The 72,089-nt window shown below is 41.5% G+C and overlaps 1 long non-coding RNA gene across 1 annotated transcript; it reads left to right on the forward strand.

Annotated features, from left to right (window-relative positions):
* Nucleotides 1–17,509: 17,509 nt before the first annotated feature.
* Nucleotides 17,510–59,539, forward strand: LOC118145626 (uncharacterized). Its single transcript, XR_004730902.3, has 4 exons — nucleotides 17,510–17,672; nucleotides 38,305–38,382; nucleotides 56,603–56,958; nucleotides 59,223–59,539. It is a non-coding gene; the product is annotated as an uncharacterized LOC118145626 (long non-coding RNA).
* The last annotated feature ends 12,550 nt before the right edge of the window (nucleotides 59,540–72,089 follow it).

Below are 72,089 nucleotides of genomic sequence, written 5' to 3' on the forward strand. Positions count from 1 at the left end.
TCATCCCTGCTTTTTAAAGAAAAGTGTAATATGCTAGCCAGAGCTGATTTGCTCTTGCTTACAGCCAAAATAAATTTATGCCTGGTATATTTTTTCATTAGCCTAACTGTCTCCCAAATTAGTAACCAATTGAGTTGTTCACCCCCACTGTTTCTCTTCTGAAATAAGAACTTGAGGCTCTTCCCTGGTCTCTTTGACCCTCTTAATCTTGCTACACCATTTCTGTCCCTGTTGCTGATAATCCCATGGCTATCAATGCCTGTCTCGGTCTAACTTTTTGGCTGGAGGCTGTCCCTGATAACCCACAGCTAGCGTTAGGGAGAGGCACAGCCATTCTTCTCTTGGCTCCTCCTTTTCAAACATGCGTTTTCTAATTCCTGTGAGCTCAAATGAGGTCAAACTATGACTTTTAATAAGCCTCACCAAAGCCTTGACCATGAAGGAAGTTTATGACTTGTCGCATTGGCTATCCTTAGAATCTATGGGCATGAACCAACCCCAGAGTATTTTACTGGGCTGGACCCCTGCCTACCCGCTGATTTGCTTCCATGTAGCAGGTGTCATGTCAACCGCAGCTCTCCTGATTCCAGGTCAACTGATTCTGATTCTCCAAATGGTAAGGTAGGCATTATTTATTCTACTTCAGTTTTGCTTTTTTTTTTTTTTTTTTTTTGTCCTGAGATTAACCTTGTCCTAGAATGACCGATGGCAAGAATATCTATTACATTCAGGGGAAATCACAACTCACCCTCAATGTTGTATCTGTCTACATAACCTCAAACATCAATACAATGGTTTCACAAGACGTTAAACAAAGTCTGCCTTATAAAGCATGAGATGATGTCCAATGCTGACATAAACAGTCTAGTCTAGATTGTGCTATGTCAGATCTAGTCAGTTCTACCCCTCGCTTCAAAGTAAGCGTCTACACATCTCTTCCGTACCTGATTTTTGGGGAGTGAATTATTGGCTAATATAATAACCATATGGATATGTCTCATAAACACACAGTAATTTTCAGTTATATCTCTCCTGAAATTTAGATTTATGAGAAGAAAAATTTTCCAACGAAATATGTAGGGAAATAGGATAAACTGCTCTAAGTGTATAATACTGAACAGGAGGCTGGGTGCGGTGGCTAACGCCTGTAATCCCGGCACTTTGGCCTCTCAAAGTGCTGGAATTACAGGTGGATCATCTGAGGTCAGGAGTTCAAGACCAGCCTGACCAACATGGTGAAACTCAGTCTCTACTAAAAATACAAAAATTAGTCAGGTGTGGTGGCGAGCGCCTGTAATCCCAGCTACTAGGGAGGCTGAGGCAGGAGAATTGCTTAAACCTGGGAGGCGGAGGTTGCAGTGAGCCGAGATTGTGCCATTGCACTCTAGCCTGGGCGACAGAGCTAAACTCCGTCTCATAAAGAAAAAAAAGTACCAGACAGGACACTTGAAGGTTCCATTTGATGCATTGGCATTTGGGTTACTCATAGCTCCCAGGTAGATCTTCCTCAAGAATTTTGGTGTGCCATTGCCTTAGGTTTGCGTAGGTAAAATGTTTTTTACAATGATTTTTTTCCTAACAATAGAGTCGTTTCCCCAAAAGTTAAATTCCAGACTACCTACAGTATGAGGCTGGTTATTTGGTAGAAAGAGGAGAATCTTCTATTGAATGTTAAAAGAATGAATTCCAGTTCTGTCTCTACCACAAACTAATTGTATTATGTTGAACAGTCACTTAACCTTTCTAGAAACGTTGTTTTCCCTGTAAAAAGTGGGTGGGACTAGATGTGTTAGACACTATCTTCTATCCCTCAGCTTCTGTGCTAGCCTAGGAGTTAGTAGACAGGATGCGACTAGGACAGTGACACAGGCAAGAAAACCTAGCTGCTTTATTGTAAGCTATAATGTAGTAGGACTCAAACGCCTCTGGTGCTGATTGTTCTGCTGCTACCTATGGGTGATGGATATGAATGGGGACTGACATGCACTACTGATCGCAATGCTTGTGAAAAATAGGGCCTGCCCTTTTTTTTGGGCAGAGGTGCTACCCTTTTCCCTCTTCAGTTCAGTGCCTCCAGATCATCACCATTCAGGCAGGGCTTGTCTGATTGGATCAAAAACAAACAAACAAACAAACAAACAAAAAACAGACCGTTACAGAAGGCTTGGCATTTTTGTGCTAACATTCACCCCCAGATAAGCATCCTCCACCTGTTCCAGCCCAGCCCAGCCAATTCTGCATTTGGATTGTTTCTTTGCCAAATACTCTGTTATATCTGGGTTCTCTCTGCTCTTAGAATTGTCTGGTCTTCTTGTCTCCTGCCTATCCCTGAGTCCTGGTAGATGGGCTGTCTCCTCTTCTCTTTACTTTACTTTCTAGAACTCTCTGAACATCTTTTCCTGGCTTACAGAGCCATTCCAAGCTGATCCAACCCTTCTACCTGCAGGCTCTGCTATCCTAGATGGTGCTTCCTTCTCTCCCAGACATTGTTCCCCAGGCAGCAACTCCCAATCTGAGAGCAGGAACAACTGTGTCAGGGCCAGGAAGTGGGGGCCCCAGATGAGCCGCTCTCCCGAGCCTGCTTACCAGGGAAGGAGAGCATTAAACGCAGCCCTCCTGCAAGAACAGGGTCCCTGGTGTCATGGGTCATGTTGGCACAGACTGGCACTCTTTACTTGCCTGTCCAGCTATATATGTGTGTAGATATGATGTGGTGCCAGGCAAGCAAGTTAGCAGCCACTTAGGGGGATGATCACATCCCTTGGTGTGTTTGTCTTAGAGTCTGTCAGAGACATTGATATCATATGTGAGTGTGTGTCTGTGTGTGTGTGTGTGTGTTTGCCCCCAACGACATGCCTTGGCATCTATCCAAGTCATTAACAGAAATCAAGCAGTAACAGAAAGAAATAAGATTTAAGGGATCTGCTTAATATTTCCCCCTATTGTTCAATTGCAATACTTCCATAAGGAAGGTAGAACCTGAATGCCTACTACATGTTGGGTTCTTTATGGCACTGCTCCTTACCTAACATTCCCTCTCTTAGTTCATGGAAACTTCATTCACTCATGTTATTCCCAGATGTCTCAGCTTCATCTCAAATGCCTTTTCTTTCCTCATCCTTCCAACAGTTGATTATTTTCTAAATCTGATTTATTGTTTTATTCTATTGTTGTAGGGGTGTGGTAATAATTTTTATTTTATAGGTAAGAAATGAAGCTCAGAGACACAGAGCTCTTGCTGAGGTCATAGAACTAGTAGGTGGGAGAGTGATTTTAACCTAGGTTTGTCTTTCTCCATAGTCCATGGCAATTCATTAATTGAATAAACATTCAGGCCGCCCTTGCCCCTAGGATGATAAGAGTTGCTAGAGGATAAGACTTATATTTGCACAAAGATCCTGTAATTTAGTGTGGGGGAATATATTTTCAAAAATCAGAATGCAGTGGAAGATTGCATGGTTCCTTGAGAGCCCAGGGTAGAGACTGGCTAATTGCTACAGAGGAGTCAGAAGAAACTCCATGCAAGAGGCAATGCTTGATCTGAGTCTTGAAGAATGTGTAGAAGTTGGCCAGCAGGACTAGAAGAGAAAGGAAATTCTGGTAGCAGAACAAACAGAAAAAAGCAAAGCCATAGAAATAAGAAAGAGCGTGGGAGAGTAAGGCAGACTCCTTTGCAAGTGATGTTTGATAAAGATGTGTTGGGGGAACTGTAGGAAGTCGTGCAGTAGGTGTACCAGGTGAAGGGTCTTCACTTCATCTCTGAGCAAGAGGGAGCTACTGCAGTCTGAGCACGGAAGAGGTGCAATCACAAACAGGCCCTATGCCTTAAGAAGCAAAGCGAGCTTGGAAAGGTGCATGGAGACGTGTAAGAGTATGTGAGTATATGTGTAAGTGTATGTGTGTATCTGTGTGAATTTGGGAGCAAGCATGTGTGTGTAAGTGTGCGTGAGTGGGTATGTGTGAATATGCAAGTGTATGTGTGAGTGTATGTAGGTGAGTGTGTATGGATGAGGGTGAGTCAGTATGATTGAGTGTGAATGTGTGGATAAGTGTGTGACTATGTATGTGTGTGTGGGTACACTAAACCTATAAAAACCAGTTAAGAGGCTTTTTCAACTGATTAGAGAAAGAGTGGTACATGCCTGGAATGAGGCAACAGAGGACTGGGGTGGTGAGGAGGTGGCAGAGGTGACAAATAATTGCATTAGACAATAGAGCAGACTCAGACAAATTAATTGGTGGGGGAGGTGAGGAAAGAGGAGGTGTTTAGGACAACAACGATGCAGTTTCTAGTAAAATAGCTTGGGTGAATGATGGTGCCATTAACTCAGGTAAGGCATGTGAGAGAATAATGAGGTCAGTCTTGGACAGACAGGTGGAGACCAGCATGGTGCTGGGGACTGATACGGTTGTTCTCAGAGCACAATAGGGGAGGGGGCTCATGTCATAGGGTCAGTGGTCAGAAGAGAAAGGGGGTATCTCAGGACATGGTCAGGACCCATGCTAATATTCCTGGCCAGTGCATTCAGGTTTGGGTTGGAGAAGTCCCAGCTCCATCTGCAAAGCAGGTCCGTGTTCCCAGTTCTCTTGTCATGTTGACACCCCTCTCTGCTTGTCATGAGTCAGGCGCTGACAGCCTCAGTGGTGCTGGTGATCCATCAGTGAGTGGAAAAAGATAATTGACCATCATCTCACCTCACCTCGCCTTGCCTCAACTGATAGAGAGAAATTTAACTGCTTCATTCCACTATAATTTCATATAATTCTCCATCTTTTTCTTCCTCGTTTTTACTTGGAAGTTTACAAAAGTGATTTATGATTTGCTATCAAATGTAGAAAAAGAAGCTAAAATATCACTGGACAGTTTAACAGCCTTTAAAATATAATGGTCTCTCTGGCTGGACAGCCACAGTAGCCGTAGAAGCCCCGAAGGTCAATCTTTAATGAACTGGTGAGAATTAGAAAAGGAAAGTGAGACTGATCAATGCTCACAGCCAGATCCAGAGCCTGCTGACCTTGGGGGAAGAAGGGACACCCGTAAGTGATTATGGAGCCCTTCTGAAATGTGCATGGGGCTGTCAGAAGCCACTGGGGAGGCTGGAGAGTTGGCCTGTGCTGGGGAGCCAGGGGTCCCGGGTCACACCAAGCGTAGGAGGCTGATTTCCGTTAGCTCAGTCCTTGTTCATATCCTCGTGATAACCCAGGCTGGCTTTAGGTTCTTGCACACTTGCTAGGACTCCCTCCAACCTTGTCCCTCAGGGCAGGCCTGCCTTTGGCCCTGTCCCGAGAACCCAAATGCTCCCCTTGCCAACATTTTTTTTGTCTCTGAGATCTTCTCACTTGCTTGCTCACATCCCTTTCTTTCATTGTTGAAAATGGGCCACTGAACTTATCAGAATTCCATGGCAGGCGGAGGAGGGGAGGCCAGTTAACTTCCATAAACCATCTCCTCCGTGCCACATACACTTCCAGGCACTCGCCTTCACACTGTTTCATTTGGTTCCTTCTGCACTCTTTGAGGTAGTTGTGATAATGCTCAATTGTAGTCGAAAAACATGAGGTTCAGCAGTCATGGTAGGCAGGCAGCTGGAACATGGCTCCCAATGATCCAGCTTCCTGGCTTTCATGTCTTTGTGTAATCCCCTCCCCTGGAGTGTGGGCAAGACTTAGTGACTGATTTCTAATGAACAGAATACAGCAAGAGTGATGGAATGGCACTTCTGAGATTAGGCGATAAAGAGACTGTAACTTCTATCTTGTTCTCTTGTTGCCCTCTTCTGCTGGAAGCTTGCTGCCATGGTGATGGAAAGGCTTGTATGGGAGGGAACTGAGGGGGACTGAATCCCACCCAGTAACCACATGAGTGAGCTTGGCCAACTCTTGAGATGAGACTGTAGCCCAAGCTCTCCTCTGGATTGTGAGCAGAGCATCCAGCTACAGCTGGATTTCTGACCCACAGAAACCGTAAGGTAATACATGCATATTGTTTTAAGCAGCTAAGTTTTGGAGTACTTTGTTATCCCACAATAGATGAATAGTTCAGAATGGTTAAATAATTTTTGCAAAACAGACAGTTAATAAATGATGAAATCCAGACTCAAAATTGGGACTGCCTGATTTCAAAGCATCATGATCTTTTCATTATACTATATTAATTTTAAAAAATGACTTGTACCTGTAGCTCCAGGAGATGTATGTCTGTTGGGCGGTTTAGACGGTGGGATCCTGAGGTGTGCAGACAGCCAGGGTCATGTGGCCAAACTGTGTGTTCTCTCTTTGCCCCACTGGTGGGCCTTCCAGGGGGTGGCATGTAGAGGCCCAGCGATCACCCCTTCTCCCAACAACTCTTTCTTATTACAGGGATTGCATTTAGGAACATCTGCCCAGAAGTGCTCCAGTTGATTTAAGCATCTTTGGTTTTAACTTTTGGTACCTTTTAGAGGGAAAGAGAAAAATAAGTTTAGTTCCTGAACTGTAATTGTTTCAGGCAATTATTTATTCATGAAAAGAAACAACATGTCAACAAAGCCAGGTTTTGCTGTAGAACTAATGTTAGCCAAGGCACAGGGTATAAGGAGGGCAAGCCCACTGTCAGCTCCATGATCACCTATTAATTGCCTGTGCTCTGGGCCTGGGCTGGGGGACAGGATTAGACCCCTCTTCACTGATGGTTGCTGAGCACCAGAGGGCCGGAGAAGCATCATCTCTGACTTGGTTGACCTAAAGGAGCTTTATGGGCATCTTTGAGATTCTAAAGATTCACTCTCTGCCTCGACCCTAGGATGGGGAGGAACAAGGATGCCTTGTTGAAGATGAAGGGTGTAGAATGTTGACCTGACTTGTCACTGAGTTGTGTGAGTGTACTGTATTTGGAGTCCGTAAGGTGATTGGAACTTGCCTTGCGTTTCCTCAGGTATGAAACAGGAAATTATAGTATATGCCTCACAGGGTTGACAGAAGGATCAAATGTGATAATGTACGTGGAAACTTATACAATAGAAAGCACTCTATAAATTGTGTGTGTGTGTGTGTGTGCGCGCGCGCGCGTGTGTGAGCGCTCCTGGGAGTTTGGTCAAGTTGGGGTTAGACTCATGGAGGGGATCCAAGAGAATAAAGCAAATGATCTGATGAACCCACTTGACTAGAAATTGGAAAGCATATTTCAGAGGTGCTTTCAGAGGCAATTATCATAATTCCTGCCTAATAGTAGTTTAAACCCATGAAGGCATTAATGATTCCTTTAGTGTGATGGCCCCAAGGCTCTCTGCTGTCACGGAGGGGTCAGGCACCCCATCGTCGTTGGTGGGTTGAGTTGTTTTGGTTCTGATGATCACCATTTCATTATCATTAGATGCCTAACAGCTCCTCATTCAAGTTGGGCTCTATCCGTTTTATCTTGGAAAGTAATTTTTTGTTTTGTTTTGTTTTGTTTTCTGCCCCTGAAGCCTCTGAGCTGAATTATTTCACTGTCCAGAATTGGTCACATAGGGGGCAAATTGTGGACTCGTCGTATGGTAGGGAGACCTGAGAAAGCAAATAAAAACAATTGATATGCATTCATCGTAAATAGTTGGAACAATTGATATGCATTCATCGTAAATAGTTGGAACAATTGATATGCATGCATCATAAATAGTTGGAAGAGGGCAAGAGAGAAGGCAAGTCGAAATGACTGTTACAGTGGAAGGGACCCAGGATTTGATTTAACCCCATAAGCCCCTAAGAACAGACATGAGGCTCAGAAGGGTTACTAGTTTGTCCAAAGTCACAAGTTAAGTGGACAGTACCTACTGTACTTAGAACGGGGACACATATAGATGATTTTTCATGTTTTACATGAAAATTGTGAGGCATTTGAGGAAAATTCCCTTCCCTATATAATGCTTGGAAGCCTAGGTATTACCTTTAAAAATATTTTTTCTGTCTTTCTAAATAGTTACACAGTTCCCTAGAAGATAGAGGTAGATTAAGTTACAGAGATAACAGGGAAAATGGCAAGCACTGGGCTCTTAGGGCTGTCTGTTTTGTGGCCAGCATGGTTGAGGTGAGCAAGCTTATTGGAGCCCAGCAAATCATATACTTCTTCACTATGCATTCACGAAACATCAGTATAATGCGAGTGGATCGAGAGGAGTTTATGGGGGAGTTAATTCAGACTCAGCTGCAAATATTCAGTGAGTGTCCAGATTGCCCAGTACCAGGTTAGGTCCTGTGTCTGATACAAAGTAAGTGCAATTCAATTCAATTCAAGTTGACCCAATGAACATGTGTTGAATGTGCTTGTTCCTGGCATGATAAATATATAAAGATAAATCAATGATGCTTTCCTTTCGGATGCTCACAAATAGAATGGACATCATGGACGACTCACTAAAATGCTATCATATCTCTGCTGTAATATGGACAAGAACAACAGGCAATCGAAGCTCAATGGACCCAACCATAGGGGCCCTTTCTCATGACCATTCCAGAGCCCGAAAGAACCAGAGAAGAGACGTACATCATGAGGCCGTCAAACTCTCTAGGATGAAGAGAGTGGTGGACTGAATAATCCAGGGTGGCAAGTGTGGGAAATTCAGATGATGCTAAGGAAGCTAAGAGGAGGAAAGGTCAACAAGGACTGAGCCAACTCAAAGAAGACTTTCTGGGGACATGGATCTTGAACTGGGACTTGGAAGATGGTACTTGGAAGAAGAATACAGGGATACGGGGGGAATAAAGGGCTGGTGGGGATTGAGCCAAGATACGGAAGTGGAACATGCACAATATATTTGGAAGCCTGGCCTGGGACACAGAGGGCCTGTGGCTAACTTCTTTTCTATTTCTCTCCAAGTTTGCAGTCACTGAATTCCAAAGGTTTTTGTTGTATGGTCCAAACTCAAGGCACTCCTCTTGGGCTTTGGGTAAAGGAGCCCACCCTTTGTGTTTACCCCTAAGAAAAAGGGAGAGTAGTCAGAACCCCTGCAGAGAGGTTTGACTCCCAGAAACAACTGGTATCCCAGTTTGCCCCTCAAGTCTTGAAAAAACACAAAACACTCTCAGGGGTCTATTGGGGGAAATAGGGGAGGGACAGCAGTGGGTGGGGAGTTGGGGAGAGATAGCATGGGGAGAAATGCCAGGTATAGGTGAAGGGGAGGAAGGCAGCAAATCACACTGCCACATATGTACCTATGCAACAGTCTTGCATGTTCTTCACATGTACCCCAAAACCTAAAATGCAATAAAAAAAAAAACACTTACTCATATCTCTGCCCCCACCACCGGAAGGATAGATTAAAAAACAGAAGGTTAAGAATATTGCCAAATATGGAAAAATGCTTTTGACATTCAATGTGGCAATCCATTTCTAAAGAATTATTCAACATCTGATGTTCATATCCTCCTCTATGTTGTCTCTAGATTTCTCCTTTCGGGACATCTCAAGAATTGAAAGCCTGCAAGAAGTTCCAGATAAAGATGCAAGATGCTGAAGAATCAATAACATTCACGGAGTGCTTACTAAATGCCAGGCACTATTCTAAATGCTTTGCTTTACATGCATAACTCACAAGGGGGAAAGCTTTGTTGCACTGACTGTTGTGCCCCCACGGACTGTGGAATGGAGACTGTGGACTGGCAAAACGCAAAAAGCTATGTGTGCAAGTGTCGCTTTTGATGATGGTAGGAAGAGATGTGACCATTGGACCCATTTTAATCACTCTCCATCCTGCCCGACCTCCCCTCCCTGCCCTGCAACGATATTGGCATTCTTCCACATTCCAGCCAAACCTTTCCTGTCCCCACTAAGACCACGTAGGCTGTGGCGTGATACACCGTCACCCATACCCGTTTACTGGAAAGCTCCTCTTTGGGCAAGTGGCACTGCTCATTGAGTTTCTGAGCAGAGCAGTTATTGGGGTCACAGTATGGCCCAGGGAAGAAACTCAACGACAAGTGCAGAGCGGGAGCTCTCTAGAGCAATGTCTGAGCATCATGATGGCATGTTGGGAAATTGATAACTTTACTCTGCCTAAGGAGAAACCTCCGCATGTCACCACCAATCATGCAAACTAGACTCTTAAAATGAAATTAGGCTGAAACACAACCAATCAAAGTTGGAGTCTCAATGGCTCTATGACTTCATTTAAAGTTCCAGTGCCAGCAGGAAGAAAAAAGAAATCAATACTACATTTTCTTCTTCATCAATTTTGCTTTTTGCTAAATGAAAATGCTTACATTCCTTCTCTTGCTCCCTCCACCATCAAAGATATTATTTCTCCCCACCTTATCTTATCTATCCTGTGGTCACAGTTGAACTCATGCAAAGAGGTTTATGTAGGACAGAGTTGTGAGTGTGCCTTCTTTGTACTAAGCACTTGAAAGTATTGTTATCTTTCTTTTTTCTTTTTTTTTTTTTTTGAGATGGAGTTTCGCTCTTGTTCCCCAGGCTGGAGTGCAATGGCGCGATCTCGGCTCACCGCAACCTCCGCCTCCTGGGTTCAGGCAATTCTCCTGCCTCAGCCTCCTGAGTAGCTGGGATTACAGGCACACGCCACCATGCCCAGCTAATTTTTTGTATTTTTTTAGTAGAGACGGGGTTTCACCATGTTGACCAAGACAGTCTCCATCTCTTGACCACCTGCCTCGGCCTCCCAAAGTGCTGGGATTACAGGCTTGAACCACCACACCTGGCCTGTTATCTTTCAGAAAGGAGGTTATCTCAGTTAACCAAATACTTGCCAGTACAACAGTCCTTACTCCATTGGCCTTTCTGAAGCAACAGCAGGGCCCTAACCATTTTTGTGGGTGGAGAGTCGAGAGTGTGCTTACTCCAAATAGCTATCAAGGCCCTAAGGGCAAATCCCAATGTGATGCCCTGTGCCAGACTGTCGTGCCGGGCCTTGTAGAGGGGAATGTGATAGGGGTGACGGGCCTGTCATGAACTCATTCATGGGCTTTGGTAACAAAAGGAGTAAAGGGACCTCATTATAAAATGTTCTCACCCGTTCTGTTGCAGAACTAAAAGGGTTTTGCTGAACAGTAGAGCACGCTTCCACAGCAATCCCTCACTAGTGACCTTTAAGAGCTCTCAGTGAGCTCCTGTTTCTGTTGGCTCCGAGATGGTCCCAATTCAGGACTTAACTCACTTGGCAATATTTGGAAAGACGGAAAAAAAGAAAGAAAAATTTGCAACAGAGGAAGAAAAAAAAATAGTTCCACAGGCTGGAAACTCATTTCCTGAGGAGCAGGAGCACACCACCTTGCTCTCTGGGACTCACCGAGCTCCGGGAAGCTCGACCAGTCACTTAATGAGTCATTGAGGACGTGTGGTTTAATTAACTCACCCAAAATTCCTCCTTTCCCTTTCTCACTTTTGCTATTAATATTTTTCGATATCTGATAATGCAGTGTAGTTAATTCTTTCTGGCTTTATAATGAACACTGCCATAATGAAAAAGGTTAGCAGGGCTTCAGGCAGCTTTTAATTAGCCAGCCGAGCAGGTAAAAGCACTTTATTCTTCTCTTTTTTTCCCCTTACTTAGCAATTAATGGAGGAGCTCAGTGGCACTTACTGTACCCTTTTTGTTTTCTAATGGATGATGCTGCACAGAACAGAAAGGCCTTACTGTACCCCTGTTACTACCAAGTGAGGACGTTAGAGGCTGCATCACTGCATCTCAGGCCTCTGGCTTGTGGGTGAAAGACTTTCTGCTGCTGGCTGAAGGTTTGCCTCATTAAAAAGCTGAGTTACCTAGAGTTGCTGTTACCAGTTCCCTGCCTTGCATTTTCTGCCTTTGCATCTGCATCCAGAGACCCCCCCGAAAGGCTTTTACAGCCCAGCTGGCCTTGATTTTTGCAAATATTTTTCTGCTTCTATCTAAGTGAGCCATGTTCCTCCCTTTCTCATGCTAACAGCAGCCTTGGGTTATTCTTCTTATTTTACAGACAGAAAAACTGAGGTCCAAACTGATTATCTGCATGGCCAAAAGCCCTTTTTTCCAATTCTGATGATGCCATCTCTGGAAGTGAAGAGTAGCATCCTCAAGCTAATTGTTGAACTACCTTAGAGGAGGAATGTGGGGTAAGGGAGGAGGTTAGAAATTACGGGCCACTTCCCGGTCTATTAATCAATAAATCCACGAGGAAGCATTTTTACCTTGGTTGGAATTATTTGCATGATTCCTTTCCACTTTGCAAATGCAACACAAAATATTGTTCTTGGAGTGCATAGCACATGTTTTGTGTTACAGGCTTGATAAAAGCTGACTCTGTATTCTGATCTCTAGAGAGAGATTGGGACTTTTTTTTTTTTTTTGGAGACAGAATCTCACTCTATCACCCAGGCTGGAGTGCAGTGGTATGATCTTGGCTCAGTGCAACCTCTGCCTCCTGGGCTCAAGTGATCCTCTCACCTCAGCCTCCTGAGTAGCCGGGACTGCAGGCATGCACCACCATGCCTGGCTAATTTTTGTACTTTTTGTGGAGATGGGGTTTTGCCATTTTGCCCAAGCTAGTCTCAAACCCCTGAGCTCAAGCAATCCCTTTGCCTCAGCCTCTCCGAACACTGGGATAACAGGTATGAGACACTGCACTCAGCTGGGCCAGGTTTTTTTAAGAGCCCAGGGTCTCCTGAAAAGAAAGAAAGAGAGACCCCAGGCTCTCTAAGATTCAAAGTTGAGAATAGTTTGAAGGTGTATGGAATGGTCCTGCACAAAGTCAAGCTGAAGGAAGGGATGCTGAAAGCATAAACATGAAGCACACCAGGACAAAGGCAGTCTGAGCTAGTGATCTGGGCTTGACTTTGGCTGCCCAGCACAGGCTGCTGGTTTACTAGTCCAGTGATATATACTGGGAAAGATAGTAAAGCATCTAAGAATAACCTTAACAGAGATCACTATTAAGTCAGGAGCCCCTCTAAAGATGGGTTGTGATGTGATGCTTATCTCTTGGGGGTCCTTGTCTAAATGTGTCTGTCCCGTAATAGCTTCTTGTTGATAAGCTTCCTGAAAAGGGGAGATAAAGGGAGAATCATGCAGATTTGGTTGCATCATTTGTGCAGAATATTTGGTGCATTCTCTTCTGACCACATGCCGGGTCCAGGAAGTACTGACTGGATAAAGATCTCACTAATCCTTGGTAGACACTTTGAAGTTTTGGTTGCTTGTGGTCCTTGTACTGTGATCTTAATTAAATTGAGGTGAAAATAATGACTTGTCTTGTTTTTATTGCAAGAGAAAACATTAGCAACAGCAGTGTGGGATGACGAAACCATGACTGCAGGAGAGATAGGAGGTGCTCAGGCCTCCAGATCTGCCAGTCTCAACAGCCGCCTGCATTTCAGGGAGAATTCTAGACTACAACACTGCAGCCCAGTGCAGGTATCACTGTGGTCTCGTGTCCATGACTGTGTAAGACTGGCATTAATCTGTGGTGCCCTGTGGCAGCCCATCACCGCAATGATGGTGGTGGAGTAATCTCACATTCCAGTCCTCCACCTGGTCTTCAAAAGCAGGATTGGCCCCATGGCCTTAGTGTCTCAGAGATTCTGGGAGAATTTGGGGAGGGATGGTAGCTTGAAGGTGCTATATTGGCTTTTCTGTTAAAAATTCAAGTTGGCAAAGTCTGTCAAATCAGTTCCTTTATATTTGAAAAGCACTTTGAAGTTATACCACATCCTTTATCAACACCTTATTCAAATAACGCTTTTAAGTGTCAGTCAGGAAACTGTACTATTTTCCCCATTTTACAGATGATAAAGCCAAAACAATAAAGGTTACCCACTTCTCTAAGGAAAGTTCAACCAGAGGCAGTTTTGCTCCATGGGATACACTGGGCAGTGTCTGGAGACTCTTTTGTCATCACAACTAGGGTAGGGGAGTAGTTAGTAGAGGCCAGGGGTGCTGCTTTACATCCTGCATTGTATAGGACAGTCTCCAGTGACAATGAATTATTCAGCCTAAAATGACCATAGGCAGAGCTCAAGAAATGCTGATTTAAGGACATGCAACTAACAGGAGGAAGAGCTGCTAATTTTTAGAGTTGTTGCCTACTATGAATAACAGCTGCCATTTGTTAAATATTTACTGGGTGCCAAGCACTGTTCTGAGTGCTTCACCCGTCAACTCAGTCCCCACAACAGGCCTGGGTGGCAGGAATATTACTCCAACCGAGACTCAGAGAGGTTACGCAGCTTTCCAAAGGACGTATGGAAGAATTAGTGATGGAGCCTGTGTGGTCGTGCCCCAGTACCTCTTCTGTCTCTACCTCCCTGTATTATAATGGAGATGGGAGACCCTGCTCTACTTGACTACCACCTGGTACTGAACAAGCACTCCTTCCGGCCTTAAGATGAACTGGCTAATTTTCATACGGTCAGAATTGACAGGTTCCAGGATCTCCCATCAGATTTCCCAAAGAAAGCAAGTTTCAAGAACATTGTCTCCTCTCCAGCATACAATTTCAAGATTCGGGGGCCCCAGTGTCCTCTAAAATTCCTATTCATTGACATAGGCTCCTTTCCTTTCTTATACCTATGGCACAATGAATCATTCATTCACTTGTTCATACACCCACTCTAAAATATTTTATCAAGGGTTGGAAGTACAAAGAGTAAAGAAATATGTACAGTCTTTTATTGCCAAGTTACTGACAGTCTCTTGGGTCAACCAAGCCTGAAAATAGCGTTCTATTACAATGTGATCATTGCAGTGATAGAGGTGTGTCCAGGCACACAGAAAAGGGGCTCCAGCCAATTTCTGGAGGCAGAGAATCAGGTAAGGCTCCTAGGAGGTAATCACTGAGTGGAGTCTTAAAGGCTGAGGTGGAATTAGTTCATTAGAGAAGGTGAGATGGACTAACGGGAATAGAGAGCTGCATCTGCTGAGAAGTGCAAGCAATCCAGTATTATTGGAGCCTGAAGCACCAAGCAGGGAGTGGTGGGAGACAGAGATGGAGATGGAGAAGCAGGCTGAAGCCCGAAGTGGGGCTTGTAAATGCTAGGGACATGTTGAGGAGGGGAAGGAGTTTGAGCATACAGGTTATAAAAGCTCAGGGAGAGCCACCTTGTGTTTTAGATTCGCGTGTGCTAAATCCATGTGGAGACAAAGCTGGGGGCAGGGAGGTCAGCTGGAAGGCTGTTGCAGGAGCGTAAGCCACAGGCCTAAAATGGGAGTTGGAGAAGGAGGGAATGAATTTAAAAATATTTTGGAGGTAAAGTCAGCAGAACTAGGTGTCCAGATTTGGGAGGTATGGGCAAAGGATAAGTTGTGTTTGGACTTGTTGCATGAGGTGTCTGTGGGACATTCAGGTAGATGGGTCCATCCAGTGGACAATGAAATACGCAAGCCTGAACCTTTAGGGAGAGAAATGGGCTGGAGAAAGGGTCGGGAATCATCAGCAAACAGGTGGGAGTTGCAACAATGAAAATCAGTTAAGCAAATTGGCCCAGGTGCCTGCCCCAATGTAATTATCTGTCACCAAAGTGTGAGGCACATGTACAAACATGGCGCTCAGCTGTCTACCCATGTAGATGTGGGGGACACTTAAAGAAGTCATTGCAAGCAGAACAAACAGCTCCAAATAAGGCAAGTGCAGCTGGACAATCTAGCTTGATATTCCTTCTCTGGATAAATACCATGTAGAGGCTCCGTGGGAAGCTGACTTCTCCCTTACCATTATAAAGAGCATGGCTATTTTTTAGGACATGCGAACAACGGTGAAACTTCACAGTCTTCGTGGGCTTAGACTTGGACTATTCTCAGTGTGAATATTCATTGCAGGGCCCCGAATTTTGGGAGACCCTGTCTGGAATCTGGATTCCTATCCAGGCCCGAAGGTCACTGGGTTTCCTATATCATTCCCTTTTCTCCTGTGTCATGGCCCTTCCTAAATGGCAGAACGTGAACATGTATGCAGTATGCAGTATGACTGTGAACATGCCAACCATTACACTCATCCCCGTCTTCTTCCCCTGGTACATGCACGTGCTTCAAGTTAGAAAAACAAGTCCTTCCATATTAACACCTGGCACCTGGTATCAAATAAATCCAGCCTTAGTAATTATTCTCAGGCTTTGCAGCAGGTTTCTTCTGACCAGTGTTGAAGGCTGGTGCCAGTCACCATAACTAGGTGTGAATTAATGCAACAGCATTCATGCCGCAGAGCCTCCTGGGTTTGTGTTTGAAATACAGAGCTGTGTTTTAGAGCCGTGGATAAAGTTCATTAATAGGTGCGAGCACAGTTCTCAAAGGGCAGTTCTGCCATATTTCCAGTCACTGTTCAGAATTCTCATTAGCCAATTACCCTGCTCCCGTCCTCCCTGCTCCTGTGGTAATGTGTATTTTAAAGCCTCGATAAGACACAGCATATTTTAAATATACCTTAATGTATTGGAAATGCACGAGCCCCCTTTGGGTTTATATACTTTAACCACTTGCCAATTTTGCAAAGTTATAAATAAATGTTACAGGCATCAGCTGCAGTAGTAGAATCAGCTGGGGATATTTAAAAGCCAGTCTAAAGTCTAACTTACCTCTAAATCTGAGATATCAAGCATGGTGAGCAAAGCAGGCAGGAATATGCAGATGATTTCCTGGTAATAAAATCAACAACCTTGACACATGAAGTGAGATTGAATGGGAATAGGGTTGGTAGGGGAAGCAGCTTGGTTGAATTAACAAGTATTTATGTGCAAGTGACTGTCCTGGGCATTGTAGGGATACAAAATGGTTCTGGCTGTCAAAGAGTTTATGAACATGTGCAGAGTGATGTGACAAGGACACTGATAATAAGCAGAGAGGTTGAGGTGAGCACCGCTGGAGAAGGACAAAATGTCACGGGGGCCGACACGGGAGGTCGGAAAAGATTTCTTGGAGGAGGTGGCGGTTGAGATGCACTTTGAAAAATGAGTCAGATTTTATAGGTAAAGAAAGGAAACTTGAAAGTGGTGGGGGCCAGGGTGTGAGCAAAGGCTGAGAGGTGGGAAAATGTAGATCATTTCAAGGTACTGCAGACAGTCCAGCAGTCCAGCTGGGTCAAAGTACTAGGCTCATATAGAGGAGCAATGTAAAATGAGGCTGGAGGGCAGGTAGGGGCTAAATCGTGTAAGGCCTTGAAGGCTAACATGAGGAGTTTTAGAATGATTCAATAGGAAATGGGGAGAGAATAAAAAGTTTTGAGCAGAGGAACAAGATCAGAGTTACCTTTTGGAGGAGTAAATGGGCAGCAGTGTATACAGGGGACAAGAATGGAGAGATACAGGAATCAAGAAGACCGGTTAGCTATTGAAATAAGGCACAAGAGCCGGAAGAGCTGAACTGGAGGTTGAACAGTGAATGGCAGAGGAAGATGTGCCTCTGTGAATGGCAGATGCATCTAACAGCAATAACTAACATAAGCAAACCCTGAGAATGACCCTACGGTCTAAGACAAATGTGTGTTTGGAGTTCTGTGCTGAAGAATCCGGGAGTGGCCAACCTGGAGATTCATTCCGTATCTATGAGGAGCATCAGAACCCCCAGCCCATCTCATTGAATGGGCAGACTGTCCAGAGGACGGAGGCACTTTGTTTTGGGTTAAACAAAGGTTGTCAGGTGGAAGTTGCTAAGAGAAAGGAGCTTAGTGAAAATACTATATAAACTGCATCTTTTTTCAAATGGTGGAATCCTGTCCAGCCTGCCACCACTGGACTGAATGTAAGTGTCCTTAATAAGCCTGATAGGTCTGATTCACTGGCTACAGGTCTCTCCTTTGGCCTCTCAAACACAGTGCCATCACTATTGGAGTCAAGAGGGGTCTGGCACGACACTCTGAGAAATGCATTGGGAAGGAAGATGAATATGAGGGACCACAGGCAGCTGATTGGATTCGATGCATGTGTCATGGGGGGCACTCATAAAGAGGGGGTGTCAAAGATGGAGCCAATGTTGTTAGCTCTGGTGACTGGTGCCATGGGCAGAGCCTTGAACAGAACAGAAAGAAGGCTGTCCCAAAGATACACTGACTTGGATATGGGATTGGGAGATAAGAAAAAAGTTCCACTAATAAAAGTTGTGAACTCTAGCAAAAGCCTGGGTCGGGAGATAGATATGTGCAAGCTAAGAGAGATGAGATAAACAAGGAGGAGAGCAAAATGAGAGGAGGGCCAAGGGCGATGCCAGAGAGGCCAGCATTTGGGAGGTCCCCTGCCTTCTCCTGTGAAGGGTGATCTCTTGACCAGCGCAGAGAACTGCTCGTCATTTCAAGATCCGATTCTGCCGTTATCCTTTCTCTGCAGTACAAGGGATGACATAAGAGCCAGAGTCTGCAGAGGTCATCAGGGCAGTTCCAGAGTAGGGGTACTAAGATGTATTGGGGGTGGTAGTGGGGAGCAGTGGAGAGGGGAAGGTAGTAAGCAGTACTTTTCTCTAAGTTCCTCCATGCGATAGGAGTCAGTCTAAAGATATTCCCCACTCCCGGGGAGGAGAGACATGTAATAGTTGACACATGTGTGAACAAAGATTCTTGAAGATCATACATAAACATATGTATATATAAACACAGACACACACATTATAGATACATCCATATATATTTATATCTAGCCATGTCTCTATTTATCTGTGTATCTATCTACCTACCCTCCTAGCTGCCTAAGTGATTTGTCACAGGAATTGGACCTTACACAATTGTGGTAGCTGCTTAAATAGTCTGTGAGGGGCTACTGTCTTTCATTTGATGCTGCAGCCAACAGTCCATGGGGCAGGCAGTCAAGAACATAAGAAAGATCTATCTCAGGCCAGGCACGGTGGCTCATACCTGTGATCCCAGCACTTTGGGAGGCCGAGGCAGGTGGATCACGAGGTCAAGAGATCGAGACCATCCTGGTCAACATGGTGAAACCCCGTCTCTACTAAAAATACAAAAAATTAGCTGGGCATGGTGGCACGTGCCTGTAATCTCAGATACTCAGGAGGCTGAGGCAGGAGAATTGCCTGAACCCAGGAGGCGGAGGTTGCGGTGAGCCAAGATCGTGCCATTACACTCCAGCCTGGGTAACAAGAGCGAAACTCCGTCTCAAAAAAAAAAAAAAAAAAAGAAAAAAGAAAAAAGAAAGATCTATCTCCTGTCTTGGGACAGCAAGGATGAGCTGAACCCCCAGAAAAGCTGGAACCCATGAGTGCAGATGGGTCTGTGCCAGTTCTTACTGCCTCCAACCTTGATAAAATAGGTAAACTGCAGGGGAAGTGGTGCCTTTCATCATGGAGCTAAAGATGCACCTGGCCCAAGAGCTGGAGAAGCTGAAGAGGAGTTCAGGGGAAGGTGGAGCAGTTTCATGTCCAGCAGGTCCCAGCACCAAAGAGAGATGACAGTAGAAGAGTGACATGTTTAAGCTAACACAGTTCCTGCTCAAAACTACTAAGTGTGAAAACAATGACTGTTGCTTCATTTCTACCCTCCGATTCTTGCAGGAAAGCATCTCTTATGGTTCTGCCTAACTAGAAACCTACAGGGAGGGAGTTCTGGGAAATGTAGTTCATTTTACACAAAGCCAGCACAGCCAATGAGGGTGAAAGGAGTGGAGCAATGGAGGAAGAGAGTAGAGGAGCAGATAGGAGATGAATGGGCGAACAACCTGGCTTCCATAGCCCATAGGCCCCAATCCACCAGACAAGCAGACTCTGGAGTTTGACTGTAAGCAAACTGAGGTCAAGGCCTGTACCGTACTTGCCTCATCTCTCCAAAGCATTTAAGAACAAGCTCTTAAGTACCTGCTAGTCTCCAAGCACTGTACTATTTATGTGTATGTGCATCTTATATACTATTCAGCATAATCCCAAATGGGAAGTATTATTACTATTCCCAATTGACAAGTAGGGAAACAGGAGGTTAGACAGGTAAGTAATGGGTTCAAGGGCACTTGAGGTTCAAGAAAGTGGCAGAGATTGTATTTGAACCTCAGTTTGTCTGACTCCAAAGCTTCTGCTCTTAACACCTACCAAATCTAAAGCATCCCCAGTTCCTAGCAAAGTGTCTGGGCCACAGCGGGCTTTTAATTAACAGGAATTACATTACTGGATTTGTGGGTGAGGGATGATAGATGGGCGCACAAGTGGTGGATGGTTGGATAAATGGTAGAACTCAGGTGTTGGAGAAGTTGAGAGTTTAGAGGGGACAGAGGGTCAGGGGAAGAGTGTGAGTGGCACTTTAGAAAAGCAAAGTTGACTCTGTGGGGTGCTAACCTTTGATTGTGTAGGGGAGAGAATCCGAGTGAAAGCCAGGCATGTGCTGAGTCCAGCTTTCCTTTTACTGCTGAGCCGTCTGCAGGCTCTTCATGAAAAGCTGTGCTTCCCATGGATCATCATTTGTATTATTTACTGGGGCCTGTGTAAGCAATAAACCGAGGATCAGGTGTCTGGTTCCCAGTTCTGCCCTCACAGGCAACTTGCTGTTGAACTTGAGTGTCTAATTCTCCATCTGCCCCATGCAGTGATAATGCTTGCCAGGCCATTTTGCAGGGCTCTGTTTGTTACCCTGTGCCTGAGTTTCAACCTGCAGAAAATTAGCCCATCTTTTTGCTCCTCAGTTAACGCTGAATGATTAGTCCTGCATGTAGGAGTTGAACCCCTTAGAAACAGAAGTAGACCCTGGGCCCTTTAAGACTGTTTCTGGAATGCGTTTAGTCTGTTGGATGCAGGCCTCACCAGAGCCCTTACCTGATAGCCTGCCCTTCCTGGTTGGGAAAGCAGTTCCTCAGAGTGGGAGCCAGTCTCAGGGACAGTTTGTTTGCATTCTCTCAAAGCTTCCTGTGTATGGGAAATGAACAGCTTCCATCCACAGCCTTCGTTCTTCTTGGCAGGCTGAGCCCTGCTCTCTCTGTGAGATTCCAGGAGTTTGTGACATTATCTGCTAACTCCCAGGAGAGGCCCTGGACCGCAGTCGCAAGCCTTGAGAATGACGAATATGCAGGAAGGGGTAGTGTGCCAGACAGGGGAGCCGCAGAGTTCGTGTGATTGGCTGAGCTGGCCAACCATGCAGGGCAGGGTGAGCTGGGGCCTGAGCACCCTTGAAGAGGGCTCAGCCCATGCAGGCCCATTTGCCATCCTTAGGAGTTAAGAGCTGTCATTTTTTTGTCTGCATTCTCCAGGGTTGTAGACTGAAGAGTCTTAGAAATCCCTATGGCACCTGGGTACCCCACTGGCTGTAATTAACCTGTTTAATAGTAGGTCAGCAACTCTGTAGAGGATGTTTGTGGATAGCATTCTACTGGGTGCACTGGTACTATTGACTTTGGTTTATAGAAAGCCTGATGTGTCCCCAGTGGCAGAAGAAAGCTAGGAGCAAATTCCGCTGCATCACAGAATCCTTAGGCTAGTGTGACATTTAGAGGTCACCTGGCCCATCCATTTGCCTACAGGCAGGCCTGGATATAAACCAGCCTAGACAGGTGAGCATCTTCTCTTTCTCTGCCTTCAAAAACTTTTGCTCAGAGAAGGACATTTCATATATACCCTTCGTGTCTACTATTCCTCAACTCCGAGGCAGTTCTCCCTTAGAGCTCATCTCTATTCCCCTTCTTCCCAGTGGTTCTCTGATTTGTATTTCCATGGAGGTGGTGGGAAGAACCCACCATACGTTGTATTCATTGGGTGCTGGAGCCTGCTCGTATGGGTTTCCCCAGAGCCAGCTGTATACATCTCTTCCAACTCTGGGGTCAGTGACATCACATTGGTAGCTTATAATCAGCCACAGTATGAATATTTATACCATAGAAATTGGCAAACACTGTAAGTCAGGACTTTTGTTTTTCCCCATGAGAGGCAATTGTTCAACATTTGCCAGCACACAGTTGCTTGTGTGTAGCAATACACCTTCAGAGAATGTGAATAACAATTATTCTTTGTGCACATGACTTTAGAGACTTAAGGTATCACTTTGGTACCTTTAGGTAAAACTCACTGATAGGCTGAGCTGTTACTTCCCAAAGAGCAGCGGCTATGACTAGTATTCCCCCACCACATCGGGCTTTTTATACAGTGGTTACATGTTAATTGTATGCCAAAAGGAATGAAGGACACATATCAAATCATCAGGCTGAATGACTGTAGATTTACATCATCTTAGTTCTAGTGCAATCCTACTGTTTGAGTCAGATTTGCCAAACAGGAGATATATTTATCTGAGTTGACTTCAGCGTTGTAAAATTCAATTTAGGAAGAAATTATGAAACATCTACTCAATGTTGACCCTGTTTTAGAGTCTGGTGCCAGAAAGAGAGGATATTAATGAGTAGCAGCAGCCCATCACTCCCATTCTCAAATACCTTACAATTTTATTTGGAAGATATGTATACAAACAGAATTACACATCAATTTGAATGTTCTGTAAGAGTTATGCTTCAGGGATTTTGAGTGATCAGAAAACAGTGGTTGTAATATGAGGCACCAGGTTCACATTTCCCTCATTCAAACTCCAGACCACTACTTAGCAGCTGTGTGATTTTTGAAGAGTTGCTTAATACCCCCTACCCTGTCCCACCCCAATTCAGATTCCTCATTCTAAGGGGACAATGAAATCTATCTCACAGTGTAGATGCCAGATTCAATATATTAATGTTTACAAATCACTTGGCATATTGCCTGGAATAGAGCAAGTGTAAAATATAAATATATAGAAGTTATTATTTTTATCATATAATCTAATGCCCTGTTTTTACAAATGAAGAAACTGAGGTCCAAAAGTGGGGAAACGGCTGCTTATTAATGAGTGGCAGGCCTGGGATTAGCAGCCGTAACTACTTTCATTTATCAATAACAGGTGAGGTGTATATGATTCAGTGACAAATAGGTCCCCAAATTTCCAATCTCAGTGCCTTGACACAGTGGATGCTATTTACTGTTTATGCAAAGTCAGATGCAGATCAGGAGACCCTCTTCCATTCTGCAGCTACATCATCTAGCCTCCATGTCTCTAAGGCCACCACAATGGGGCCAGAGAGAGATGGAGGAGCTGTGCCAGCTGTTAACTGCTTTGGCCAATCCATTGCTCAGAATGAGTTGTATTGCCCCTGCCCTAGGGACACTGGCAATATAGACAGGCACAAGGCCATGTGCTGAGCACACTATCTTCCACACTAACAGTACAGAAGACATCACAAGGCAGCTTATGATTAAGTGCTTAACAGCAGGACAGGTACTATGTGCCACAGTTTATGATTAAGTGGCCTACTGAGGTGTATAGACAAGTGCTGTGGGAGCTTAGAGAAGGGCAGATAAAGAAAGACAAAGGAACTAAACAATACATGCTGAAGGAGTACTAGCTTAGGACCTAGCAGAGAACTGCAAACTCCCCTTAGCGCAGCATGGACAAGGAGAGAGCCTGCTACAGTAAGGTTCCTGGGCATCCCCACCCATCTTCACCAGACATCAGGGTGGAGGGTAGAAGGAGGTGCCAGCTTGTTCAACGTCAGTTCCTGGTAGCTCAGGCCACTGCTCCTGCCTCTCCCTCTTCCAGTCATCCGCAGAAACCTCCACAGAGCCCAGATTCTTTCAAAGGCCCTGAAACAAGTGCTTCGTGACAAAGCATGGTGTGGTAGAAACAGTGCAGGATGCAAAAACAACGATGCATTGTTCTATTTCCACCTTGCTCCTGACAGGCTGTGTGACTGTGGGCAAGCTTCTCCACCTCTCTGGGGCACAGTTCTGATTGGTAACATGAGGCTCCCTAAGCCCCTTTACAGACCCTATCCTAGGGGTGCTACGCCTGTCATAGTCGTCATTTGTAGGATGGGGTAAAATCTTTAGAGGGATAGTCGGGGAGTGTCTGAGTCACGATTCAGGGGAGGAGAGGATTTGACCAGAGATCTAGCAGCTTAGAGGGTGAATAGGACTGCACAAGGCATATGCAAATCTTTGGTAAGAGGCCAAGCTTACATCAGAAGGAGACGGGATAAAGAGGCAGCCCTGGAAGCTGTGCCCAACCTCATAAATCTCAGCACTGACATATCAATCAGTCAGTTCAATCAGTTGCAACATTTTTTTCTTTTGAAAATAAATAAAGATGAAGGCGGGAGATACCACACAAAGAAGAAACCTCAGAGCGGCATGGAGAGTCACACTGCCATAGAGTCCTGGAGTGGATTCTGATTTATGGAGCAGACTGAATTTGATAAATCAGGTACCTCAATCCAGTGGGCTTAGGCTGAATGGGAACTTAATGTTGTTTGCTCATTTATAGGTAAGGATGCTGCACCAGAAAGTTAATATGCAAATCTATTATTTACAAAGGTAGTCATGTTTTGTTTGTTTCTTTGTTGTTATTGTTGCTTTAAAAAGCTTATAAATCATACACATCTCAGATACAAACTTTCCTGGTATAAATTGCCTCCCCCCCCGCCCCGCCCCGCTTCCTACAAATCTCCCATTTAGAATCCTTCCTGGTCAATCAGACCTTACACATATGGGGCAGGAGAGCTGGTAGTAAAAAGGTAGGTTGTGATTGGGTGAGTTGGGAGCCGCTGGAGATAATGGGAGAAGTGGATTTGGGGGTTGGGGAGTGTAGGAGTAATTTATTCCTCATTTAATCTTAGAGTCTTTTTATATTTATTTATTTTACAGCCTATCTGGTTTTAGGAGTCCACTGATTAAAAAAAAAAGCTTCAAGTCAATAAAATATGCAACTATAGATAGATTCTGGAGCTGGTTTATTAGGCAATTTCCTATTTAGCTCCCTGGAGGAGCACAGGCATCTTCACACCCTGCTGCCTGGAGCTGGGCTCTTCTCCTGGCATTAACTCTTGGGGTGCCCTGAGCAGACCTTCTGAGGAACTGCAGCCTCACACCCTCCCCAGGTCCTGGCCTCCTGCCTGTACTTTGCACTCAGGCTTCTGTAGTCTCCTAAAACTGCCAGAAACGTCCCTGCTGCTTTAGTGGTCTCTTCTGGTCCCCTCCCTTCCTGTCTCTATTTCTTTAGGAAGCCACTTCCTCCAAGAAGTCTTCTCTAACTAAATGCACTTATTGGTGAACAACACGTTGGCATTTACATTAGCAAATGACAACAGCAACAATGGGAATCTTTATCAGAAGATGAAATAATACAGACACTGTGTTTTCAGGAGTGACTTTATGCTTGTATGTAGACTCAGACTTCTAGGTCATTGGAGTGAGATGGAGGCAGAAGTAGTGGGCAGCCACATGGGGGGTTAGAAGCAAGAAGTTGTGGGCTCCCATGTGGCTGCCCACAACTATAGGCAGTTCCTCCTAATTGCCCCAAAGGGTTTCTATCTACTTCTCCACAGCCTACCTTCTTTCTGCACTACCTCCCTAACTCAGCTACCAGCCCTGGGATGGAAACACCTTCTTCCAGAGCCCTCCATGCCCAGGGTGACTTTTTCCAAAAGGAGATTTGTCCCAAAGAATGTCTTCATTGAGGAAATGAAGAAGTTTCATTTTAACTACAGGAGTGCCTCACTTAACACACTAAATAAATTTCTGAAAGGTTGCAAGTAAAATGGAAAAATAAAAAGAGAGAAAGAGAAATAATCTTTTAAAAGCACTGGAGAGTTTCTATTTAAAACACTGTTATGATAAATCCTTTTGCAAAGAATTGTTCTGGTCCTGAACAACACATCTGTAGGTCTAACTTCCTGTTGGACATTTTGACCTAGATAATAATAATGCTAATGCACTGATTAATTGGCCACTAACTGTGTGCCAGGCATGTATTTGTAGATGTTGGTGTGTGTATGTATATAAAAAAGGTATATTTGAATGTATAACTTCCCCACCACATCCCCATGATATAGGTTCTATGTTATCCCCATTTAACAGATTAAGAAACAGTAGTATAGAGACATAAAGTAACACAGCTAGTAAATTACAAAGTCAGGATGGCTTACTAACAGCTCAACCAAATTTTATCTAAAACCATATCTGTCTTGTGTTCACTTTAGTGTAACCACCCAGTGGGTTCATTTTGCCCACTGCCCAGATAGAGCCAATTTATCAAGACAGGGGGATTGCAAAAGAGAAAGGGTTTAATTCATGCAGAGACAGCTGAATGGGAACCTGGAGCTTTATTATTGCTCAAATTAGTCCCCCCAAAGTTCAGAGACTAGAATTTTTCAATGGTAGTTTGACAAGTAGGAGGCCAAGGAGTGGGGAGTTCTGACTGGTTGGGTGACAGATGAAATATAGGAAGTCAAAGCTGTCCTCTTGTGCTGAGTTGGTTCCTGGATGGGAGCCACAGGACCACTTGGTGAGTCCAGGTGGAGCCATCAGTAGTCAGAAATGCAAAAATCTGGAAAGACATCTCTAAAAGTCAATCTTAGGTCCCACAATAGTGATATTATCTGCAGGAGTCATTGGGGACGTTGCAAATCTTGTGGCTAATGCGTTAGTCCCCAGGCAAAAGGGGAATTTGTTTTGGGAAAGGGCTGTTACCATCTTTGTTTCAAAGTTAAACTGTAAACTAAGTTCCTCCGAAAGTTAGTTTGAGCAATCCCCAGGAAAACACAAGAGCAGCTTGGAAGTTGGAAGCAAGATGGAGTCAGTTAGGTTAGATCCCCTTTCCTTTCGCTGTTATAACTTTCTCACTGTTTTAATTTTTGTAAAAGTGATTTCATTAGTCTGTATAGACTGCCTTTTTCCTAACTTTTGCATCTAGCTCCACAATTTGTCCAGCTGGTGGGCAGAGCTAAACCTTTGAGCATTGTTTTCTCTCCCCATTCCTTTTCTTCCTTCTCTGCCCACTCAAATCAATTGTCAAGTCCTGTTGATTTGACCATGATTCTACTCCTCTGGTCACTTCCACATTTCTCCCTGACTTTGCTACTTCTGTAGTCTGTTACCAACCAGTGTCCCTACTCAGTCTCCTTGCCTTGTGGCCACTGTCCCCGCTGTTTGCCAGGGTGAACTCCCTAAAGCACAAGACTCCACACGCCATGCTCCCTCCTCACTCAGTTTTAAATGGGTGGCCAGAAGCAGCCTTAAGATGACAGTGACATCTGACAAAAGCCCAGTAGGAAGGGAGGCAGCAAAACCTGGAGCTATCTAGGGGAAGTGTATTTAAGCAGATGGAGCAGCATGTGCAATGGCCCTGAGGCAGCTGAGAGCCTGGAAGTGCAGGACACAGCAGAAAGCTGCTGAAGCAGCCCAGCCTCTGGGCTCTCCAACCTGTCCTCAGCCTCCACCTCTCACTGAGTCTCCAGGTTCTCCCTGCCTCCCCCCTGCTTCTACCATTTGCTCTGTTAGGCAGTGACAGCCTATTGTCTTCTCTCTCTCTATTACTGACATTGTCCCTGCCAGGACCAATTTACCTTTCATCTGGGCTTCCAGAGAACTCTCTAGATCCCTCACTTTCTTCCCTGCATAAACTTGGTCTATATTTTGATGCTTTTTACTAGCTACTTGGGGACTGAGATCTGATTCAGTCACATGCTTTCTACAGGGCATGTGTTGTAGGTCCTGGGAATACTAAGATATGTAATACAAGACCCCTGATGTAAGAATGAAGGACTCCATGAGGACGAGAGGCACAAAAAGGCATAATTTCAATTTAGCATATTGGTGCAGAGCTGCAGGTCTTCATGTGGAGTTGGGGGTGACTGTAGCTTTGGTCTCTTTTGTACCCTGTAATGTAGAGCAAAGTGCCATGTGCATCATGGAGACTCAGGGTGTGTTTATTTAATTGAACCATTCCTCAGTGACTCTTTTATTAAAAGGGATTTAAAAATATTTAGTTGGCTGAGATATATGTATTATATTAGGTGCTTGTGCATTCTGCTGGGAACTCATGGCGATTGTTGATATATTGTTCTGGAAGTGTGTTCCTGGCTATTTCGTGTGTTTCATATGTGCATTTCGAACTCCATAAGGATTTCTCTATTCTACTCTTTTATTCTCCAGAGAACCGTGAACTGACAGACTAAAATCCCATCCATAGCCATACATCAGAATAAGAAGAGCAGCCTTTACCCTCTGCTCTCACCTAAGCACTGACCACTGTAGGCCTGATTTTCTCACCTTGGAGAATGGGAGGATACAAGGATAATGAAATCACACTCTTGAAGACCTCTTAAAAGCCAACATGGGGATGATAGTAATTATTCACTTGTGTCCTTGAGTAGTCCACTAAAGCTTCCTGAAGCCAGCTTCTTTATTGTAAAATGGCACCTGCCCTCAAAGATTGATGCAGGAATAAAGTGAAGTAATGTGTGTGACATGCCACACCCAGGGCCCGGCGGTGGTCAGTATCTGGCAAACAGCAGCCATTATGGCAAATGGCCAGGGTGATTGCCGGCCTAAGCCGTGACAGACAGTGATAAAAAGACAAATTTACTTTTTTCTCTCCAAAACTTTATAGTCTAGTAAGGGAGACACAAAGAAAGAGATTATTTTAGTGCATATTGAGACCCTGGCTAGGGGTCAATGAGAACATGGAGGTAGCACCTGGAAAACTTCCTTGAAAGAAAAGACTTTTCTGCTGAGGGTTGAAGGATGAGGCAAAGCTAACCAGTTACAGTGAAAGAGAGGTAGTAGCAGGTATGTTTTCCAGACAGAAGGGATGGCTGTTTTGCAGCAAATTTTAGCATCTTTTAATGCCTGAGAGGCTTAAGTGAGACTATAGACTAGACAGAAAAACAAGGAAATGAATGACAAAGGAGAATGAAGACATTGCTTCTCTTTAGGACACTCAGCAAAGGGATGGGGTGGATTAGGCATTGATACAGTGGGACTGATTAGGTAGAAAAAGGTCAGAGCAGAGATATTTAGCTCAGTAGTTTTCATGCTAATTTCTTAAAGACCTAGTATAATTCTCCCTTCAAATGAAAACTTCCACAGAAGTCCAAAATATGAAACAGTGCTGCACTGAAAGGAAGAATGTTCTATCTCTAATGCTTCTTCGATGGCACCCTTGAAGCGCCCACTTCCATCACAGTGGTCTTTGGATATGTCTAATGGATCCCTTGGATTTCTAGGAGCAGAGCTTGAAAAGCCTTTTCTTCAAGGCAAGGAGTTTGATGGCAAAAGAGTGAAATGATTTTCCTCAAGGTCCCAAAACTAGTTCTGGTCTAAAACCAGCGATCTCAGGCCACTGCATGTTTCTCTACTACACAAGAGCTTCTGGACAGGCATGGTGGCTCAGGCCTTCAATCCCAGAACTTTGGGAGGCCAAGGCAGGAGTACTGCCTGAGGTCAGGAGCACCAGACTAGTTGGAGCAACTTAGGGAGACCCAATCTCTATCAAAAGTTAAAAAATTAGGCATGGTGGCATACACCTGTAGTATCAGCTACTTGAGAGGCTGAGGTGGAAAGATGGCTTGGGTCTGGAAGGTCAAGGCTGCAGTAAGCTGTGATTGTGCCACTGCACTCCAGCCTGGGTGACAGAGTGACATTTTGTCTCGAAACAACAAAACAGAAAAAAACAAAATGAAATAAGAGATTTTCCCGAAGTGTCTTTTACCATGAGTTTATCTATCCCTTTCTATGACTCTAGGATGGTTCGTCTTCTTTCTACTATTGCTGACCCAGAAATCTTGATCAGGATCTGTCTTTATTCCAACAGGAGCAAAAAGCAAATTGTCCAAGTATATTAGTGATGATGATCTCCCAAAGCTCAGGTTGCCTGGCAATGGATGGACTAAGACCAAAGCTCCCTTTCTCTATCAGGAAAAGCTAAGCATTAACTCAACTTCCCATGGGAATGAAATTCCCTCTCTCAGCAGCCCGAGTCTACCTTTTCACAAGGTGTGCAGATGCTAACAGTTGGCACTCTCAGATAACACCCTACACAGCTGGCATTTAAACATAGGCTGCCTGGCACCTGGGTCTCACCTGTGTCTATCCTTCTCTGGGCCATTCTGCTTCCTTTATGAGTAGATACCTGGAGTGTAACTCCATGGTCTCACCCACAGTGCTCTGACCCACAGGTACCACAGGTATTCTTTTGCTGGTGTTGATGTGTATGTCTCTCCAAGGAAGGCCTCCCCTTCACCCCACCACATGCTACTGTAGTGTTTGGCTTCTTGCACTTTGACACCTTCCCCCAGTCTATTTTCCTGCATTTCTAGTTGGCATTTCCGGTAGAAACCAGGGGTAAAGTAAGGTCCTCTGCTGGAGAAGTTTGCAGCATCAGGACAGCACTTCCTCTCTTTTCGTTTTGCCCATCTTTGAAGGGACCCATTGCCTTCCAAGCCGTCCCGTACAGACCCCTTTCTGAGCACTGTTCTCAGATGCCCAAAGCCCCTCAGGTGTAAGAACTCCAGAGTGAAGATAGCAGAAGTGGGTTGGGGAAGCTTCTAGTTGACTCATACATGACTCCTCTCAGATACCCCCCACCCCCTGCAGAGTGAGCTCTTGCTCCTCTGTACATAATTGGTTACTTATGCTGCTATATTCTCAATCGTAATATAAACTGAAAAAGCAGGGACAATATTTTTTTTTTTTTTGCCCATTACTGTGCAGCAGACCTAGAGTGATCCAAAGTCACTGCAGTAGCCTGCAAGGCCCTTCCAATTTGGCTGCCACACTCCACTCTACTGCCCCTTGCTTCCTTGTCTTCACTCAGCTCCAGCCTTTTGCTGCTTTCTGAAATCCCAGGACCACCACTGCCTCAGGGGCATCACACATGCTTTTCCATTTGCTTTAATGCATTTCCCCCAGATAGTTCTGGGGTTTATTGCCTCCCTTCCTACTGGGTCTTTGTCAAATGTCACTCTCACCATAAGGCCATTTCTGACCTCTCATTTAAAATTGTACCAAACATCCTCCCTACCCTGCTGATTTAGTTAGTTTCTCTCTGAGGCACTTACCATGCACTGATACGCTATGTATTTTGCTTGTTTATTGATTTTCTCTTTCCCTCCATTAGAATGTAAGCTCTCTTAGGGCAGAGGTTTTCATATGTTGACTTCATTGTCTCACCCCTGATGCACAGAACAGTTCTTAGCACATAGTAGGGATATCAGTGCATTCTCATGCTGCTGTGAAAAATACCCAAGACTGGGTAATTTAGAAAGAAAAGAGGTTGAATTGACTCACAGGTCTGCATAGCTAGGGAGGCCTCAGGAAATTTACAATCATGGCTGAAAGCACCTCTTCACAGGGCAGCAGGAGAGAGAATGAGTGCCAGTGGGAAAAATGCCAGATGCTTATAAAACCATCAGATCTCTTGAGAACTCCCTCACTATCATGAGAACAGCATGGCGGGAACTGCTCCCGTGATCCAATTACCTCTACTGGGTCCCACCCTTGACACGACACTTGGGGATTATTGCAATTCAAGATGAGATTTGGGTGGAGTCACGGAGCCAAACCATCTTAGTATCTGTTGCATTAACACAAGAATCATATAGAGAACGAGAGCAGGCTCCAGGCTTCAAGGCCTTTTCTATTTTCTCAGGGATTGGGGAACGTGGTATGTGAGAACTACCATGGAAGACCAGTGTCAACATGTTTATTCTTCTTCACATTGCTCTCCTTGCATTTCTTACTAAACCACCTAAATAGGCTTTATGTTTGAGAATTGCCTTCCTTCCCAGCAGCACTTAGTGAAGAAAAATATTTATTTGGGTTTGATGTTGGCAATACATCAAAATCCAATAATCATACCGTAGTGCAAATGCATTGAGGGGTGTGAGATCTATAATGTAATAACATGTAATCTGCACATCAGGATCACAAAGGTGAATCTATAATTTCATTTGATTTATTTTCTTAAAATGCGACAGTCCCACATGTTGCTTGAAATGATGGAAGTCAGGACAAACAGAAACGCAGGAGATTTATGAGCTGTGTCAGCCAAGACTTGGGGATTCCTCCTCGGTCCGTGCTTGGAAGATCAGCCTGAACAATTTTGTCTTTTACTGCAGCAATACCTTGTCTGAATTCAGGAGAAAGACCCCCGACCTGTAAACATATTAGCAGGCGTGTTCTCTTTATGAGCGTGTAAATTTCTCTGCAGTATGTGCCTCCTGGGTCTTGGGGAACTGTTTATTGGTGTGAGCTGTTCTAAGGCTCGAATTGACAAGCCTGCATGGGAGAAAGCTCCAGTGTCATCTAGACTTGTGCCAAGTGGAGGGTGGTGGACAGTCTGGGAGAAAAACAGCACCAGACAGTTTCTCTGAATAGTGAGCAGGAATCTGCTCAAATGAAATAAAACACAACCATTTCCAAGGCCTGCAAGCTGTGGCCCAAGGGTCGGAGTCGGACAGATTCAGACTTTTCAAAGCCATCCAAGAGGCTTTTTCACCCCAAGGGAAACGTAGTTCCTCCCTCCTCACTCCCCATGGTCTCTCTTTCTCCCCAGAGTTACCCTGCCCTATCATTGCCTCAAATTGGCTTTTGCTTGACAAGTGGCCATATGTCAAACGCAACAATAACCATTGTTTATTGGAAGCTGGCTCTATGGCATACATTTTTCAATACCATCTCATTAACTGCCCTGCCAGGCAAGTATGCTGGTCTCAGATTTGTTCAGGAGGAACTGGAGGCTCAGGGAAGTGAACGGCTGAGAAAGTCAGTGTTAAAGCTAGGGTTTGAGCCCAAGCCTGTGTGGTTCCAAAGTCTTTGCTCCTTCCACTTGATCATGTTAGGATCACCGGACTTGTTGTTGGTACTGTCCTTAGTCCTATGCCACCGGGGCCCTTGCTCTGGGCTCCTTGCTTAGAAGGTCCTAGAACTGGCCTGTTTCCGGTCCAACCCCTCCCCACATCTTGGGTGCCACGGGACATGACCACTTGGATCTCATATCTCTTCTCATAAGAGTAATTTCTGGGTCCTTGCCCCCCACTCCCCGCCAGGTTTCTTCCTTAAATGGCTCTGAGCTCAGTCAGAGGGCCTGCACAGTCCTGTTTCAAGGGTCTATTGGTGTCCATCCCTAGGTCCAAAGGATGCCATTTTGATAGTAGGGCAAGTGAATGGAACTAAGCTATGTGGCCCGGAGTTTTCACATAGATGCACGCAGGGCCTCTTGTCAGGAAAGTTAGAACCAGGTATGGGAAGAGAAGGCGGCTGGGCTGAAGTCTGGTTGTCTGCCTTGTACTCTAGCTGCAGGGCCTACAAATGCCATCCTTGCCATTTCACCTTCATATTCTGAGTATGTACAGCCTCTGTCCAGGTGCTGTTGCTATTCTCAACAATGCCAGGAGACTGAAGCCATGGGAGAATAAGGGGAGAATTCACAGGGGTAACAACTCACAGGCCTGTCCTGTGCTCTGTCACTTGCTTGCTCTGATGCTTAATGCTCCATGCGGCCCCTCCTCTTCACCAGCATCCTCCCTGTACCTGCCATGAAATCGACTTGTATCTCAGGGCCAAGCTCTCTGAACCTTACTCCTACCACCGTACCTTCACATTCGTCCTCCACAGGCTGGCTGTGTATTGCCTACTGGTCAGATCATAGGCAAAGGTGGCAACTGAGGGAAAGACCTGCAGTGACTAAGCACAAGCCCCTTCTCATTGTCCCTGTGCCCCTGGCTATCCCCCACAGGGTCCACAAGGACCTGGGCTCAATGAAGCAGTAGCAACTGGCTACCAGGAGGCCTCCTGAATTGCAGACCAGGCTCCTCTTGGAGTGAAAGAGACTCCTGAGGATGTGGTGTGTGGAGAGACCATCAGATTCAGCTGTATTTCCCCAGGTGGCCTCCCTCCTCCTGCTCCACCTACATCTCCCACCAGTCCCCAGGGCAATGCAGCTGCAGCTGGACTGGTTTCCTCATGGGCCAGTCCACACAGCTGGCCTCTTTCAAAATCCATGTCTTGCTTATATCATTTTCCCTATTGAGAATTCCCATTCCATTTCTTCCATTTGGTGTAAGTTTTATCCACCCTTCAAAGCCTTTGTCAGTTGGAAGTTATGACATTTGAGGTATGCTTGAAAAAAAAAAACCATAGTAAAAAGAAATACAAGAGAGAAAAAAGGTGTTAAACCTGACTTTAAATATGAAGGATCATCAGGGTGGGAGGAGCAGCAGAGTGTATATGGCTCCAGGAAGGCAACCAGAGCTACCAGGGAAACAGAGCTCACATCAATGTGAGAAAGAACCTCTGAGTAGGCCTGGGCAACATAGTGAGATCCCATCTCTATCAAAAATATTTAAAAATTTAGCTGGGCATGGTGGTGTGTGCTTATAGTCCCAGCTACTTGGGAGGCTGAGGCAGGAGGATATATTGAGCCCTGGAGGTTGAGGCTACAGTGGGCTATGATCATACCATTATACTCCAGCCTGGGAGACAGAGCCAGACCCTGTCCTTAAGCATAAATAAATAAAATAAAAATAGAAAGAACCTCCAAGTAGTGAGAAAAACTCCAATGTTTCAGAAAAGACTAACTTAAACAGTATCAAGTTTCTGGTCAGAGACTGGCTATGTTCAACCAGGGTGTCATGCTATGTCGTGCTATAAGGCTGATGAAGAGGAGATGTAAGCTCCAAATGTAGAGTTGGTCTAAATCACTCCTAACGTCTCTCAAACTTTGAGATTCAAGCTTTTCTAGTCTCACCTCCTCTGGAATGTCTTCTTTATCACCACTACCTTCAGAAATATTTATTTCTCTGGACAACTTAGAACTGGAATATCTATATTTAGTCCTTATTATTAGTTATCCTATGTAGACTACAAACTCTATGAAGGGCTGGGCACAGTGGCTCATGCCTATAATCCCAGCACTTTGGAAGGCTGAGGCGGGCAGGTCACTTGAGCTCAGGAGTTCAAGACCAGCCTGGCCAACATAGTGAAACCCCATCTCTAATTAAAAAAAAAAAAAAAAACTCAAAAATTAGCTGGGCGTGGTGGTAGTCCTAGCCTCCTGGGAGGCTGAGGCAGGGGAATCTCATGAACCCAGGAGGTAGAGGCTACAGTAAGCTGAGATCGTGCCACTGCACTCCAGCCTGAGAGACAGAGTGATATTCTACCTCAAAAAAAGAAAGAAAAAAACCTCTCTGAAGTTAGAGAGCATAACTTAGATAATTTCCCCCCTGTATGTAGTAGAAAGGTGTCAATAAATGTATCTTTCTAAAACAACTTTTTCTGATTGTAGAATTTCTTTATTCTTATTAAAGAGAGTTCATAAAGTGCCACAAAGTGTCAGACATGACAGGAAGATCATCCATAATCCCATCATCCAGGAATAACTACAGATAAATACATTCATGCACTTCTTTTTAGTCTTCAATGAATACAGTATGTATTTTTTGAAGTGATAAGCATGAACTTCAGGGGAAGTTTGTATTTTTCAGATTCAGAAGCAAATGATAAGAAGCTCAGTCAGCCCTCTGGGATGCGCAGCTGGGTCCAGAGCTTCTTCCTGCTGCTGGTGCCTCCTCTGGTGTAGGGAAAGGAACGGGCTCTTAAATTGCTATGGGCTACTGACTATTTCAGGTACAGCACCAAAGAATCACCCAAGAAGGTGTCCTTTTTGCAATGCTGTTTGCCTTCCAACTCTAAGATGTTACTCATGGTCAAACGAGCTCTCATTCCCTACAATTACCAGGGGGTGTCCACGGGGAGGATTAGCCTGGCTGGAAATGTGAGTGTGCCTGTGTGTTTTCCTTTCTCCTTAACTCGTGGAGAGCTTGGCAAGGCCAGGGGAGAGGCAGCTGAATATTTTTAGCCCCTTGTTCCTCCGAATGGATTGTGCATAACAAAAGAATGCTAATGCTCAGTGTCTTTATGAAAGCACTCGAGTTCATCAGCTTTGCAAAGAAGTGAAATTAAATCAAGATTTAATTGGGATATGCATGTTTTATTCATGCTACTAACCACAGGAGAAGCCAGCAAGCTGAAGGTAAAAAAGAGGGGAAAAAATCTTTTGAAAAGTTGTTTCTCTCTGATTAAATAGAGATAGTTTCCAACTTCAAAGGGAGCCGGCCTTTAATGTATTTTAAATGCTCAACTATGCTTGGCCTGGCCAGCTCTGCTACTGGTGGGCAGCAGCAACCCAGGCATGCCCTGCTCCTGCCTACAAGTCTTAACCTCCAAAAACAGGTGTGTAGCTCTGGTCCTGCCTTCTATGCTTCAGTATGGTGCCCTTTGAACAGCTGTTCCAGTACCCTGGAGAGGGAGAGGGTGGTTGCAGCTAGAGGATGTATGGTTAGCTCTCGTAATCTGAGGAGCCCCTACAGCCAAGGTCTGAAGGACAAATAACACTGAGGAATATGACCTTTTCCATTCATCAGAGATTTCTCCTTTAGAAGGGAACATATATTGAGTATCAAACTATGTTAACTATAAAGATCAGTCAATCCCTGCCTGAGCCTCTTGCACCTAACAGGATAGGACAAGAGATTAAACAAAGGCCTGAATAGTATGGGGGCGGGGAGAAAAAGAGAGAAAGGCAAAATTTGCTGGAAAGGCTTGTGATGCTCTGAGAGACCAAGGGAAGGAACAATCCAACAGAGACACAAAGAAAGCCTTATGAGGAGTTGGCACTGGAGCTAGGTTGGAAGAATGTCTAGAATTTCTGAATGTATAAACGAAGAGCAAGTATTCCAAACAGTGATACCCTGGGTCAAGTTGCTGGAGACGAAAATGTTAGAGGATGTTTAGGGGGAAGGTGGAGTCTGCTTGGCTGTGGCTTTTAGTTCATATTGTGCAGTGGTGAGAGAATCTGGAAAGAGAGGTTGAGAAAAGAGCATAGAGAGCCTTAAACTCAGGCTGAGCAGTTTGTAAAGTGAGGGGACTGGTTAACGTTTCAGGAATAAATGACTCTTTATATTTATAAATTTAGGGGCCCACAGAATGAGAAAAGATTTTTAAATGATTTGGTCGCAGGATTGCACCTCTTGTGGCATATCACCTCCTGTGACCATGACAGCATCATCCATTCATTCTGGCATTCTTTTCTTCTAAGCCAGAAGCAAACTTTCAGTCTTCTTGAACAAAGCAAATCAGTAGCCACTGCTAGAGTCTAGCTGTTGGAGTCCTTTTTCTGCTACTCTTGTATATTTCATGCAATGAAATATGGGTTATTTGGACCTGATTACTCATCGAGAAAAAATGACAAGTCCTTTTAAAAGTATCAAGTGGATAATAAGATAGTATGAATTTAGCAGGAAAGTTGTTTAAGGAAACATATGAGAGGTAAAAGCAGCCCAGAAGACCTTATTTTGCCCAACAACATTGGCCAATTTAGGGAATTTTAAACTTTGAAGTCATCATGGACATACAGTACCAGAAATCAAATTGGCCAATGATTTTAGTTTCAAGGATAATGTCAAACTATAACATTTCCATCAACTGAGTAAATAAATCCCTTCTTCCTGAAAGGGGGATGCAAAGTGCAGCAAAGCATTCCTTACACCATGATTGAAATTTTTAAAAATGTGAATATATTTGTACGAGCAGGAAACTATAAAGATTGACACAGTAGAGTTTTTTAAAATAGAACTTCTGAAAATAAAACTTCAATTACTAAAATTAAAAAAAAAAACAGAAACAAAACAATGAATTTAACCTGCAGATTAAACACAGCTAAGGAAAGAATTAGTAAACTGGAAGATATGATAGAAAAAATTAGTCTACATATATCATAAAGAGACAGGCAAATAAATGCATTAGTTAAGTGGTATGCTAGATATAGTGAGAAAGACTAGCATGTGTTTAATCAAATTCCCAGGAAAGGAGAGAGAGATAGGGAAGAAGCAATATTTGAAAAAATAGGGGGTAAGAATTTCTCAGGAACAATGAATGATGTGAAACCATAGATTCAAGAAGCCTTAAAAATCTCAATCCGCATAAAGAAGACCCATTGAAACATAATAGTGAGAACAGAGAATACCCCAAACAAAGAAGATTTTTTTTTTTAGATGGAGTTTTGCTCTTGCTGCCCAGACTGCAGTGCAATGGCAAGATCTTAGCTCACTGAAACCTCTGCCTCCTGGGTTCAAGTGATTCTCCTGCCTCAGCCTCCCTAATTAATTTGTAAGTAGCTGAAATTACAAATATGTGCCACCACACTCAGCTAATTTTTGTATTTTTAGTAGAAGCGGGGTTTCATCAGGTTGGCCAGGCTGGTCTCAAACTCCTGAGCTCACGTGATCCACCCACCTCAGGCTCCCAAAGTGCTGGGATTACAGGCATAAGCCACTGAACCTGGCCAGAATAAATCCTAGTAGTAGTCATAAGAGACAAACAGATTGTCTTCAAATGAATGAGCTAGACTAACTGCTGACTTCTCAATAATCATAATGGAAGTCAGAAAGCAAGGGAATAATATCTTCAATATATTTACAAAAGTTAATAGCTGATGAATATTCTATACCCAGGAAAAAATATCTTTCAATATGAGAACAAAATACTTTTTTATGTAAGTAAAACAGAGTTTGTCAAAATTCTAAATTATGTATTTCAGGAAGAAAGAAAATTACAGATGGAAGAGTTGAAATACAAAAAGGAATCAAGAAAAAGACAATCTTTCAGTTATAAATAAGTGAGTAAATCCAAATGAACATTGAATATACAAAAAATAACAATAAGGTCCCATGGCTTATATTTAAAAGCATAATTAATGGAGCTAAAGGGTGGTAGGGTCCCTATATTATCTGATAAGAAGGTAATATATTTGACTAGATAATATAAGCATACAGTTTCTTCTTTTTAAGACGGTATTGGTCATGAATTAGTGCAGAGAAACAGAAAAGTACTTCAAGAAGAAAATAATTTTATATTGGGAGTTAGGAGGTTGCAAAATCATTGGGAAACTGGCAGTACAAAAGTTAGAGGGCTGCTTCTAGGCTTTTTTTTTGAGACAGAGTCTTGCTTTGTCACCAGGCACGTGGCTGGAGTGCAGTGGCACGATCTCAGCTCACTGCAATCTCCACCTCCCAGGTTCAAGCAATTCTCCTGCCCCAGCCTCCAGAGTAGCTGGGCCTACAGGTGCATGCCACCATACCCAGCTAATTTTTGTATTTTTAGTAGAGTCGGGGTTTCACCATGTTGGCCAGGATGGTTTTGATCTTTTGACCTCATGATCCACCTGCCTTGACCTTCCAAAGTGCTGGGATTACAGGTGTAAGCCACCGCACCTGGCCACTTCCAGGCTTTTAGCTGCATCACTACAACACAATCCAGAGGTCAAGAGGCTGCCATTGCTACCCAGAAAAAAGCAAACTGCAAAAAGATACATGATGATATTAGTTTTTCATATATTGAAGCTGATGACTGGCAATGGAATGCAGTTTTCAACTACTGCAAACATTCGTGTCTTCCACAATCCACACATCAGCTGTCACCCCTGTCAAGGAAAAAGGGTCATTTCCTCCTCTGCTTTCCAAACCATACATGAGTATATTTCATCAGCAGAACATAAATTGCATTTCAAAAACTGGTGTCAAAAAGTCTAAGAAGTGTAGTTTTCAGCTCTTGAGCTATAGGGAAGAAGGGAGAAATTAAAGATGATTACTAATAAATATGATCTAGTCCAAAACAATAAAAACAATATCATCCAATAAAGTAAATTTTCTACTATATTTTGTAGAATTTTAGGTTTTACATTTAGTTCTAAAATTCATTTTGAGTTTTTTTCCATATGAATTGAAATTCATTTTTTTGCATATGAATATCCAATTGTTCCAGCATAAAGACAAGGGTATGCTTCCTCCACCAAATCGTCTTTGCACCTTTGTCAAAAAATCCAGTTTTACATATGTGAGAGATTTTTAGACTCTATTATGTTCCACTGATCTATTTGATCTATCCATCTCTGCTGATGCCAGTACCACACTATCTTGTTTACTGTAGCTTTATACTGAATTTTGAAGCAGCTATTATTAGCTTTCCAATTTTTCTCTTCTTTTAAAAATTTATTTTGGTTATTCTGCATTCTTTATATTTCCATGTGACCTTTACAATCAGCTCATCTGTATGTACAAAAAAAAAAAATACCTTTCAGGATTTTAAATAAGAATTGTGTTGAATCTATCCGATGATAATTGGCAGTTTAAACAACATAGATCTGTTGAATCCATGCACAAGGTACATCTTTCCATTTATTTAAAATCTTCTTTAATTTATTTTGACAATGTATTGTAGTTTTCAGTGGCAGATTTGCATATCTTTTGTCAGTTTTATTCCTATTTCATATTTCTTGCCATTTAGAGTGTGTGTGTGTGTGTGTGTGTGTGTGTGTGTATGTTTCTGATTGTTTATGGTTAGTATATAGAAATACAATTAAATTTTGCACATTGGGCTTGCAACTTGCAGTCTCACTAAAGTCACTTCTTATTTTCTGTATAATTTTTTTTTACAGATTATACCCAATTTTCTACATAAACAATCATATTGTATGTGAACAGATAGTTCTACTTCTTTAGCAAACTGGGTGCATTTTATTTGCTTTTCTTGTCCTATTTCACTGGCTGGAAATTTCAATACGCTATTGAACAGAAGTGGGAGAATGAACATCCTTGTATCTTTCCTGATTGTAGAGGGAGAAATTCAGTCTTTTCATTATTCTGGTTTTGACTGGAGGCTTTTGTTGATGCTCTTTATCTGGTTGGGGAAACTACCTTCTAATTAAGAATTTGCTGAGAAGTTTTTATTAAAAAAGTCAGAAATATATGTTAAATTTTTGTCAAATGCTTTTTTATTCACCTATTGGGATAATTATATAGTTTTTCTGCTTTGGTTTGTTGATACGGTAAATGATATTGGTGCATTTAAAAATGTTAGATCAACTTTGCATTCATGGAAAAAATTCTATTTGGCCCAGATGTATTATTGTTTATTTTATTTGTTAAAATGTTGTTTATAGTTGTGGCATCTATGTTTATGACACATATTATTCTGTAGTTTCTCTTTCTTAATGTTTTTGCCTAGATTTGGTATTATGGTACTGTTGGATTTGTAGAATGAGTTGGGAGGTATTCCTTCTTTTTCAATTTTCTGGAAAAGTTTGGGTAGAATTTGTCTTATGTCTTCTTTAATGTTAAGCAGGACCCACAAAAGAAGCCATTTGAGCCAGGAATTTTCTCTGTTGGAAGACTTTTATTTATAAGCTTAATTTTTTTTTAACAGATACAGAGCTATTCAGGTTATTTTTTTCTTGAATAAGCTTTGGTAGTTTGTGACTGTTAGGAAATGTTGCATTTTCACTAAGCTATCGAATTTATTATCATAGAGTTATAATGGTCCACTATTATTTTTCTAAATCTGTAGACTCTGTAGTGATGTCACTTTTTAATGACTGATATTGGTAGCTCGTGTCTTCTCTATTTTTGCTTTGCTTTGTTCTGTTTTTATCTGATCAGCTTGCTCTTATTGATTTTAATATTATTAAATAATATTATTACCAATTATTCATATATACACACATATTAAAGACACTGTTAATTTTTATTTTTAAATTATTTTGTATTACATTTATTTCCACTATTTTCATTTGATTTTAATTCCTCTTTTCTACTTTTTTTTCCCCCAGTTTCTTAAGGTAGAAGATGAGGTCATAGATTTAAAATCTTTCTTCTTTTCTAGAATAGGCACTTAGTGGTATAAATTTAATGCTAAGTCCTGCTTTAGTAGTGTCCAACACATGTTGGTCTGTTGCATTTTAATTTTCATTTAGTTCAAAATACTGTTGTTTTTCTCTTTTGGTTTGTTCTTTGACTCAGGATATTTAGAGTTATGTTACTTTCCTAATATTTGAGAATTTCACAGATATTTTTCTGTTATTAATTTCTAGTTGACTTCCATTTTGGATAGAAAACATACCTTTTATGATTTGAATTCCTTTAACTTTGTTGGGACTCATTTTATAGCCCAGGATATTATCTATTTTAATAAATGTTCTATACGCCTCTGGAAAGAACGTCTATTCTGCCGTTGTTGGGTAGAATATCCTATAGATGTCAGTTAAGTCAAATTTTTTGATAATGTTATTCAAGTCTTCTGTATCATTGCTAACTTTATGTTATTAGCACTTGTTTTGTAATTATTAAGAGAAGAGCATTGAAAACAACTATGCTTGTGGATTTGCTTATTCCTCATCTCAGCTCTGTCTATTTTTGCTTCATGTATTTTGAAGCTCTATCATTAGGTGCATATATGTTTAGGATTGTTATATCCTATTAATAAATTGACTCCTTAATCATTATAACATAATGATCTTTATCCATAGTATTATTCTTTGTTATTATACCTACTATTTTTTAGTATTAATATAAGCACTCCAGCTTTCTTTTGACTAGGATTAGCATAGCATGTGTTTTCTAAGCTTTTTTTTTTAAATAAAATTTACTATTGATGCTAAAAAAATATGGCAAATTAGGAATAGGTGGAAACCTCTTTAGTTTATGCAATAGATTTGCTAAAACCTATAGCAAGCATCGTACTTAATGATGAAGCTCTAGAGGCTTTTCCTTTTTTTGAAAAAAGGTCTCACTCTGTCACCCAGTCTGGAGTACAATGGCATGATCATGGCTAACTGCAGCCTCGACCTCCCAGGCTCAAGAGATCCTCCCACCTTAGCCCCGCTGTAGCTGGGACTTCAAAAGTGCACCACCACACTCAGCTAACTTTAAAAAAATACTTTGTAAAGATGGGGTCTCTCTATGATACCCAGATTGGTTTTGAACTTCTGGGCTTAAGCAGTCCTCTGACTGCTGCCTCCCAAAGGGCTGGAAGTACGAAGTGTGAGCCATCATGCCCAGCCGGCTTTTCTTTAGAAAGCAGGAACAACACAAATAATTGCACTACCCTCATTTTCATCGACTCAACATTGTAGTAGAGGTTTTTGCCATCACAGAAAAAAATCCGCTCTTCTCCACTCCCTAAAAGTGATTGAAAAGAGGGGAAAAAGTCATGACTTAAAAAATTATATAACTGTGGACATTATGACATAATCAATTTGCATTACAGAAAATCTAAAAAGATTCCATGGATATATTTTAAAATTTAGTAAAGAGTTTTAACAAGTTTTCTGCACACAAAACAAGTATAAAAAACATTTATGTGAATATTTGTACCACTGTGTATCAAGACTTTATATTATAAAGATATGATAATCAAGTCAGTATGTATTGGTGTGGGGATAGTCAAATAGAGCAATTACCTAGAATAGCAAGCCAAGCAATAGACTCTTGTACAGCACAGAGGTGAGCACTGCAGGTACTTGATAAAAGACAGACTTCTCAAAAATGGTGCCAAGACAATTGAATATATATGGAGAAAAAAGCGAAATTAGATTTCTATCTCACATCATACACTAAAATCAATTTTCAGGTGGATTAAAGACCTGATTGTGAAGTCAAAATTATATTGCTTTCTGGAATTTTAGTTCCAGAGCAAGATGCTATAGATTCACTCTTCCCTGCTCCTCCTCTCTAAATGTACTAACACAGAAATTTATTAAACAGATAATGATAAAAGGACTCTGCAAGCTGGAAGGGAAAAGGCAGACTGGGTAATGTCTCAGGACTTGAGGAATGACAATGTGTTAATTTCCCCAGGTTTTGTTTTTTTTTAGTTTTCCAAATACCACTGAACTGGGCAGTGGAGAGGCCTACAATCCAGAACCAATAAGCACAGATAAAAATAAAATAGCTTTCTTCTCTAGCCAAAGGACTGAGGAAGGGGAAGCTCAACAGAGATAACAGAGGTCTGGCGGGGAAACTCATTCCCTGCTCCATAACTGGGGACCCTGCTAGTGGACACATCCATTGGCAGTAGTGGCAGTGGTGAAGACCCAGCCACCTCAATTTCTGCTCCATGGCCAGAGCCCCCCTAGTGGATGGTCTTATCTATTTGCCCCTGTAGCCACAGCAGTGAGAAAGTCCTTGGCCATCCAGCCCCTGCTCCGTAAACCAGGCTCAGTGGATGGTCTCAAACTCTGGTAGCAGTGATGCCCTGGGCTGTCCAAGCCCCTATTATGCAATGGAAGCATTGGTAGGTCATTCCATTCATCCTCAGTGGCAACAGCCCTGAAGTCCTGCATTTCTCTGTCTTCCACCCAGTGGTATAGGTGAGACCTAGGCCAAGTGTTCTTCTTCTCCTCCTCCACCAAAGGTCCCCCAACAACAGCAGGTAGCCAGAGCAAGTACCTTCTGTACTGCAGACAGTGTTAGTAAGAACTGAGCAAGTGTCATGACAGCACTAAAAGAATAAAGCTGGCCAGAATAACATCACCGGGGGGCTTAGAAAACTAAAATTGTATTAGAATGAAAGCCACAAAAGTAGGGCAGACCCCATATGCTAAACTTAAAAAGGGTAACTTACTGCTAACATATATTTAGACAGGATCAAAAGTCACTTCACATAATAACCAAAATATCCAGGATACAATAAAAAATCATCCTTCGTGCTAAGAATCAGGAGAACCACAATTTGAAAGAGAAAAGACAATCAACAGATGCCGATGCTGAGATGAATCAGATGTTGGAATTATTTGACAAGAATTTCAAAGCACCTCTCATTAAAATGTCCCAATATTCAATTATAATTTTTTGAAACAATGAAAAGATAGAAAAATCTTAGCAAAGCAACTGAAGTTATTTAAAACAAGAGCCAAATAGAAATTATAGACCTCAAAAATACAATAACTTAAACAAAAAATGTGCCGGATAGAATCAACGGAGTGGAGATGACAAAGCGTAGAGTCTATGAACTTGACAAATCAATAGAATTTATTCAATTTGAACAATCGAGAGGAAATAGACTGAAAAAAGGAACAGCCTTAAGGATTTATATAACAAATAGCTAACATTCATATCATTGGAGTCTCAGAATGAGTAATGGTTGAAAACTTTCCAAATTGGTGAAAGACAAAATTTATAGATCCAACAGCTAGGTGAACTACAAATAGAATAAGCCAAAAGAAATCCATACCAAGAAACGTCATAATTAAACTTCTGAAAACTAATGGCAAAGAAAAAAATCTTAAAAACAGCCGGAGAGAAATGACACGTTATCTATAAAAACCCACCAATTTGAATGACAGATGATTTTTCATCTGAAACAACACAGCCAGGAAGAAATAGCATACTTTTTAGTTCTGAAAGAAAGTGTCAACATTGAATCTTGATGAAACAGGCAGTGAAATTAATTTTTTTTCCAGAAATTAATAAAAAATAGAGATATCTTCAGAGAAAGGAAAACTAAGAGGATATGTTGTTAGCAGACCTGTCTTTAAGGACTGGCTAAGGAAAGCTCTCCCAATACAAAGAAAACAATAATAGATGTCTAGGACCTTCAGAATATACAAAGAACTCAAACAGATTTACAGGAAAAAAACAAACAAGCCTATTCAAAAATGGGCAAAGGATATGAACAGACACTTTACAAAAGAATACATACATGAGGCCAACAAACATATGAAAAAATGCTCATCATCAGTGGTCATTAGAGAGATGCAAATAAAAAACAGATTGAGATACCATCTCATGCCAGTTAGAATAGTGATCATTAAAAAATCTGGAGACAACAGATGCTGGAGAGGATGTGGAGAAATAGGAACACTTTTACACTGCTGGTGGGAGTATAAATTAGTTCAACCATTGTGGAAGACAGTGTGGCAATTCCTCAAGGACTTAGAAATAGAAATTCCATTTGATCCAGCAATCCCATTACTGGACTATAAATCATTCTACTATAAGGACACATGCACACGAATGTTCATTGCAGCACTGTTTACAATAGCAAAGACCTGGAACCAACCCAAATGCCCATCGATGATAGACTGGACTGGGAAAATGTGGCACATATACACCATGGAATATTATACAGCAATAAAAAATGATGAGTTCGTGTCCTTTATAGGGACATGGATGAATCTGGAGAACATCATTCTCAGCAAACTGACACAAGAACAGAAAGTGAAATACCGCATATTCTCACTCATAGGCAGGTGAGGAAAAATGAGAACACATGGACACAGGGAAGGGAGTACTACACACTGGGGTCTATTGGGGGGAATAAGGGAGGGACAGTGCGGGGGGGGATCTGGGAAGGGATAGCCTGGGGAGAAATGCCAAATGTGGGTGAAGGGGAGGAAGGCAGCAAAACACACTGCCATGTGTGTACCTATGCAACTATCTTGCATGTTCTGCACATGTACCCCAAAACCTATAATGCAATAAAAAAAAAAAGAAACAACAGAGTGAGCAAAAATGGAAATAAAAGTAATAGATTATCCTTCGCCCCATGATTTCTTTAGTCATATTTTATGATTGAAGCAATCATAAAAGTTACATTATCATCTGATATGGCACTCAATATACATAGAGGAAACACTTAAAACAATTGTATTTTTAATTTGGGAGGCTAAGGTGGGCAGATCACTTGAGGTTAGGAGTTTGAGACCAGCTTGGCCAATGTGGTGAAACCCTGTCTCTACCAAAAAAATACAAAAATTAGCTGGGTGTGATGGTGCACATCTGTAATTCCAGCTTCTTGGGAGGCTGAGGTGGGACTATTGCTTGAACCCAGGAGGTGGACTTTGCAGCAAGCTGAGATCATGCCACTGCACTCCAGCCTGGGCATCACAGAGTGAGACCCTGTCTCAAAAAATATATATGTATTTTTAAAATTTGGGAGAGTAAAGGGACTTAAATAGAATTAAGATTTCTAAACTTTACTTGAAGTGGTAAAATGTTGACACTAGTGGAATGTAATGTTACATATGTAAAAGGTTATACCTAGAGCAACCACTAAAAATAAAATACAAAATGAGATACTGCATATTTTTATAAATAAATCAAATTGTAATACTAAAAATGTTCAATAACTCACAGGAAGGTGAAAGAAAAAAAGAAATAGATAGATAGAAACAGAGGAATAAATGAAAAACAAATAAAATGACAATCCTTAGCATATGAATAATTTCTTTGTAAATAAGTATCGAAATTAAAAGTTAGAGATTGGCAGAGTAGATCAAAATATCCCAGCCCAGCTAAATGCTTTCTCAAAAATCACTTCAAACATATTGGCATAGGTCGGATGAAAGTAACAAGAAGGAAAAAGATTTATAATACAAATATTAATCAAAAAAGAAGGCACAGCTATATTAATATTAGACAAAGTCAACTTCAGATCAAAGAATATTATGGGGAGCAAAGAAGTATATTACATAATAATTAAGGGATCAACCCACCTAGAAGGTATAGCACTTTTAAAAGCATATACACCGCCCAACAGATCCTTGAAATATATGAAACAAAACTGAGGGAATTGATGTATTAATAGAAAAATTGACAACTTTTGTGGATTTCACAAAATCCACAAAAGTTGGATTTTCTGAAAGTTGGAAAGTTCAACACCTTAATCCAACAATTGATAGCACTACTATACAGAAAGTCAGCAAGGATACAGGACTGAATGACGCCTTCAACCAACAGGATATAAAAGACATGTATAGAACACTTCACTTTTCAACAGCAGAATACATAATCTTTTGAATTGCCATGAAACATTCACCAAGATAGACCATAACCTGGGTCATAAAACAAATCTCAACAGATTTTTAAAAACGGAAACATACAGAGTGTGTATACAGTAATATTATTTTGTTGTATGTATATTACATTGTTTGTACACATGCTACAACATGGATGAACCTTGGAGACATTAAGCTAAGTGAAGTAAGCCAGTCACAAAAAGACAAATATTGTATGATTCTGCTTATATGAGGTATCCAGAGTAGTGAAATTTATAAAGACAGAAAGTAAAGTGATTTCTAGGGGATAGGGTGAGTGAGGAATAAGGAGTTAGCATTTAATGGGTTCAGAGTTTCAATGTGGGAAGTTGAGAAAGTTCCAGAGATGAATGGGAGTAATGGTTGCAGATCAATGTGCATGTGATGCCACTGGACACTCGCTGGACACTCACTCAACACTTAAAAATCAACCATATACTTAAAAGTACTTAAAATTGTATATTTTATGTTATGTATATTTTACCACAATAAAAAACAAGAGCAAAAATAAAATTTTAAACAAGAAAACAATAGAAATAGAATGCAAATAGAAGAGATAGAAACAAAAAGCCAATTCTTCAAAATAATCAATAAAATTGATAAAACTCTAGGAAGACTGACAAAGATAAAAAGACACAAATTACCAATATTAAGAATTAAACAGGGATATCACAAGATTCTATAGCCACTGAAAAATGATAAAAGAATAGCATAAATGACCTTACACTGAGAAATTTGACAATTTAGAAGAAACTGACCAATTTCTCAAAAAACACAAATTACCAAAATTCAGCCAAGATAAAATAGATAACCTGAGTAGACCTTTCACTATTAAGAAAATTGAATTTGTAAAAGCTCTAAAAAAACACATTTCCAGGCCCAGCTTGTTCCACTGGGGAATTTTACTAAACATTAAAATAATTAACAGAAACTTGACATAATCTCTTCCAGAAAGCAAAAGAGAAGTGCACACACATAACCTTATTCTATGAAGCCATTATTATCTTGATACTGAAACCAAAAAAATCTATACACTAACATCCTTTGAACACAGATGCAAAAATTCTTAACAAAATTCTAGCAAATCATATGGACACAGGGAGGGGAGCACCACACACTGGGGTCTGTGGAGGGGAACTAGAGGAGGGACAACAGGGGGTGGGGAGTTGGGGAGGGATAACATGGGGAGAAATGCCAGATATAGGTGATGGGGAGGAAGGCAGCAAATCACATTGCCATGTGTGTACCTATGCAACAATTTTGCATGTTCTTCACATGTATGCCAAAACCTAAAACGCAATAAAAAATATATATTAAAAAAAATAATAAAATTCTAGCAAATCAAACCTCATGTCTAAAAAGAAAATACACTACAACCAAATGAAATTTATTCAAGGCAGCAAGCCTGTTTCAATACTTGAAAATCAGTGTAATCCACCCTATCAACTAGCTAGAGAAGAAAAATTAAATGATTATATTTAATGTCAAAAAAGCAACTGAAAAAATTCAACATCCATTCACAAAAAAGCTTTTAGTACACCAGGAATGGAGGGAACTTCCTCAACCTCATAAAGAACATCCGCAAAAAGTCTATAACTGACATCTGAGTCATGGTAGAAAGCTGAATATTTTTCCTCTTTTATCAGAAACAAGGAGGGATTTTCACTTTTATCACTCTTATTCAACAAAGCACTGGAAGTTCTAACCATGGCAATAAGGGAAGGAAAAGAGACAAACGGAATACAGATTGGGAAAAATAAAGCAAACTGCCTCTGTTTGCAAATGACGTAATAGTCTACGTGGAAAAGTACTACAAAAAAACAAGCAGACAAAAAACCCATGCACACACACACACACACACAAACCTCACAAAAATCTTAGAATTAATGTGCATTTAGTAAGGTGACAGGATATAAGATTAACGCAAAAAAAACTTCACATTTTTTCATACTGGCAACGAACAGATAGAAACCAAAATATAAAAATGCAATGCCATCTCTAATTGCTCCAAAAAATGAAATACTTAGATGTTGGTCTGACAAAATATGTACAAAATATGTGTGATAAAAATTACAAGTGTTGATGAAAAATTTAAAGATGAGAGTACTTGGAGGGACATACTGTGCTCATGGGTTACACGACTCAACATAGTAAAGACAGCGCTTCTTCCTAAATTGGTCTATAGATAAATGAAATTCCTACAAACTCTCAGCAATTTTTTTTGTGGACAAACACAAGCTCGTATTCAAATATTTATGGAAATAGAAAGGCTCTAGAATAACCAAAACAATTTGATTTAAAAAATGAAGTGGGAGAAATCCCTCTTCTCAATGTTAAGTGGTTATCCACTTAACATATATCTTTAATGTTCTATGGCTAATGTAGCCAAGAAAGTGTGGAGTGATAGATACACAAATCAATGCAATGGAATAGAGAACCCAGAAACAGATCCACACAAATATGCCCAATGAATTTTTGAAAAAGGAGCAAAACTAATTAATGGAGAAGGGATCGTCTTTTTAATGAAGAGTCCTAAAGCTATCCATAGGTATAAACACACCTACAAAGATGTAGAGAAGCTGAATCATGTACACATTGCTGAGGGGAATGTAAAATGGTAGAGTCGCTCTGGAAAATAACTTGGCATTTCCTTTAAAATGAAAAATGGACTTAATGTGTGACCCAACTATGGCACACTTAGGCATTTATCACAAATAAAACTCGATTTTCACGCAGAAGCTTGTACGAGAATATTCATATCAGCTTTATATATATTTGCAATAGCTCCTAACTAGAAACTACACAAATGGCCTTCAATGATGGAAGATTAAAAAAGTGGTGGTACACTCATATCATGGGCTACTACTCAGCAATTAAAAAAATGAACTATTGATAATGCAACAACTTTGGTAAATCTCAGGGAAATTATGCTGGGAGTAAAAAGCCATCGCCGGAAGCATACATGCTGCATGACTCCATTTGTAGAGCATTTATAAAATATCATAATTATAGAGATGGAGAACGGATTAGTGGTTGCCCAGAGAAAAGGATAGGGGGTGAAAGGGTAGCTCAAAAGGGGTAGCAAGAGTGAGGTTTGTGATGATGGTACAGCTGAGTATGCATTTGTGCTGGTGGTTCCATGAAGCTGCACGTGTGATAAAATTGTATTTGTATAAATACACCCCCATGTATATATAAATGCATACATATGAGCACATGTGTAAATGATGACATCTGAACCTGCTCTCGAGATTGTGCCAGTGTCAATTTCCTAATTGTGATATTGTACTGCAGTTATGCTAGATGTTTTCATGAGGAGAGGCTGGGTGAAAAAGGTAAGAATGTCCTTGAACATTTTTTAGCACTTTCCTGTGAGTCTGTATTTTGAAGTAAAATGAATTCTAAAAATTATATTGATGATAAAATAGAATGCCCTCATGATCTCTAGGTACTGAATAACTTCTTAAACAAGATACAAAAAGTACTGGATATAAAGGACATGTCCTCAGTTTTATACACTACTCAGCTCCCTATTGCACTTATTATTATTTATTTTGAAATTATTTTCTAGCTTGGCTTCAATGGCCCTATGTAAACATATCTAAATTTTTCTTTTATCACTCTGATTTATTTATTTATTCATTAAACAAACTTACTGAGCACTTATTATGTGCTAGGAGCTCTTTTAGGTATGGGATATATAGTAGTGAACATATTTCTCATGATATAGGAGCTTCCTATCCGTCAGGTCTCTGGTGTTGTGCCAGCCAATGGGTGAGCAGATACAAAATGGATAAGCAAATACGTCAAATAGAGTAGCATTTCAGCTGGTGATAGTGCTATGGAAAAAGTCAATCATGGGTTGGGAATAAGGATGCTAGGAAGGGATCAGGTACTATACACCAGTTAAAATAGGATGGCTAGGGAAATCCTCATGGACCACAAGTCTGTTGAGAAAAGAATTGAAGGAGGTGAAGAGCATGCCATGATGCTCTCTGGGGGAGATCCTCAGAGAAGAGGGAAGAAGAAGAGCTAGATGTGACCTGAATGGAGTGAAAGGAAGAGTAATAGGAAGGAGGTCAGAGCGGTCATGAGGCCAGATCCCTGTGGGGACCTTGTAGGCTATAGCAAGGACCTTAGTTTTACTCTACATCAGTGGTGGAAAGGCGAAGTCCCCAGTTGGCAGTATCAGCACCCTCTAGGGAATGTGCGAGAAATGCAAGTTCCTAGGCCCCACCCCATATCCACTGAATCAGAATCTCTAGAAGTGGGGCCAGAGATCTGTTTTAACAAACCCTCTAGGTGATTCTGATCCACACTAGAGTGCAAATACCACTCTTACTGCTGTGCAGATGACATGAGAGCCTTAAGCAGAGGCATGAACTACCTTCTGTGTTCATGCCTCTACAAAAATACTTTTGTAGAGGGGTCAGGGGGTAGGGGAGACCAGGTAGGAGGCTACTGCAATGGTCCATGGGAGAGATGATGGGAGTTTGGTCTAGGGCCATAGTGGTGAAGATGGAGGGGGGTTATAATCAATGGTCTCCAAAAGCGTCTCTCTTTCTGTATAATTATCTTTAGAGAGCTTGGCTGTATGGTTTCACATGCAACTCTCAGAAAAAAATGCTCAGATCCATGTATTAGCACTCTGAAAAAGTCTGTTCTCTATATTCAGCTCCCTCCAGGATATTTTGTAGGGAAATATCACCACACTTTCACTTAGTGAGAATACTCTGCCTACTTCACTATCCACAGCATATACTCTTGTATTGATACGTTCCTTAAAAAAATTTAAATTTCCATTTCTTTATTCTATTATCCCTCACGCAACTCCCAAATCCCCTCACATCTAGGATCTGGTCAGTCTGTCCTCAAAACCCACTTATAAATAACTTTTATCTATTTTCCTAAGAACCCAATCCCAAACTTCAGTTTAGGATGACAAGTCTGTCATTTAGAAAGGGTAAAGTATGTCTTCCTAAGTTTAGGTAGGCCTGGTTTTCATGGGATCACTACAACCAATGACTTGCAGGCCTCTAACTGGTTCAGTTACAAATACTGACAGTGACAGGTGATGAGAAGAATTACATGCGTCTCTGTTTATTTGATCTTTTTGAAATTAATCTTAGAGTTGTTAGAACATATAATGCTAAACACATGTCACTTACTGTGAACTTAACAGTGCATGGAAGTGTTTATAAGACTTAGAGGCACTTCAGAATCTGTCACAGGGACAGACTATTGACACAATCTGTTTATGCCTTCTGAAACCTGTATTTAGTCACGGAAAACTACATGTTGCTCTTTTATGAGTTTAATCACTGAAATCATTATTGTTGTGTCTGAGAAGAATGAGATTGCTAATTGTGTTTACAATAAAATATGTGAATAAATAAATAAAAGAGGTTAATATTTTACTATAATTGTCAGGATTTGCTAGAACGGCATTTATTACACTGGGTACAACTAGTAGGTTCTGTTTCTCATGCCAAGTTCTATTGATTGTTAATGACTACTTGGAGCTCTGTGAGAATTCTGAGGCAAAGTTTGGTTTTAGCAAGAAACTGGGTCATGTTTGGGAGGAACCATCCACCACTGGTACAGGTGAGGGAGGTGATGGCTCCAGAGCCTCATATTGTCTAGCTTTTCCTCAGAAGCAAAAATGAATCAGCATTATTGGGATATCCAGCATCATTCAACATTTCCAAAACCTGTTGTCTCCGTTGGCTCTCCACTGAACATTCTCATTTTTCTCTACTTTGTGTTTATCTCATGACCTCACTGCCCTTCTAGATGCTATTCCATCTGGCATAAGATTCTCTATTTGACTCTTAGGGTCCTTAAGATTTCTCCCCATCCCTCCTACACATACGATAGCCCATAGTTCCTGTGTGCCTAACCTTTGTTCAGGTTAGCCTGGTTTCCTTGGCTTCCCATAAGGAAATATTGATAACTTTGTCTCTGAGCATTTGTTTAAAACTACCATTCCAGTCTGAAATGTCCACCCCCTGCCTTTCTGTCAATTCCATTTCGATCTCACTTTTAAGAGGTGGTACACACCCTTTATAAACTATGGAGTCTTTCCTGACTTTCCAAATTTTGGCTTAGCTTCAGAAGACAAAAACAATATTATCTTTCTTAAAGCAAAAAAAAAAAAAAAGACAAATATGGATAATTTGGGAATGTTTGAAAATGTCAAGGAGCATGCTCTAGGCCAGGATTCTAGAAAGACTTGCAAAATACCACAGAACTCATCCTAGGAAACTGCTCCCTCCACCCAATCAGAAAGGTAAGGAATCAGGAAACACCCTAGAATACTTGGTTTTAGGGACATGCCGTTTTAGGTGAAGTTCAGGGATCAGCATATTACCACCACTATAACTTGTATCAAGAGCCATGTCACTCTTGCCAGATCACACCTGAAGAAAAACTGGCTGACTTATGCCCAGCGTGTTGGCATTCAAGAAACCAATGAATGGATTCAGGAACATGCTGCATAGACCCCAGGACTCTTGGTCATGCCTGCCAGCAGAAAACAGTCAATGACTGAACGAAGTCCCTGACTGCCTTCTAAATCTTGCATGAGTGGGCCTGCTTGCCTGAATCTAAATCTCAAAACTGGATGAAGAAGCCTGAGAGATGTAGTTTTTAAGTCTTTGTAACATCTGCAATACAGAAAGGCACACCAGAAAGTGCAGGCAGCGGACTTGGGTTCCTTTCGACCATATTTGTCCTATCCATCACAACTTGCTGTTTTTGAAGGTTGCAAATCCACTCCTGCCAGGTTCCTATTTCAAACCATTCGATCACCTACAGCATGAAGCCCTAACTCCTTAGCATGGCATATAAAGTTTGTGGCATATGTGCCACAAACACCTTATAGTATAAATGTAAAACAGGGTTTATTAAGCAGGGGTGGCCAGGATAGCTTTTCTAGCTTCAAGGCACTAGAGTTTCCTCCTCTGTTGTTTTACAAAGCAATTAAAAATATGGCATTCTGATAGCGTACTTTCTGAGACCTGAGTCTCTCCCTTACTGTTTTACCTGAAGCTTCTCCTTCTTTTGCTCCTATCATCCCTGTCCTGCCCAACTTGGATAGGAAATACCCATAAGTTTCTCCTTGGTGTGATGTTTTGTTGGAGAAGTAAGTTTTTATTTTTGTTTTGTTTTGTTTGAGACAGGGTCTTGTTCTGTCTGTCAGGCTGGAGTGCAGTGGCACCATCACAGCTCACTACAGCCTCCACCTCCTGGGCTGCAAGGATCCTTCTGCCTCAGCTTCCTGAACAGCTGCAATTATAGGTGTATGCCACCACACCTGTCCTATTTTGGTATTTTTCTGTAGAGACAGGGTTTGTCCATGTTGTCCAGGCTAGTCTTGAATGCCTGAACTCCAGCGATCCACTCACCTTGGCCTCCCAAGGAGCTGGGATTATATATGTGACTTCCATTCCTGGCCACAAGAAAGTTTTAGTTGGTTAGTTCTAAAAGGTTAGGGTCCAGAATGGGTCAGCACCATCTGTCATTAGCGCACTGCTGTCCTCTTGCACTCACTCACAAATTGGATCCTGCAGAATCCCTTCCCATTGTTTGGCTGTTCTCAGATTGGGCCTCCACAGTTCCAGTGCATGCCTACTGGCATTTGGGGGGGTCTCATTTTCTCAGGGCTATCAGGGCCAAGTTGCTTTCCCTTCCTTCCTCCACCACAGGTGCATGGGCCTTACACCTGTTGGTGGTTTGGGACTACATATTCGAGTGTTCATTGGGACACCAGTATCTATATTTTATGTGGTTCTTTGGTTTCGATGTCCTAGTTGCAGGGTCATATTTTTAAAAGAGGGAATTAGGAGAAGAATAGAAATTGTTCAATTTTTGTCAACATTTTATTTCCAAAAATACCAAATAAATAGAAAATCACTTATGACTCTGAATTTGCCCCCAGTTTTGTTTGGGAAAAAAAAAATCTTGTTCAAGTCTTGCTGTCATGACAAAAGATGAGTTTGCAGGGATTCCTCCAACTACTAGTCAACACTGTCACTAAGTTCGCATTTTTCTCTTGCCTAGTTCCACCCAAAGTTCCTAAGTTGGACCAAACACAGCCCCTGTCCACCCCTGCCCTTTTCCTAGAGGAAACAGATGCCACTATCATTCTCTTAAAAAAATTTTAGGTGTTTTCACTGTCATTATTAAAGACAGTGCCTACATGTTGTCATCAATGATGGAAACAAATTCTAACATCCATCTTTGCATCATTCTTTCAAGACTTAAGGTCTGGAGTAGAAGAAGGTAAGGTAACTAATTGGCTAAGTCTACGGTTGTTCCTGTGATTTGCTTGCTAAAAAATAGAGGGAAAAACTAGTATTTCAGAGTCAGTAATGGAGGAGGAATACTACATAACAGATGACTCCTCCACAATAGAAAGAGGAGTTAGGTATTGGAAAGAGGAAGGAAAAAGACAAGTTTCTTCTGTAGTCTATCTCTTTAGCTGGTGAAAATTAATATACTCTTCCTTAAATCTTAAAACTTGTCTGCCGGGCGTGGTGGCTCAAGCCTGTAATTCCAGCACTTTGGGAGGCCGAGGCGGGTGGATCACGAGGTCAAGAGATCGAGACCATCCTGGTGAACATGGTGAAACCCCGTCTCTACTAAAAATACAAAAATTAGCCACCATACATGGTGGCGCATGCCTGTAATCCCAGCTACTCAGGAGGCTGAGGCAGGAGAATTGCCTGAACCCAGGAGGTGGAGGTTGCGGTGAGCCGAGATCGCGCCATTGCACTCCAGCCTGGGTAACAGGAGCGAAACTCCGTCTCAAAAAAAAAAAAAAAAAAAAAAAACTTGTCGAAAGAAAAAAGGAAGGAAAGAAGGAAGGAAAGGAGGGATGGAGAAGGAGGGAAGAAGGGAAGAAAATCTCTTAATAAAATGCAACTATCTTTCATACAATTGCAGGTACACCCACTCTTTCACCAAAGCCTAAGATCTTGCAGTTCTTGCTCCACTTTCAGATACAGGATTTTTGCTGGTGCTGTTTTAGTGTAGACAGTCCATATCGTAGAAGTTCACCTCACCAATTCACATTATATTAAATCATGACAAAAAAGAGAGCAAAAGAAGGAGGAATTTATCACACCGCAAAGAAACAAATACACATGGAGACCATATCTATTTTTCTACAGTTGGTTATGATACTATAGTTAATTTTTATGTGTTCCCTTCTGTATTACCCATTTCATGTTTCCTTTGACCTTAGGTAATGCCTCAACTTGTTGGGATGCTTTCTCGGATGAGGAGGTGCATATGACCCAAGTCTTCCTTTCTGAGAGAACTGAGTGGTTGATGATCCTGCCTAGAGATGTCCGTGGACTTGTACAAAACTGCAAATGATACCATTAGGAAGTGTCCCAGGACAGTCCCTGAATTATTCCTTTCTCTTCCGGGCTCTTTGTTCTGCAGCACAGCCCTCTATCCCATCTAACTCTACAAAATAATTTTTTGCATGTTCTCCCAAGAGAGTGAGAAGCCCAAAACAACCGGGAGACTATTACAACTTTCAATTCGGTGGAATAAACTTCGCGTTTCCTCCTGGAAGCATACCTCCACTGAGAGGTAATATAGGACAGTGGTTAAGACCAGGGACACTGAACTTAAACTGTGTTCAAATTCTGGCTATTGCATTTTCTGAACTCAGTTTCCTAATCTGAAAAATGTGGACAATATAGTAGTTTACTCATAGAGTTGTTATAATGACTAAATAGATTATCACATGTAAATCTTAAAGAACTGAGCCTGGCACCTAGTGTTTGCTACATATTAGCCATTATCACTAAGTGCTAAATGAGCAAAGCCCAGCTATAATAACTTGAAGCAAACACAATCAAGAGCTTCACTAGATATGGCTGTGAGCCTTGTACAACCTCTCTTCACTCCATTTCGCATCTTCATTTTCAACGTGGGGAGTATAGTATTGATGCTTATTCAAAGCATACAATTTACCTTACACGATATATTCTAATGTCACACAAGGGTCCTACAACTGGCTCCGATGTTTACAAAGGTTCATATTTATGTTCTATAATCCATTTGTTTCTAGATGATGGGCACATGATATGTCCAATGACCCCATGTGTATGGGCTCATTGTTTTAATTATTTTCTGTAAAGTGAAGTATTTGATAAGAAATATGTTGCGTAGACCATCAAAATGATGTATAAGGCATTTATTTAGACCACAGATGATATGCGACAAAATTATGTTAGGAAGGAAAGAAAATATTAATCCAAAATGTCTTTCTTTTCCAAGAGGTAAATCATTGTCCCTTCAGAATGGAAGGGTTCAATGTGTTCAACCTCCTACCAGGAAGCTAGCGGATCACCTCGAACTATGCCACCATATCAGAGGCTAGGGTTGTTGGCTGTGGTTTCTGCCATTGATGAGGAAAAGTCCTTATTCTTAGTCCCCGTTCCTGTCACCTCTTGGTTACATGGACCTGCTGTTCCATCTGCAAAACAGCACTACGTATTACTACTTATTCTGAACACGCACTGTATTCTGAAGAATAGAATCAACACCAACTTAGCTTTGTCCGTGAAAATATTCAGCAATATTTTAGTTTTATATTGCTGCCATAAGAAAATCACAACAAATTTGGTGTTTTAAACAACACAAATTTATTATCTCACAGTTTTGTAGGTCAGAAGTCTGATGTGGGTCTCATCTGAACAAGATCAAAGTGTTGGCAGGGCAATGTTTCTTTTCAGAGATTTTAGAGATAATTTGTTTCCTTGCCTTTTCAAGGTATTGATAGAATTCAGCTCCTTGAAGGGTGTGGGACTGAGCTCCCCACTTCACCTGCTGGTTTTCAACTGGAGGCTATTCTTAGCATTCAGAGGCCTCTGCATTCCTGAGCTCCTAATGTTACCTCTTTCTGTCTCTTCAAAGCTAGTCCTCACAGGCTGAGTACACACACACACACACACACACACACACACACACACACTCAATGTTATGTATAGATATATTAAGTGATATATGCATTTAAAGTGATATGTATATATGTGTATATACATATATGTGTATATACATATCACTTTAAATGCATATATCACTTAATATATCTGCTTCTTCTTGTATTGCAATACTCTGACTCTTCTGCCAGCAAACATTCTCCACTTTTTATTTTTATTTTTTTTTGAGATGGAGTTTCACTGTTGTTACCCAGACTGGAGTGCAATGGCATGATCTCGGCTCACTGCAACCTCCGCCTTCTGGGTTCAAGCAATTCTCCTGCCTCAGCCTCCTGAATAGCTGGGACTACAGGCATGCACCACCATGCCCAGCTAATTTTTGAATTTTTAGTAGAGACAAGGTTTCACCTTGTTGACCAGGATGGTCTCTATCTCTTGACCTTGTGATCCACCTGCCTCGGCCTCCCAAAGTGCTTTGATTATAGGCATGAGCCACTGTGCCCGGTCAACATTCTCCACTTTTAAGGATTCATTTGATTTATTTGATCAGACTGGGTTCCCACAATAATACAGGATAACCTTCCCATCTCAAGATTCATAAGCTTAACCATGTTTGCAAAGTTTCTTTAGTCAAGTAACACAGTGTATTTCCAAGATTCAGTTATTCAGACATGAACAGCTATGGAGGGCTCTTCTGTTTACCACAAGCAAGCCTGCAGTGGCTGGAGATGAAGTCTAACTAATATTCACCTGATTTTCTGCAATAGGAAAATTTTGATAATTTTTCACATGGGACAAAATATTATCATACCAATCCTCAAATTTTGCTCCTTCCAACTCCCTAACCATTTGATTAAACCATTAGCAATCACCTAAATCTTTGATTCTGTGCATCACTCTTTCCAGGTAAAGTGGAAAAAGAGAGATGATCCTGGTCAAAGGACAGTTGAGATGTCTCCAAGAAAGCCTTAAAAGTGTACACTTGTCCCATCAAGTAAAAGAAAATTGCTTCTGGTGTCCTCTATTTGTTGGAAATTGTGGGGGGGGGGAAGCATTTGTCAGATTAATAACTCGATGCTCAATATTAAGGGCTATACTGATTTGTTCTAATAAGGAGACTAGAAAGGAAAAGCACTGCAGTTAGAGTCCTACATTATTAAAGTCACAACAATGCACTGCCGTTTTCCAGGTGTATCTATCCATGGCAGTGGCTAAACCACAGAACAAAATGGGCCAGTGAATTGGAATCACGACTCCTGTATATTTCTAAGTATTTGATGATAACACTGATTTCCATGATTCTCATAAAGATGTGGTTTTTATTTTGATTTATTATTTTGGTAGGAAGCAGAAAGTGTAGAGACTTCCTCTTGTCTCTTTTCATCTCCCTTCCTTGCATCTTTTTCCTCCCTCCATTGGTAAGGGAGACTGGAAGAGGATTTTTCCCAGGTATATTTATTCCATTAATTAAGACATGGGTTTTGAGTACCATCGTTCTACCATCATTAAGTGACATAGGTAAAAACTCCGCTTGTCACCTGTTTAGAACAAACATTCGTTCGGAATGTTAGATCACTATGGTGTTCTGGGTACACAGCAGCATGAGTTTAGACCTGATGTTTGATATATACACAAGGTTTAGATAATTACCTTTCTTGGAGGGTAAATATCCACAGGGACCTCTGGAAAAGAATAGGAGTAAAATTCTCAGTATGTCCTTGGCTGTTTGTGCAGGACTTTTCCTCAAGTGTACCCAATCTTCCCTTCATTCAAGGGTTCCTCTCACTTAACTTGAGTCTGGACATTGAGCAGGAGGCTGCAGTCACTATAATATGGTGGCAGTTGAAGTCAGGCCTCTGCTTACACAGTTACATATAGCCAGTGGGGCCTTAGGGATGGGAGAAAAAGTGATGTTCACAAATGGTCCTCCTGGGTCATCCATTTCCCTGCCCCCTTAGAGTTAAGTGGTGCCATGTTACCAGTTCTGCTCAATGGACTGTGAGCAGAAGTAACGTGATGCTTCGGGACTGAAGCCTCGAAGAGCAAGCGTGGATTCCCCAGGTGGTCTCTTTCCCTTCCATGGAAACTGTGAATTAGATCACAAGACTAAAGCAGACTAGGTCACTGCATGGTCAGCAGCCCTAGAGAGTCACTCAGACCAGTGGCCGACTTCGTGTAAATGAGAAATAAACTTTTAAGTGCTAAGTCATTGAGACTTGGGGCGGGGGCATTATATTAACACAGCATAAACCAGCCTATCCAGACTAATTCAGTAGGGAACCCATCCTTACAGTTAAAGGACCTTGTGAGCAATCACCCACCACCAATGATCTGGTGGCTTAGACTGTTCTGTTTGCTATGTTTATACTCCTTTCTCTTATGGTAATCAAGTTTATTCTGTCTCTGCCAGTCAAGTTTCTCTGCTTGTGTTTTTTTCCATCCTGGGATATATCTATTGACATTGAAATCAGGGAGCACATTTTAGGTGCACCACCTTCTATCAAGTCCTCTGTACTACACAGAACAGCCACCAAAGGGTTTCTCAAAGATGCTCCTACTTCACTTACCAATATCTGCTAAGGTTTAAATTAAAAGAGATTTTTCTGGGCAGTCCCGGGTGACTTAGGGAGTGTGAGAATGCATGTGATTCCCCCCAAATTAAAATTTATCTACATTATGCCAAAATTTTTCTTGGCATCTCAATTTTATTTAGAGGTCAGCACTGAACACAGTTGTACATTGACTAGTTACATCCCGTACCAACAAGCACACAAAAACTGGGATCTCTGACAAGTTCATCCATACTGATAAATTCTGTCCAATATAAAGTTACTTTTCTTCCAATTTGATGAGGACCCTCTAAATTCATTCACACACTTCTGCAGATATAAATTAATAAGTTCTACAATTCTTTTGGGATTCACGTCTTCTATTTCTTGATTTGATTTATTATTTTTTCCTTGGAGTATGACAGGATCTAATCTAATTACAGGTTTGGAGAAAAGAAGGGATTAAAGTAGTGTAGAGAGTTAGATCAAAAGGGAAACTGGCTTGATGTTATAGGGTAACTCCCTCAGACACGGGCCAGGGAACGTCAGTGAAGCGGACGGGTTCTAGATACCAAGATACATAGACATATATGGATGCTGCCATACACGTCTAACCCAATGTTTCAGTGTTCGCTTCTGTCCTGAACAGGGATCCAGCTGAAAAAACATCACAAGTTGATTTATTCAACAGATGTTGTAATTTGACAGTCTGCAAAGGAAAAAAAAAAGTCTCTGGTACGTTTGGTTTCCAGTTATCTCAGTCCTGAAGCTATGACTGGAAAGATTCTTTCAGACTGTCCATAGAAAATCTGAGAATTTAAACATTTTAGTGCGTCATTTCTTAAAAATGCTATTCAATGAACAAAGACCTGGAATCAACCCAAATGCCCATTGATAATAGACTGGATTGGAAAAATGTGGCACATATACACCATGGAATATTATGCAGCAATCAGAAATGATGAGTTCGTGTCGTTTGTAGGGACATGGATGAATCTGGAAAACATCATCCTCAGCAAACTGACACAAGAACAGAAAATGAAACACCGCATATTCTCACTCATAGGTGGGTGATGAAAAATGAGAACACATGGACACAGAAAGGGGAGTACTAAACACTGGGGTCTATTGGGGGGAAAAGGGGAGGGCCAGTGGGAGGGGGAGGTGGGGAGGGATAGCCTGGGGAGAAATGCCAAATGTGGGTGAAGGGGAGAAGAAAAGCAAAGCACACTGCCATGTGTGTACCTACACAACTGTCTTGCAGGCTCTGCTCATGTACCCCAAAACCTATAATCCAATAAAAAATTAAAAAAAAAAATGCTATTCAATGCTAAGTAGCTTCCTTATCCTGCAGACCTTGAATTGGCAGCAAAACAATCTCCCAAGCTTTGCCCTTAATAGGTACTTTATTCCAAATGACTGAAGGTAGTAATTTGATTGACTATGTGCTGCTAAACATGTGCCACTATGCGCCACGAACTAGAATTCTATCTTGGAATAATAACAGAACACTCGTTGCATGCTGCCTTGCCTAGGCTAGACATCCATCCCAGATTTCTCATATTTTATTGGGGCTCTGTTAAATACAATGTGCTTATTAAATACCAGGCACTGTTCTGAGCAATTTTAGTACATATGCTGTTTAAGCATTAAAACAATCCAATGAGAATGCAACTATTTGGTCCACATTTACAATTGAGGAACTGATACAGAGAGAAGCTAGTTCATATAGCTGTAAGTGGCAAAGCTGGAGATTCAAATCCAAGCAGCCTGGTTCCTGAGCCCCCGTTTTTAACCAGTGTGCTATGCTGCCTCTCCATTTGAAAGTGAATTTCAGTCAGTTGGAATGCTTTTGTCTGTAAGTAACAGAAACTAATTTTTTTTGCTACCTAAACAAAATGATGTTTTATTACAAGGCTGTCAGAATTGACAAAAGCAGTCTACAAGATCAGTCTTGGCTAAAAACAGGAACTAAAGTTCCTATAGTGGGCCAAGGAGAAAGAAACACAGTCAACATTGTGCAGGGGAGACAGTCTGGCCAGGACATTGCTCTCATCACAACTGCTGCCATCAGTGCTAACTTCATGATAGAATTCTGACCCCACTTCATCAAATGTCAAGGTCCAGGGTAGGATCCTCTGATTTGCTGAGTCTATTTACATGCCTAAGCTATGGTTGCCAAAACACAGGGAAAAATAAAATTGAGCATTTAGGGCTTCCTTAGTGGCAGGGAGGTGAAGCCAGCTTCACAATGATATGAAATCCTATGAGGGAATCTCACAAAATACCAAGTTGCTTGACAGACATCAAAATGGTAACTATCCACTACAACTTATAAGGATCTAAAATAATTGTGCACAAGAATTTGGGCAATCTCACTTGTGCCAAAATATGCAAGAAGCAAAGAATATATATTGCTCCACATCTCTCCCAACTCCACTGCATAGCTGGATTGACTTTAGTAAAGAGAGGTAAACCAGCTACCCCCACCTCATCCCTAACACACAGCAGGCTTGATGCAAATTCTAGGCTCTATTCATTTGTTGAGGCTGGTTTTTCCAATAACTTTGCAAATCCAGGACACACCCAAGACTATTTTAAGTTTAGCGCTATTTCTTACATCTCTTTGTGGTATTGGTTACCCACAGCCCCAGCAGTCCTAACCCAGTCCCAAAACCACTGAACTCAGCCCATCAGGCTTTCAGATAAAATCCGATGCATTAGCATCAGCAACTGGCTCTTAAGAAGCTCTGGGCTGTCCAAGATGTCAAAAGAGGCCAACTGCCTAGATTTCTTGTACTCTCTTCCCCTTACCCCAATCAACCAAAGCACTGTAAAAGGAAATATCACTGACTTCCACCAAGATGGCCAAATAGGTTCCAGAGCGCAGTTCTCGGGGAGAGTGATGCAGAAGGCGAGTGATCTCCACTTTTCCAACTGAGTTACCAGGTACATTTCAGTGGGACTGGTTGGACAGTGAGTGTAGCCCAAGAAGGGCAAACAAAGGCAGGGCAGGCTGCTGCCTCACCTGGGAAGTGCAACTGACCAGAGGACTAGGGGACTTTTCCCCTCAGACACTCTGGTTCAGATACGGTGCTTCTCCCATGGGTTTTACAGCCCACAGACTAGGAGATCCTGGCCAGGCTGACAAGCGCCGTGAGTTACCAGCACAGATCTCAGTGGCTGCTCTGGCAGGCGCCACAACTTGTCGGCACAAATCTAGGCAGATGTTTTGGCTGGCTCTGGGAGTGCCTGCGAGACAGAGCTCCCCGCTCCCCAGAAAGAAGGGGGAGCTGAAAGCAGGGAGACAAATGATACAGCTTGGCGGGTCCCACCCTCACAAAGACCAGCAAACTGAAACCCTCTAGCTTGAGAGTTTTGTAGCCAGCACATCAGTTTGAGCTCCACCCAGGACAATCAAGCTTGGTCGGGGGAAGGGCATCCTTCCCCATTGCTGCCATTGCTGAGGTGGTTCTAACCCTACCTGTGTAAATAAAAGCCAGAGGAATCTTACACAACAGCTGGACTGAGCCCATAGCAGCCCAGCAATACCTTTGCAGGCAGACTCTGACTAGACTCCCACCTTGCTGGGCAGGGCATCTCTGAAAACAAAACAAAAAAAAAAGGCAGCAGTACATCAGGGACTTATAAATAAAACCCCACCTTCCTGGGACAGAGCACCTGGGAAAAGGGGCAGTTATGAGTTCTGCTGCAGCAGACTTAAATGCCCTTACCCAGCAGCTCTGAAGAGAGCAACGGAGCTCCCAGCACAGCACTTGAGTTCCAATAAAAGACAAACCGCCTCCTCCAGGGCTCCCTGAGCCCCATACAACCAAAAGATACCTCATACAGGAGAGTTCTGGCTGACATCTGGCAGGTACCCTTCTGGGATGAAACTACCAGAGGAAAGATCAGGCAGCAATCCTTGCTGTTCTGAAGCTCCAGCAGGTGATTCCCAGGCAAGCAAGGTCTGGAATGGACCTCCAGCAATCCTACAGTAGAGGGGCCTGTTAGAAGGAAAACTAAAAAACAAAAGGAAACAGCTTCAACATCAACAGAAATGATGTCCACAGAGACCCCATCTGAAATCACTAACTTCAAAGATCAAAGGTAGATAAATCCATGAATATGGGAAGAAGCCAATGCAAAAAGGATGATATCACCAAATACCAGAATGCCTCTCCTCCTCCACGGGATCACAACTCCTCACCAACAGGGGAACAAAACAGGAAAGAGAATGAGTTTGATGAATTGATAGAAGCAGGCTTCAGAAGGTGGGTAATAACAGACTTCTCAGAGCTGAAGGAACATATTCTAACCAATGCAAAGAAACTAAAAACCTTGAATAAAGGTTAGATGAAATGCTAAGTAGCAGGTTCAAGCAGTTCTCCAGCCTCAGCTTCCCAAATACCTGGGACAACAGGGATGTGCACCAGGCCTGGCTGATTGTTACTCTTTTGTAGAGACAGGGTTTCACCATGTTGCCTAGGCTGATCTTGAACTTCTGAGCTCAAAGTGGTATACCCAACTTGGCCTCCCAAAGTGCTGGGATTACAGGTGTGAGCCACTGTGCCCTGCTGCAGTGTATGTCTTTCTTCAGTTCTGGAAACTATTCTTCCATTATTCTTTCAATATGCTTTTTCCTCCATTTGCTCTATGCCTTCTGGGATTTCTCTTGTTCAGACCCTGGACCCCTATTCACCACATCTCTCAGACTTTTCCATCAGATTTTTCTTGCTTTTCTTTTTGCACTTCTATATTATAATTGGTCTTCTTGATTTTCACTTTTCAGGTACCTAATTTTGTCTTCATCTCTGTCCATATTATTATTAATTGGTTCATTGATTTTTTAAAAGTTAACAACAATAATATAATTTTTTAGTCTCCTCTCTGTTTTTTTTATTGCATCATTTTATGTTTGCAGTGGCCTCTCAGATGTGTATAAAGTTCTGTTCTGCTTCCTTTATTATCTCCATTTCATCTATGGTCAGTTCTGTTTGTTCACCTTGCATCTTCACTTTCTATCAAAGGTTTTATTCATGTATCTAGTGATTGTCTACTTATATTTATAAATGAGGAAATCTGCCCATTAGTTTAGTAAGCTGGTGTAGGTTTCATCAGCCTCATCCTCATATCTGCAGTTTGGCACTACAAAGACTGCAGATGTTTATTGCCAGAGTCTCATGTGGGGCACTTTGGTAAAGGGCAGGCAAGCAGGTGTGCTGGAAATGGGGGTCTTTCTGGATAAGAAAGGATCTGCTCTAGAGAAGGCAGGGTATTCTCTTAAGTGAAGCTGCCTCCTCTTTCTCCCTACTCATGATTTACTCTGTTTTATATTCAAGTTAAAATACCCACACCAGGAGGTTTTCAGACCCTAGGGTATTTCAGTTACTCTGCCAGGCAGTATTTCATGGGAAGGTCAGACTCCAGTCTGTGATATTTCCAGTGAATTCACAAGGTAGAGTCAGGTGGATGGACCTTTAGAGTAATGAGCCTGGGCATTAGAAAACACAGTCGATAACTTCTCACCCCACAAACAGCTGACCAGCTCACAGGGCTTTGCCTGTTGCTCACAGGCATAGGCAACATTGGGAAGATACAAGAATAGAAAGGGTGATAAAGCAAATGCCCATTCTATCATTTCTGTAGTGTAGCAAGTATCACACTCACCTCACACACTTGTTTATATCACTTCCTCACAGGCACAGTTTCTTTAGTCCCCTGATTTTACTCCTATGGACAAATGGACCAGAGCTATGAGTGGCCACAGATGTTTGACAAGAGTTGTCCAAGGCAATGGTGGGGGAAAAAAAACTCATATGAACAGAACCTCCTCAGTTAATTTTTCTATTTTATCTGCCTTGAGCCTAACTTGACTCTATGGCTTGATATTTCCTTTTACTATTATTATTATTATGCTTTAAGTTCTGGGGTACATGTACAGATCCTGCAGGATTGTTGCATAGGTACACACATGCCATGGTAGTTTGCTGCCTCCATCCCCCAGTCATCTACATTGGGCATTTCTCCCAATGTTATTGCTCTCCAACCTCCCCACTCCCCACTATCCCTCCTCTAGCCCCCCACGCCCCCACAGATCCCAGTGTGTCAGGTTCCTCTCCCTGTTTCCATGTGTTCTCATTGTTCAACACCTGACTATGAGTGAGAACATGCAGTGTTTGGTTCTCTGTTCTTGTGTCAGTTTGCTGAGAATGACGGTTTCCAGATTCATCCATGTCCCTACAAATGACATGAACTCTTCCTTTTCTATGGCTGCATAGTATTCCATGGTACATATATGCCACATTTTCTTCATCCAGTCTATCAGTGATGGGCATTTGGGTTGGCTCCAAAGCTATTGTAAACAGTGCTGCAATGAGCATAATTGTCCATGTGTCTTTATAATAGAATGTTTTTTTTGTTTTTTTTTGGGGGGGGATTCATAGCTCAGGAATCATGTGTGGGAGTTCATGAACCAGTATTTGTACCATCCTAGAAATCACGCCCGCTCTTCCTTACAGCACCTGAGCCAAACACCGTGATTCTCCTTCTCTCACTAGGTATTGGTATGGGAATAGCCATGTGACCGAGTTCTGCCCCATGAGACAAGCGGGGAGGTCTGCTGGGGGAGGGAGAATTCTGGGAAAAGTTTCTGGGAAATTAAGAAAAATCTAGGAAAAGACTATCCTCTTTGTTGCTGGTCACTTTTTTTTCCTTTTTTTTTTTAGAGGGAAAAAGAGAAAAAGAAGGGAAAAAAAGAAAAAGAGGGAAAAAGGAATATTAATTCATTCCTAAAATGGGTTTCAATAATGGCCGATCAATATTTTGAGTGTTTAAAGTGGTTAATGCATATTTTATGTGCTTAAAATGGAGACCTCTATTGTGTTTATTTGTTCTGGCTCTGAGTTCAAGTCCTAGATATCATTATCAATTTTTTGTCTCATTGAATCTAAATCTCATTATGGGTCTTATGCATCTGGGTGTTAAGATCTCTTATTGTTACATTAATCCTTTTACCCTTGCATCCTTGTAGCTTTGAGATCTATTTTATTAAGTGTGAGAATTGCAACTCCTGCTTTTTATTTATTTATTTTTGCTCTCCATTTAGTTGGTGAGTTTTTTTCCATCCCCTTGTTTTGAGTCTTTGTATATCTTTAGATATATCATTAGATTTTGTGGATAATGTGTATTTTGTGTGTTTAAAATGGCGAGCTCTATTGAGTTTATTTGTTCTGGATCTTAGTTCCAGTCCCGGATATCGTTATCAATTTTCTGTCTCGTTGAATCTAAATCTCATTATGGGTCTTATGTATCTGGGTGTTAAGATCTCTTATTATTACATTAATCCTTTTACCCTTGTATCCTTGTAGCTTTGAAATCTATTTTGACAAATATGAAAATTGCAACTCCTGCTTTTTATTTATTTATTTTTGCTCTCCATTTGGTTGGTACGTTTTTTTTTTTTCCAACACTTTATTTTGAGTCCATGTATATCTTTGGATACACCGTTAGATTTTGTCTGTATCTTTTGATTGGGAGATTTGGTCGATTTAAATTTAGGGTTGCTGCCATTTGATATTGACTGGCTATTTTGTCCTTTCATTGATGAAAATTCTTCTTTATGTTAATGCTCTTTACTTTTTGGTGTATTTTTAGAAAGGGTCATACTGGTTGTTCCTTTCTGTGTATAATGCTTCTTTTAGAAGTTCTTGTAAAACAGTTCTTGTAAAACTTCTTTTAGAAGTTCTTGTAAAATCTCTGAGTACTTGCTTGTTCCTAAAAGATTTTATTTTTCCTTCAAATGTAAAGCTTAAATTGGCAGGATATGAAATTCTGGGCTGAAAGTTCTGTTGATTAAGTATATTGAATATTGGCCCCCACTCTCTTCTAGCTTGTAGGGTTTCCATTGAGAGATCTGCTGTAAGCCTAATAGGCTTACCTTTATGGGTAACTTGATCTTTCTCTCTGGCTGCCCTTAATATTTTCTCCTTCATTTCGATCTTGGTGAATCTAACAATTATGTGCCTTGGGGTTGGTCTTCTTGAGGAATATCTTTGTGATGTTCTCTGTATTGCCTGGGGTTGAATAATGTCCTGCTTTGCTAAATTAGGAAAATTTTCCTGGATAATGTCCTGGAGAGTATTTTCCAGCTTGAATTCATTCTCTCTGTCACATTCAGGTACACCAATCAAGCGTATATTAGGTCTTTTCACATAGTCCCATATTGCTTGAACACTTTGCTCATTCCTTTTTATCCTTTTTTCTCTATTCTTGTCTTGTCGTTTTGTTTCATTAAGTTGGTCTTCGACCTCTGATATCCTTTCTTCTGCTTCATCCATTCGGCTATTTAAGCTTGTACATATTTCACTAAGTTCTCGTGTTGTATTTTTCAACTCCATAAGTTCATTTATATTCCTCTATATATTGTCTATTCTTTTCAACATTTCATCGAACCTTTTTTTCCGAGTTCTTAGTTTCTTTACATTGGGTTAGAATAAGTTCCTTTAACTCCCAGAAGTTTTTTATCATCCACCTTTTAAAGCCTACTTCAGATAATGGAACACAGTCCTTTTCCATCAGGGCTTGTTCCGTTACTGATGAGTCCTTTTCCATCAGGGCTTGTTCGGTTGCTGATGAGTCCTTTTCCATCAGGGCTTGTTCCGTTGCTGATGGGTTCTGATTTTGGATATACTCGACCTTCTTAGGCTGTTTTTTTCCCTTCATTGTAAATGAACCGCCTTTCTAATTAGGTTTCTGAGTCGACGTCAGACTTATTGATTCCCAGTGCTGGGATCCGAGCAACCCACTGTGGTGGCCTAAATAGCAGCGATAAGACTGGTGGTGCTCTTCTGCCCAGGAATCTCTGGTCTGGCTTCCCTCTTGAGTCCGCAACAAGCGGCTCTGACTTCCCGGAGCTCCAAACTCCGGTCAGTAGGGGAAGCAGTCCCATTGGCTCTGCGTAAAGAGCTGCTGCGCCGAGACGCTGGCAAAACTGCTTTGGTGGCCACAAGAGTCACGCTGGCTACCCGTGGGGCTCCTCCACTGGGAATCGGCTGATTGGTGAGTGACGAAAATTCGTCTAAAGATGTGGCATCGTCTCGTTCTCTGAGCTTTCACTGGGAGCTACAATCCCGAGGTGTTAGTGGTCGGCCATCTTGGATCAATCTTCCCCCATAATAGAATGTTTTATAATCCTCTGGGTATACACCCAGTAATGGGATTGCTGGGTCAAATGGTATTTCTGGTTCTAGATCCTTGAGGAATCATCACACTGTCTTCCACAATGGTTGAACTGATTTACATTCTCACAAACAACGCAGACACATTCCAGTTCTCCACAGCATCTGTTGTTTCTTGACTTGTTAATAATTGCCATTCTGACTGGGGTGAGATGGTGTCTCATTGTTGTTTTGATTTGCATTTCTCTAGTGATCAGAGCTGTTGAGATTTTCTTCATGTTTGTTAGCTACATAAATGTCTTTTTTTGAGAAGTATCTGTTCATGTCCTTTGCCCAATTTTTGATGGCATTATTTGTATTTTTCTTGTAATTTTGTGTAAGATCTTTGTAAATTCTGGATATTAAACCTTTGTTAGCTGGGTGGATTGCAAAAATGTTCTCCCATTCTATAGGTTGCCCATTTGCTCTGATGATAGTTTCCTTTGCTGTGCAGAAGCTCTTTAGTTTAATTAGATCCCATTTGCCAATTTTAGCTTTTGTTGCAATTGCTCTTGGTAACTTTATCATAAAATCTTTGTCCATGCCTATGTCCTGAATGGCATTGCTTAGGTTTTCTTCCAGGAATTTTATGGTTTTTGATTGTATATTTAAGTCTTTAATTCATCTTGAGTTAATTTTTGTAAAAAGTGTAAGGAAGGACTCCAGTTTCTGTTTCTTGCATATGGCTAGCCAGTTTTCCCAGAACCATTTATTAAATAAGAAATCCTTTTGTTGGGAAATTTTTATTACTGCTTTGATTTTATTACTTACTGGTCAGTTCCAGTTTTCCATTTCTTCCTGATTCAATTTTGGTAGATTGTATGTTTCCAGGAATTTATTCATTTTCTCTAGGTTTTTCAGTTTGATAGTGTGTAGTTGTTCATAATAGTCTCTGAAAATCTTTTGTGTTTCTGTGGTATCAGTTGTAATGTCTCTTTTTTCATTTCTGATTTTGTTTATTTGGGTTTTGTCTCTTTTCTTCTTGGTTAGTCTACCTGATAGTTTATTGATTTTGTTTACCTTTTCGAAAACAACTTTTAGTTTTGTTGATTCTTTGTATTTTTATAGTCTCTCTTTCATTTAGTTCTGCTTTGACCTTTATTATTTTTTTTTCTTCTACTAATTTGGAGTTTGATTTAGCCTTACTTTTCCAGTTCCTTGAGATACATCATTAGATTGCTTATTTGGAATTTTTTAAACTTTTTTGATGTAAGCAGATATTGCTGTAAACTCTACTCTTAGCACTGCTTTTGCTGTAGTTCATAGGTTTTGGCATATCGTGTTTCAATCTTCAGTTGTTTCAATATTTTTTTTCATTTCCTCCTTAATTTTTTCATTGACCCAGTGGCTATTCAGGATAACGTTGTTTAATTTCCATGTATTTTTATAGTTTTCCAGGTTCCTCTTGTTATTAATTTCTAGTTTTAATTCATTGTTATCAGAGAAAATGCTTGATATGACTGATTTTAAATATTTGTTGAGACTGTTTTGTGTCATAATATGTGGTCTATTTTGAAAAACCTTCCATGTATTGATGAGAAAAATGTGTACTCTGTAGTTACTGCATGTAATGTTCTATAAATATATGTTAAGTTTACATGGTCTAAGGTGCAGTTTAAATCCAATGTTGTATGTTAATTTTCTGTATAGAGTATCTGTCTAATACTTAGACTGGGGTGTTGAAGTCCCTAACTACTATTTTATTACCATCTATCTCTCCCTTTAGAACTAATAATATTGTTTTATATATCTGGGCTTTCCGTTGTTGGGTGCATATGTTTAAAATTGTTATCTCATATTGTTATAATGACCTTCTTTGTCTCTTTACTGTTTTTGGCTTAAATTCTCTTTTATCTGATATAAGTATAGTTACTCCTGCTTGCTTTTGGTTTCTGTTTGCATGGAGTATGTTTTTCTATTTCTTTACTTTCAGTATATATATATCTTTATAGGTAAAATTAATTTCTTATGGGCAGTATATTATTGGACCTTTGTTTTTAATCAAG

Source organism: Callithrix jacchus, chromosome 10 (assembly GCF_049354715.1).
Source record: "Callithrix jacchus isolate 240 chromosome 10, calJac240_pri, whole genome shotgun sequence".
In the NCBI taxonomy this organism is placed as follows: domain Eukaryota; kingdom Metazoa; phylum Chordata; class Mammalia; order Primates; family Cebidae; genus Callithrix; species Callithrix jacchus.